At 41.8% G+C, this 72,089-nt stretch overlaps 1 protein-coding gene across 1 annotated transcript; it reads right to left on the reverse strand.

The window, feature by feature from the left end:
* Window positions 1–17,250: 17,250 nt before the first annotated feature.
* SLCO4C1 (solute carrier organic anion transporter family member 4C1) lies at window positions 17,251–58,529 on the reverse strand. Its single transcript, XM_077347697.1, has 13 exons — window positions 57,650–58,529; window positions 52,177–52,440; window positions 38,143–38,337; window positions 37,580–37,676; window positions 36,819–36,940; window positions 35,850–35,953; window positions 31,741–31,885; window positions 29,885–30,080; window positions 27,142–27,295; window positions 25,026–25,207; window positions 24,222–24,286; window positions 21,743–21,880; window positions 17,251–20,208 (listed from the first exon to the last, which is right to left on the reverse strand). Exons 1-13 carry the CDS (start codon window positions 57,885–57,887, stop codon window positions 20,078–20,080), a joined length of 2,031 nt encoding a protein of 676 aa, XP_077203812.1. The 5' UTR covers window positions 57,888–58,529; the 3' UTR covers window positions 17,251–20,077.
* Window positions 58,530–72,089: the final 13,560 nt, after the last annotated feature.

A 72,089-nucleotide genomic window follows, 5' to 3' on the forward strand; every position in this document is an offset into this window, starting at 1 on the left:
TCTTAGGGGTTACAGTACTTCAGCTTCAAAATTTAAAAGGCAAGGAGTTGGAATTCATATACAAATTTGTTACCATCCGGCTTACTCAGTAGCAAGTTGTGATGGTTAAAGGTAAAGATATCCCCTGTGCAAGCACCATGTCTGACCCTTGGGGTGATGCCCTCTAGCGTTTTCTTGGCAGACTCAATACAGGGTGGTTTTGCCATTCCCTTCACCAGTCATTACCGTTTTACTGTTTTAGCCCCCAGCAAGCTGGGTACTTATTTTACTGACCTTGGAAGGATGGAAGGTTGAGTCAACCTTGAGCTCCCAGCCTCATGGTCAGAGCTTCAGATACCATGTCGGCTGCCTTACCACCCTGCGCCACGAGAGGCTGGTCCTGTGATGGTTAGCTCACTGCAAAAAAAAATGAATTCTTCATTCTCATAAGTTTAGGTATGCTCTTTCATACATCTGATGAGGTAGGATCTGGCTCACAAAAGTTTACCCTATTAGTCTTTTAAGGTATTATGAAACTCTCTGCTATTTTGGTTGCATCAGACTAACATGCCTATTCCCCCTGGGTAGTCATGAAAAAGCCAACAGATCAAAGACCTGACCATTATGTGTACAGTAGGCCTGACCTCAATGATCTATTGTGGCAGTGAGTTCCGTGGTATTTCCTTATTAATGCTAGATGTCTTGCTTTTCAGTTTCATGGAATGTCACCTTGCTCTTTATTAAAAAGAGGTGAAGTGCTGGAATGACCTTCTCAATATTATTCATGGTTTTATATATCTATTTAATGGCCTGCCTTATTAATCTCTATCCAGAGGTCTGGCCATTCTTCTCATTTTCTCTGTGCCTCTCTGTATCTCTTCTATTTCAGTCCTGTCTTTTACGAGATAGACTGACTAGAAGTGGAATATTAAGTACCCTATTGATCAGTTTTTGCAGTAAGTTCTGCATGATGCCAGTTCTCATGCCAAAATGGAACTTCCTTGATTCATTGTCCATCGTTGTCCCTTGATCAGTTGTGTTAATTTTTAAAGTACAGTAGATTGCTCATAGATTCTCTGTGCAAAATTAAAAGTTGGGAGATATATACTGCTGCTGTTGATATATTGTCCTTTATAAAGCAGTTATATTTTCATTTCATATATTTGCACCAATGCACTTTATCCACATATTTTATTTCTAATTATTTTGCATGGGATCGTCAAGCCACTTATTTGCACATTTATTTCAATGAAATACAATTAATTTGTGCATATTTTGTAACCTTTATGCTTAAGAGTTCACTTGTTTGGCTATGGCTGTTTTTAGTAGGTAAAAATATGAAGAAAACATAAATGATGACTTGAAATATATCCTCAGTTTTTCATGGGAAGCCTTCTCTCACGCCTCAAGGTTAACAGCAGTCTAAAGTGTATAGCAAATTTTGTATGGCATTTAATCATCCTGGATCATACTGCATACTGGTTTGCATTAACAGGAGGATACTGGCAAAAAATACACCCCCCCAAAAAAGAGCTCTGCTCATTGTTCAAGTAATTATATGTTGCTAAAAACATCAGTGGTAACTCGTAGCTTTAGTTTTCTGCAGTTTAAAATGTATTCTCTCTCTGTAAAAAATGTATGTCATTGCTACAGCAGAGTTAAATATTAGCAACATGTGAGCTGTTGAAATTACATGCTGGCTACAGAAACATAGTAGATAAACCAAGCAATTCTTAATCTGGTTCACAATTTCTGTGCTACTTGGCAATCAAGTCCAACAAAAAAGGAAAACTTAGGGCAAAAGGCAGGCAGACTGAAAGTCAATGGTCTATTGGCCCAAAGGGCTAGCCTAGTGGCCTCCCTTAGCAGTAATTTGTCCTGACTGACGGAGGCAGCAAATGTTGCTATGTTAGATTAGCCAGGAGCACCTGATGCATCTGCTCGGTCAGTGTTGCTCGACTTCCAAGGGCAGAAGGATAGATTGTAGTGTGAACATCCCAACTGGAAATGTATATATTTTCTCTTTTCAGTGTCAGGTTGCCAGGTGCCTTCAGGCAACTGAGGGGGGGGACTTCCCAGGAGTGGGAGGGAAGCCCAGGTGACATCATCGATGATGTGATGACATTACTGCAGTTAGGTAACAAAGTGACACCATCACATTGTGCTATTGCAGTGATACTTCAGCATTTGAAAGTTTGTGCAATATATATTTTTTGCACACCTGAGTGTGAAATTGGAGTTCACTGTAGGTGGGCAGGTGCGCGGGCGCGGCCCAATGCGCGAGCATGGTCCGCGTGGGCGCGGCCCGATGCCCTGCCGGTCCCCAGCCTCAGAAAGGTTGGGGACCACTGTACTAGATGACCAACTCTACGATTCTATGAAATACTAGAGAGTCTCTGTGACATTGACTATGTGATGATGTCACTTATGGTACATGGTAGAAGTGATGTTACCACATTGTCAGTGATGTAGCCTGGACCTCCTTCCTGCTCTGGTAAGTGCCCCCACTAGTCAGCTGATTGGAGGTGGGGAGAGCAAAGCCTCATGGAGAAAATCCCCTGACCCTGGGGGTTTCCTGGCAACCCTATTTCAGTGTCATAGTGGACCATGATCTGGTTTGCAGGGCCCCTACCAGTATCTGGCAAACTTAAATCAAGGCCTCAGGCATACTAAACCTTTTAAAACTGAAGTTTCTGTTTTCTGAACTTTCCCCGTATAGGGGACATTTTATCATTGCAATGTCCCAGCTAAACTGTGATAGCTACATATAATTTATTATATTTTATTATGTTTTTATAGTTTTAAACCATATACACCTGGTATAAGCCACTCTGAGCCTGTCATTTGGGGAGGAGCAGTCTATAAATTGAAACATAGAGTCATGCTAGAAGAAAGCAACTTCTCTGCTTCCCCTTCCTTCATTGCAGACCTACATGAACAACATAAAGAGCAAACTGGGTCCATTTCCACATTAGGAGACATAACTTGTTTTAGCCTCAGTTTGGATTTTCTTTGGATACTGTGAGTTGACTGTAGCCTTTCCACAATTGGGCTTTTCTCCCCTTATTTCCCAGGCTGAAATTCACAACATGCTTTCCACACTGAGGCCGATGGAGGCAGCCTCCCATCATGCTTTCTTCCCTTCCTTTTCAAAAATGTCTTTTTTTGCAAAATGGGGCCTGCTTGCACCCTTGTTTTAGGTGCACCCTTTAAACCCACCATTCTGTGCCCTTGATTGCCTGTGCCCCTTCCCCCAAAGTGTCCCAAATGTATTTTTTTTAAAACTGGGTTATAACATTATATAACTGCTGTATAAGACTGAAATTTGGCTTTTTAAAAAAACTTAGAAGCAGTGTTCTAACACGATCTCCCCTTTAAAAAAAAAAGGTGGATTTTTCAGAATGGGGAGGGAGGAAGGTGACAAGGAAAGGGGCATTCCCAAACAATTCAAAATGGCAGATGCAGGGAGGAAAACCCAACTGCAAGCATTTCCACATTGGACAGCCATGAATTAGACCCCACTTTAAAAAATGAAAACTGGTTTTCTGGAGATCCCTTTGCTGTGGGGCAAGTGAGGGGGCAATAGAGGTCTGCACCTGAAGAGGCAATTTCAGCGTGAAAATAGATGAATGCAAGGCTGAATGATATCCTTAGTGTGGAAACAGTCTGGGAGTCTGCAGCAGGAGGGCAGACTGGCAAAAATCTCCCATCTCCTCCTGTCCCCATGGAAATGTTGGTCCACTGAAGTGGCTGCTGAATCTCCAGCAGAACAGTCAATTAGGATCCGAGTCCTTGGAGTCACCAAACTGGGAACACTATTTGTGGCATTTCCAACTCTCCCTTGCTGCTACTGTACTGATACCCATATTCCAACTGCTTCTGGAGATTGAGAAGTGGGAATCTGATGTGGAAAGCGTGAACTGGCAGAATGTAGAGAAGCAGAAGTGCTCTTCCACTTGAAGAAAGGCAGTAAGGATCCAAGTCTACATGACTAACATGATGTGTAGGTTGAGTCTGACAAGAGTGCCACAGTGTTGAAGAGTTTTGTGTCATGTTAATGTCATTTTCATTCATCCAAACAAAAGGTATTGCATAACTTTTGTCTTTGAATCTGAAAGATTATGGGCTGTATCCATTTGACTATCAGCTTTTTTTTTGGGGGGGGGGGGAGGTACATCTTAATCATATCTCAAAATATCCCAGAAATTTTCAAAGTAAAAAAGTGCATTCAGCATTAGTTGTGTACTTTAGTAGTCAACACAATGGTATAAAACACATACAATCCAATAAATGCTGTTAGTGTAGCTTTCTGAACTGATTCAAATAATGCAAGCACCTGGTGACTTAGAAAGTCATTGACAGCTGCATAAATACTTCCCTGTACCATCATGTTACTTCCTTTACTATCAAATGCTGATGGCAGAACCAAATCCCTGGAGTCCATATGCACCACTGATGGTTTCAGATGCCTTGGTTTTTTAAATCAGGACTAGTACTCAAAACCAGAGAGTATATAGATCATCAGATGGAAGAAATGTTTCATTAGGTGACTCCTGTTGATATAGTTTTGGGTTATCTAATCTTTTCAATGAAAAGAATCTCACCTACCCAAGGTATAATGTTATAATATTCATATAAAAGAAATTGTGCAGTGACTAGTAACAATTTCATTACTGAGTGCAATCATGCCATAAAGGAATAAAATTCAACATTCTCTTAAACATTGCAGGGAAAAAATGCAGTATAATTTTCATAATTTCAGTTCTGCACATAACTAGCAAGCATGTAATCTGTCAGCAGCCCTGACTGTATAGGCCAGGTACACCCAATTTCATCAGATTTTGGAAACTAAGCAGGGTCAGCCATGGTTTGTGTTTGGACAGAAGACTTCCAAGAAAAACTAGGATCATGACATGGAGGAAGACAATAGCAAACCACCTCTGAATGTCTGCTGTCTGGATGCCAAACAACCCTACAGTTGCAGGATCCACTGGCTCCCCTACACATACTCCATATGATAAATAAATAAATGTCAGTTTAGCAGGCTGTTATACAGTGAATCAACAGACACCACTATACGCTATGTTCTCACAAATCAGTTCCTAAAACCTTTGCGTCTGATCCTTACAACATACGACACTATAATAATGTGATTGAAACCTAGACCTTTCATTTGGCTCTAAAAACTAGCTGGAGATTGACAATCTGGATCAGGGTGACAGCACCTGGAAAGGTAGTACCAATTGTGGATGTAGGACCTTGGAGGGTAGGAAGTCCAAGTTCAGTCAGCTTGACTATTCTCATAGCCTGTTTTGTTATTTAGCCTGCAGGAAATTCAGGAAACGAGCTCAGCTGGGAAGAAATGTATTTGGGGGCAGCCTTTTTAGGAGAAATCAGTAGACATTGGAAGAAGTGAACACCCTCTCCTCTCACCTGCTGATTTGTCCCCACAAATTCTGCCCATTCTGTTTAGCAAATGAGAGTCTGGAACAACTACTCTCCAAGGTAATGAGTAGTTCCATCCTCAGGACAAAATGAATTCACACTGATTTGTCTGGTGTAATAGGAAACAACTACATGGGGCGGGAAACACTTTGGCTTTATGTCTTTAATCATAATGTATCAGGCAATAGGAAAACTTCCTTTTACATCTCAGAAGACACGATAAGCAGCTGCTGTGATCACAGTTTGAAACATTAATGGCAATGCAACTGCTGGGCTGCAAATGGCGCATCAGATACACAGATGATTTGATGTGCATGCCAAAGCCCTTAGCGTTACAATGCAATGCTTTTTTGATGGGTTGTGGTAGGAATTGCAAATGGATGAGAGAGCAGTCCTGAATTCTAAAGAGTAAATATGTATAAATCAGTAGGGATGTGCACTAACTTCATATTTAGATTTTAGTTGTGCTCATTTTGCCTCTTAAAATTTTTTTTTAATTCTTTAATATGATATTGTCACCTGTTAGGGGTTGCAATTAACTGATTGTTCCATGGATTTCAGGTAGATCCACATTCTTTCTTCAACCCCCTCTCCTGAAATAAGATCAGATTCTCAAGGATTATGCTGTTTATGGAATGGTGCAGTGCCCAAATTTCAACCATATAGGAGAAAAGGTCTGCATTCTGGAAACAATGAATTTCCAGTTCTAACTCAATCTCCCTCCAATTGGGAGTCATCATAGCCCTCGCCCAAAAAACACTGCCAAATTTCAATCACATAGGAGAAAATGTCCCTGTTCTAGAGTAAATGAAAAGCATAATACGGTCCCAGTTCTAAATACCATAGATTTCCAGTTCGAATTCTGGCGTCTTTATCTCTCATAACAAAAATGTATATATATAATCCCACTATTAGTGTGTCTATTCCTACTGTCACAATGAGTTAGTGGGTGATCTATGTAACTAGGAACCTTCATTTTCAGGTTACCAGTTCCATGTGTGCAATTATAGTGTGTCACAATGAATAAATGAATTGGAGATAGACCTTGCTGCTGTAATCCAGTCCTCAAAAAAAATTAATATCCAACACTTAGATCACCTATGAATAGTTCTGTCTACCTATTAGCCACCTGAGCTAAATTTGCTTCCTCCTCTTCTTGACATGAGTCATGCATTCAGATTAAGGAAAGCAGACAGTGAGAAAGACAGCATAGAGAATGAGGAAAACAATGACACAACTTTATTGATTCCAGATTCCTCATATCTTGGTGAGGCATGGATGGAGAACAATGGGTGTCAATAACAGCCCAACTGCTGGCAGTGAACCTCCATGCTGCACCCAGACCTACCTGTTCAGGATAAACATAGAGAGGAAAGGGAAGGGGATTGTAAACCACTTTGGGGATCCTTCTGGAAGAGAAAAATGGCACATAAAAACCAACTCTTCTTCTTCTACGACTTCTTCTTCTTCCGCTTCCACTCCATTTGCTTTAACCATAGCGGCTGCTGCTGCTACAGAAGCAACAGCCACTTATGTGAAATCTTGACTAGAAGGAGTATCCTGCCTATTGGTCTATGAGCCACTTCTTGTACTGGGACTGGGACATAACCGAGCAAGCTACTTGGGAATATTGATTCACAGTCTGTAAGTTAAGGTATAGAAGAGATTAAGGGTGAGTACCATATGCCCTTATAACTATTCAGGAGTTTGATGCTTCTGCTTTGGTCAGGTATGATATAAGAGAATAAGGGCCTCATTCTCTTGTCAACAGGCCAGTACATTCTGTACTTCCAAGTTCAACATTAAGCTCCAGCTCTAATTCCATCTCCAGCAGCTGACCTCAGAGCCCTGTGCTGATGTGCACACACTAGATATGAAGAGAAACCATAACTTTGCAAGCAGAAATACCCCAGGTTCAAATAACTGAAGGTTCTAAAGAAAGATCATTGACTTCCTGAGATCCTAAAAACCACCACCAGTCAGAGTAGACTAGCTTGAGCTATATAGATGAGTCACTATGAGATACCTTTATGTTATCTGGATAGTGGTCTGGTGGCCTGCTTCCGGGCAATAGGGACAGTTTGGTGCGTGTCAGTGGTCTGATATGCTCTCAGAAAAGTTGTTCCTAAATCAAGAACATAGCAATGTGCTACACAGCTTACTCTACTTTGGTTGTGTGTCCTGTAATGTGTTTTGATGTGTGTCCTGACTCTAGTTGTGTGTCCTGTGATGGCAGTCATAGAATCATAGAATCATAGAGTTGGAAGGGGCCATACAGGCCATCTAGTCCAACCCCCTGCTCAATGCAGGATCAGCCCAAAGCATCCTAAAGCATCCAAGAAAAGTGTGTATCCAACCTTTGCTTGAAGACTGCCAGTGAGGGGGAGCTCACAACCTCCTTAGGCAGCCTATTCCACTGCTGAACTACTCTGTGAAATTTTTTTCCTGATATCTAGCCTATATCGTTGTACTTGTAGTTTAAACCCATTACTGTGTGTCCTTTCCTCTGCAGCCAATGGGAACAGCATCCTGCCCTCCTCCAAGTGACAACCTTTCAAATACTTAAAGAGGGCTATCATGTCCCCTATCAACCTCCTTTTCTCCAGGCTGAACATTCCCAAGTCCCTCAACCTATCTTCATAGGGCTTGGTCCCTTAGCCCCAGATCATCCTCATCACTCTCCTCTGTACCCTTTCAATTTTATCTACGTCCTTCTTGAAGTGAGGCCTCCAGAACTGCACACAGTACTCCAGGTGTGGTCTGACCAGTGCCATATACAATGGGACTATGACATCTTGTGATTTTGATGTGATGCCCCTGTTGATACAGCCCAAAATCCCATTTGCATTTTTTCCCGCTGCATCACACTGCCTGCTCATGTTTAGTTTACAATCCACAAGTACCCCAAGGTCTCGTTCACACACAGTGTTACCTAGAAGCGTATCCCCCATCCAGTAGGCATGCTTTTCATTTTTCTGACCCAGATGAAGAACTTATCTTTATTAAATTGCATCTTGTTCTCATTTGCCCATTTTCCCACTGTGTTCAGATCTCGTTGAACTCTGTCTCTATCTTCTGGAGTATTTGCCAGTCCTCCCAATTTGGTGTCATCTGCAAACTTAATGAGTAGTCCTTCCACCCCCTCATCTAGATCATTAATAAATATGTTAAAAAGTACCGGGCCGAGCACCGAGGCCTGAGGTACCCCGCTACTCACCTCCCTCCAGTCTGATGAAACACCATTGACAACAACTCTTTGAGTGCGGTTCTCTAACCAATTTCCTATCCACCTAACTATCTGAAAATCCAGATTGCAGTCCTTCAATTTATCCATCAGAACATCATGGTGAACCTTATCAAAAGCTTTACTAAAATCCAAGTAAACAACATCAACCGAATTTCCACGATCCAGCAAACCTGTCACTTGGTCAAAAAAGGAAACCAGGTTGGTCTGACAGGACCTGTTGGAGACAAATCCATGCTGACTTACTTGGATCACCAAATTGTCTTCCAGATGTTTGCCGATCACTCCCTTTAATATCTTCTCCATTATCTTCCCCACAACAGAGGTTAGACTCACTGGTCTATAGTTTCCCGGGTTTCTTCCTCCTTTTCTTGAAGATCAGAATAACATTTGCTCTCTTCCAGTCCTCCGGGACATCTCCAGTCCTTAAAGAGGTCCCGAAGATGATGGACAAGTTCTCCAGAATGTTCTTTGAGCACTCTCGGGTGCATTTCATCTGGCCCATGGGATTTGAACTCATTCAGTGCAGCTAAGTGCCTCTCAACAACCTCTCTGTCCATGTCAACCTGCCACCCAGACACTATCTCTTGGCTACTGCCATCTCTAGATGTGCCTAAACCCTTTGACCTGTGGGAAAACAGATGTAAAATAGGCGCTGAGCTTTTCTGCTTTCTCTGCATCCTCCATTAGAGTTTGTCCATCCGCACCCAACAGTGGGCCGATTGCCTCCTTTACTTTACGCTTGCTCCTCACATAACTGAAAAATCTTTTCTTGTTACAACGGGCTTCCCTGGCCAATCTTAGCTCACTCTCAGCTTTGGCCTTTCTGATGATTGATCTACAGTGCCTAGTAACCTGCGGATACTCTTCTTTAGAGCTCTGTCCTTCCCTCCATTTCCTGAACATCTCCCTTTTCTTAGTTCCTCTTGAAATTCTCTGTTCATCCAAATAGGCTTCTGCAGTGTTTTCTTCTTTCTGGGATAGTCATTGATTGAGCATGCAATAGCTCTTGTTTGAGTAGCTCCCACCCTTCACATGCTCCCTTCCCTTCCAGCATTCTCGTCCATAGTATGACACGCATCATGTCTGTGAGTTTATTAAAGTTTGCCCTACGAAAATCCAACATCCGCATCTGGCTACAAACTTCCTTGGCTCACCATCTCAAAAGGAATTCTATGAGGACATGGTCACTTCCCCCTAGGGTTCCCACCTCCTTCACCTCATCCACCAACTCTTGCCTGTTGATCAGTATTAAGTCCAGTATGGCTGAACCTCTTGTGTGTTCATCTACCATTTGATAAATGAAATTGTCAGCCAGGCAGGTCAGAAAGTTGCATGACTGAGGACGCTTCGCAGAGTTTGTTTCCCAGCACACACCCTTGATGACAAGGTCCTGCCGCTTGGATATTTTCTCAAGCTGCTCACAAAGTGCAGCATCCACATCCTCTTGTTCGTCAGGCGGTCGGTAGCAGACACCAACCACCACACTGTTTGTTTCCCCCCGCTTATTTTCACCCAGATGCTTTCCACTGTAGATATACTCTCCTTCACTAGAATTTCCTGACAGGTAAGCCCTTTTCCTCACATACAGTGCCACTCCTCCACCTCTTCGATCTATTCTGTTTTTTCTGAACAGTTCATATCCAACTGTTCTAAGCAGGTCTACTTGGAATCTTTCTCAGGTATATTCAATGGGGCTTACTCCCATGAAAGTGTTTTTAGAATGTCGCTAGATTTCTACTGTAGTGACCTTAGTACAATGTGCTTACCTTTCTCAAAAAACATGGACCAACATTACTGTTCTGTCTGCTCAGACCCATCCTGGTGCTTGGTTAGTTTGCATGATAGTAGCAGAATCACTGAGGTTGCGATATTTTTCCATCGTTATGAGGGTGTGAGCCTAGAAATACATTACAGTAAATTCATATCTGGGAGGTAGAATTTGACCTTGATTTATTTATTTCTGATAGGATATTACTGGTTCAGGATTCAAATCTGTATAGCTTTGTTGGTTCCAGAGGGTCAGGATCATTATTTTCAACAGGAAACCTATTACAGGTTCTGGAGCAGCTTTTTAGAAAGATAATTTGCACAGAACAAAGTACACCCTTTAATCTTTGTGTCTTAAATGCTGTCATCACTCTGACTTAAGGTGATCCTATGAATCAATTGCCTCCAAAATATCTTGTTAACAGCCTTGCAAGCTTCCTTTGAAGGGTCGGATCCATCTCTTGTTGGGGCTTCCTCTTTTCCTGCTGCTTTCATCTTTTCGTAGCTTTACTGTGTTTTCCAGTGACTCATATCTTCTCATACTCTCATATACTTCTCATACTGAGTATAATACTCTCAGTTTGGTCACTTTAGCTTCTGGGGAACTTTGAGGCTCAGTTTGATCTGTAACCCCTTTAATCCTCTAATCTTAACCCTCCCTGTAAATTTCAACCAAGCCAAAAGGTTTGATTTCACAGAACCCATCCCACCCCTATCCCCCATAGATGCCTCTCAGCACAGGCATACTGCTCTCTACTGGCTCCTACAGGGGAGTAAGAGGAATGTAGCAGGAACGCACCAACTAGTCACCAGCATTAAAAAAAATACAAAAAACAAACAGTCTGCATCTGTCTTATTTGCCTGCTCCTAAAGTTACCAACATTTAAAAAAAAACTTTCTGCTGCAGACCCTGCTTTTGTTATCCTTCTTAGTCATGATCTGTTTTTGTTATCTTTCACCAAGTTAGAAAGGAGGGAGAGAAAGAGGACCACACTTCTGCCATTATTCCCTGTGGTGAACTTGGGTGTGTGGGTAGAGTGACTGCTTTTCAACCAGATAACAGCAAAATAGCACAGGATTGAGTGATGCCTATCCAGTATCTCTCCAGTCCAGTCCCTCTCATTCACTTCTTTGATCAGAGTCACACATCAGTTCCAAGAACACTGAAAACCATGGAGGCTGGTTCTGTTGACAAGGACTCAGGTACAGGAAGAGCTCTTGCTTCCATCAAACACACACATGCACCTTTTTCCTGATACTAAGGAACTCCCCAGTGGGAAGTTATTTGCATAAATTTGGAGCAGTGCAGGAGTAGGCTGGGAAAGCACTGCTCAGTGACAGAATCCATGTGAGTTTCATAACTGAGGTTGATCTCCAAAGGTGATTGGCTGGGAGCACTCACCTCCTGAGCTCTTACAAGGGCCAGATTGGAGGGGAGCAATGCCACCTGGATGATCAGTAGAATGAGAGGAAAACACAACTGCTGTGTCCATTGCCGTGCTATTGCCACAACACAATTATCTCTTTCTTCTTGCAGATACTTCCCCAAACTTAAACCAGCATTGGTATTTCCTCTGACTCTTTGTGTATAAAGAACTAAATTACATTTCCAAGGAAGGTCACCCACCTTGGCTAAACTGAAACACGGTAGTAATGTCGCCTCCTTAATCTTCTGAAAGCCTTTTGTACCATGCATTATAGTTTCATCCCTCATTTCTTCTATCTCATTTTATGTTTTTTCTTCTTATGGCTGCTTTATTATGCTTATTCACCAATATATCACTCCAGTGGCTCCAATTCACTAGCTGCAGGTAATTAGCCTGATGATCCTGCCCTCTGCAGTGCAGCCTGTTCTGCTTGCAGGCAGCTGTGTGCATTTTTTTAAAAAACCCTTTTCCTCCTCCTTAGTTAGAAATGAAAAGGAACTCATGACACAGTAAGGAGGCTGCTGTGACAGCTTGTCTGCTCCTGCTGAAGCCCAGGAGTCTGCTCCACACAATGCAGGCGAATGAGGTGGCAATGAAGGGGTGGAAGCAGAATGGTTTGCACTGTTCTCACTTTTAGATTCCAGCTCTGAATATGCTTTAACATTTTTAAAAGGTTCTTTTTCACCCTCTCTGCTAGCTGTGCTGGTTTTCTATTTGCAGGCAATTCTTAATAGGAGTATTCCAAACTGCTCCTCCGTGACCTTCCTCCTGCTGTTTGAGGAGGTGCTGTCCATTCTGTCCCCTCAGCCATCTGTCCCCTCATTCTCTTGCATCATGTATAAACCAGGTTTGTAGTCTGTATTTTGCTTTCCTGATTTTGGTGCATCCTTGCTGGTGGATATTTCGGTTATGTGCACTGAAACAAGCAGCACCATCCCCGCAAATTAGTTTTGTTCATGTGAGGCATGACCTCTTCAGTCACGGACCCTTGAACTGTCTTCTTCAAGCTTTGTAGCCCCGGCTTCACAGAACTCAGATGTATGGACTCAAGAAGTTCACATTCTCTTGGAATACAGTAAGCTAGAATCACTATCCTTCACATACAGACGTTGGCATTTGTTGAGTTCATACTTACCCCTTTGAGTGTCTAGTGCAGGGATTCCCAACTGCACACGTTGGATAATGCCCTTTCAATGTGCTTTTGCAGCTGGATCTTCCTGTGCAAAACAGGAAAATCTACTATGTACCCAACGTGTGCAGAACAGCCCTCAGAGCTTTGTGAGAGCTCCCCAGGGGCTCCCTAGCCTTTCCCCCTATATCCTGTCTTAATGGATTTAGCCACACTTCTGGTTCAGTTCCAGGGCTCCATGAAGCATGAAAAATATTTCAGGGGCTCCTCCATAGTCAAAAGCCTGAAAAAAACTGATCTACTGTAATCCTATTGTCTGGCTGACTATTCTTTGTCTACTCATGCAATCAGGCCCTGAGAACTCTGAAAGCAGTGAAAGTCCAGACCCAATCTTCTCTTTTATTTAATACTGGGGTAAAGCCCATTGCACCCAGGAATACAATGTATGATAGCACATAAACCTGCACTGTGTTCTTCCTGAATTCTGGCCTCTTCCCCCTGCTCTATTTTGAGATCCTGTGTGGTAAAGTGGTTAAAGAGTAGCAGATCTCAGGAGCTGGATTGGATTCCTGACTAAACTTCTATATGCAGCCAGCTGGGTTGCCAAATTCCAAGTGAGGGCCTGGAAATCCTCAGGAAAATGAAAGAGAAAGACAGTGTAAAAGAGAAAAAGACAGAAAAAGAGAAAGAAAGTGGAGGAAAAGGAGAAAGGAGGAGAGAAGGAAGGCATCAGTTCTCCTGAAGAAAACTGCTGCTTTAGAGGGGCACTGTCCCTCCTACCCCCATCCCCATACATCTATATAGGTCACTACTGTCCCCACCGCCTCACCCAACCCCACATTTTCCAAAGGCCAGTAGGGCAGGCCATGGAGAGGTGGGCAGCCACCTTCCTACTCCCAACATCTTCCAAAGGATGGGCCAGAAAGGCTGGGGGGGAGCTGCCTTCCTACTCCCCCCACATTTCCCAAAGACTGGGCCAGGCAGGGGGCTACCTTCTCCGTGCCCTTCTGGACCCTTCTTTCACATCTCCCAAAGGCCAGGCTGGGTGGGCAAGGCCGGAGGAGGCTGCCTCTTTTCCATGCTCTCCCACCTCTCCCAAAGGCCAGGCTACTCCAGGAAGACCATAGGGCAGTGGTCCCCAACCTGCGGGCCGCCGGGCCGCAAAGGCCATGGCGCCGGGCCGCGGCTCCCTCTCCCCGCCCCCCCCCCGCAGTAAAAAACTTCCCAGGCCGCAAGCTTGCGGCCCGGGAAGCTACTTACTGCGGGAGGGCGGGGAGAGGGAATCAGGGCCGGGCCGCGCCCGTGCAGGCCGTGCCCGCGCGGCCAGATCCGCGGGCGCGGCTCGTGGGCGCGGCCCAATACGCGGGCGCAGCCCGAAACGTGGGCGTGGCCCGCGTGGGCGCGGACCAATGCCCTGCCGGTCCCCAGCCTAATAAAGGTTGGGGACCACTGCCATAGGGGATGGGCTGCCTTCTTCCCACCCATCCCCATCTCCCAAAGGGCAGGCCAGGCAGAGAAGGCTTTGGGGGGGCTGCCTCCTTCCCACCCACTTGTATCCCAAAGGCTGAGACAGTCTGGGCAGGAAAGTCTTGGGGGGGCTGCCTCCTTCCTGCCCTCCCCCCACATCTCCCAAGGGCCAGGCTGGGTGGGGAAGGCTAATGAAACCCACCAGCCCCACTCAGGAGTCAGGGAGTGGGGGAAAGGAAAGAGCACTCCTATGGCCAGCTGCAGGGCCATGTGTTGTGAGTCCAGGTTCTGTTAGGGAGGACTCCTCGAAGGAAAAATGTTGCCATGAGCTCCCAGCTTCACCTGAGCCTCAGCTGAATGAGAGCTTAGCCCAGCCAGATGTTCAACAGACAGAGAGCTCTGATCAAAAGGAGGGAATGGAGATGCAGACCAACCAGGGCTTAGATTCCAAAGTTGTTGCAGGAGCTCCTCATTCCTCTGTCCATCCTCCAGCTGCAGCTCCCTACCTTGTCAGCCCACCTGGCTCACCTGAGCCAATTAAACAATGCCAGCTATGAGCTGGAAGAGAGCTCCAGTCTAAAAGGCACAACACCATGTTAGCAAGACAGTTGCTGACCACCAGAGACTGGGCATAATCACTGAATGAGGACTGAGAGGCTGCTGACAGCCTATATTATCTTGAGGCTGGGAGGCCTGGGTTGTGGATACAACCTGTGACTTGCTACTTCTGCTGATGCCCTTGGACTGCCTGAAGGAATTCTTGATTCATTGGGCTGAGTTAAGACATTCATTGCATTCTGTATGTCTGGCATTGTTTTTGAAATACTGATTACCTCTGCCTCTCTTGCAGCTTATCTGTGCTTCCTTCCAGTAGAGAGCTGAAACCTGAGACCAACTCAGGAGGCAAAGGAAGCAGCTGGCTTCCCACCCAGAGGCTGAGAATGGAGCAACTTACCAACAGCAGGGCCTTTCAAAGTATTCAACCCCTCTTCTACCCAGCAAGCAGGAAGAAGAGGACAAATAAGCCCCACAATAGGCTCTCATTGGAAGAGTGCTCTTTCCCTATTGGTGGCATGCTCCCAGGAAGAGCTAATCAAATAGGGAGTGCATCGTCTGTGTGCAATTTAAATGAGCTGGCCTCATTGGTAGATTTGAACTGATTGGCCCTCATTGGCAGCTTTCAATTTGCAATTATTGGTCTTAATTGACAGAGTGAATTTGAATTGATTGACCCTCATTGGCAGTGTTCTCTCACTATTGGCTGCACACTCCCAGGAAGGACCAATCAGGTAAGGATTGAATTGTACTGCATGCAATTTGAACTGATTGACCCTCATTGACAGAGTACAATTTGCACTGCTTGGCCCTAATTGGCAGTGTACAATTTAACTGATTGGCCTCACTATTGGTATCTCACTATTGGCACCATACCCCCAGGACCAATCAGGTAGGGAGTGAACTGGCTGCATGCAATTTCAACTTTATAATGTTTAGTGATAATAATGATGTTCAACATTCATACTCACAGTAATTAATCTCCAGACTACTTAGGAAATCATGGTTGTACTTTTTGACATTTGCACTGTCTGTTTTTCAGAACGCTCTATTGTATCGCCTCAGATTAGCATGCCATTGTTTCCACGTGAAAATTCTCCAAAATTTCAAGAGGCAGCCACATTTCTGAGGACAACAAAAAGAGGCAGCCACATTTCTGAGGACAAAGTGATCTGAGTCTGCTTAATATTGTTTGCTCTGATCCGTGAGGATTTGCTTGATGGCTGAATTTCATCCATGAACCAGCTGAGATTGTTTCAAGAAACAACAGCACCATCTGTTGGCCAAGTGAGTAAGTTTGTGTGTAAAGGTAGAATTTAATTTTATCCTACAGCGAACCACTTCATTCAGAATATATATGCAAAATATGTTTGGCTCTTCCCACAAAACTTATGCAGGAGCCATATGTTTCTAGGCACATGAATTAAAAAATAATTCGTTCTAGTAAACTGGCTGTTTACTGTCACGTATATTTGGAATGGCAACCACAAATTTGCCACCATGTCATGTGGGAACCAAAGAGCCTCTTGTGGCGCAGAGTGGTAAGGCAGCGATATGCTGTCTGAAGCTGTCTGCCCATGAGGCTGGGAGTTCAATCCCAGCAGCTGGCTCAAGGTTGACTCGGCCTTCCATCCTTCCGAGGTCGGTAAAATGAGTACCCAGCTTGCTGGGGGGTAAACGGTAATGACTGGGGAAGGCACTGGCAAACCACCCCGTATTGAGTCTGCCATGAAAACGCTAGAGGGCGTCACCCCAAGGGTCAGACATGACTCGGTGCTTGCACAGGGGATACCTTTACCATGTGGGAACCAGCCCTGACACAAAACAACTTAATGGACATCACCTTTCATTTTATGCAAGAAATCTAGTGGATCCTTTGAATTCCAGTGCTGGCCAAAGAAAGTATAATTTTAATCTTTCATAGATTCAGGTAGCCATGATGATCTGAAATACCAAAACAAAGTTTGAATCCAGAACCACCTTTCAGTCCAAAAAAGTTCAGTTCTGCGTATAAGCTTCTGTGTGTATTTTTGAAGGAGTGGGCATGCACATGAAAGTTTATACCCAGAATTAAACTCCATTGGTCTTAAAGGTGCCATTGGACACAAACGTTGTTTCTTTATCTTGTATACTTTGGAATCCAATTGCAAAAACACGGGATGCAAACTTTTAAATCCAACCATTCAGAATTATAACGGACATAAATAAAAATACACTCATGTTTGATTTCTGGGATAAAGGTTTTAATTCAATTCAAGTATTTACATAGACCCTCCCTCAAAAAATATAATTTGTAAGTCATCTATAGATTTTGTTGACTAAAATAAATTGCTTTCATTAAAAAAAGTTGTTCAAAAATGGATGCAGCCAACAAGAACGTAGCTTGTTTGTGATATATATTAGGATTTTTAAAAATACATTCATACATGCAACAAATAGTGCAAAAAACCTGGCATCTCAGCAGCAATTTTACTCATATTAATACTTTCCAAGTGACGAAAGCATAATGGCTACACAGCACCTAGGTATACTTGGTGATAGATTGTATTTTGCCCTGTAATCTCTTGACAGTGTCCTTTAGGATATGATCTGAAGATTATTGCTTGAATATATAAATTCTTATAAATCATTGAGTCCTTTGATTTCTAGGGAAAACTGGGCATAACCAGGCACAGGAGTCCAGTCAGTTAGCTGTTATTTGGATAACTGTGTGTGCTGGATCCACGAAAGGAACTGACACAGCAGAATAAGGCCGTCTTCTCAAAATTGTGGCAGTCAGAGAAAAGAAGAGCTTTGTAAGGGACTTTTCTTCAGAAACAGACATTAAATCCCACGATGTACATGCTCAGTGAACTGGAAACCTGTAAATGGGTTTCTGGATGGTGGTCAAGTAATGTGAGCTTAAGAGTAATAATTTGTTTTAAGAACAACCATAATATAACAAGTTGTTTTAAGAGCTACCCTTAAGATTTCTACTAATCTATAATTTAATTCCTATAATATAACAAAAGAACATACAAGTAAAAATGGAAAGCGTAAAGATCAGTTTTCTTACCCTCTGGATGTCTTTGCATTCTTATAACACATAGCACAATGCTTATTAGTTTTTACTGGATATCACCAGAAAGATGATTTGCTGTTAAGTTATCAGAATGTTGAAGCAAAGCCTCCAAACTGAGAGAATCTACAGAGAAGCAGCAGGAAAACATTGTGCTTATGTGGCAGAATCCTACTGACAAGCTTCCAGAATGCAAAGCTTAAGGGTACCCTCCTCTGTGGATAAATCTGTTGGTAAACAGAGATCCCTTGTGAGAGCAGGCAAGCAGAGTTATGGAACACTGTAGCTGTCACACTGCTCCACAATCTGTAGGCCAAATAGCCATGTTTTTGATGACATCTGAGGCAGAAGTAAATATATCCTTTGGTGGTTTCTTTTCATTTTTAAAGAAATGGTAGCATGTAATAGAGAGGTAGAGAGAACTGCCAATAGGGAAAACTTCCAATTGCAAAAATCGTTATGAGTGCATTAATTTGAATGCTACATGTCTGTTTAGTGGTGCTAACCATGGTCATGCTACGAAGAATACCTGAAATTGTGTGATGGCTGATACCAGTTTAGGTTACATTGTAGATCCTTACTAAGAGAGCACTTATGTGCTTATGTGGTATATTTGTGTGTTCATATACCTATGAACTGGCAATGCTCATAGGTACAAGTGTTCACAGATATATCTATGACACTACAGAAATTCACGATTCTTCTGTTATTCTTATCATTCACATGTGAATGGTGGCATTCACCAAAATTTGGAGACTTGCTGTAAGAAACATAACAATGTGCAGGGATATTGATGTTCCTCCACTTTTCAGTTATAAACAATGAAGAATTTCCTGAGTAATACAAGTCTGTTTTCAACTACTGCATGTGATCACAGCTATGGACGCAATGGATCCCTTCTGCACACTACTAGCAAAAAAGACTCTTATTATAGAGGTTTCCACTGTGAGTTACTGCTCTGGGGACCATATTTTTAGAAGCATACATTTTGTGATCGAGATACTTGCTAAGCAGTTAACCACATGTGAACCAGCCACAAATACAGCATTCAAAAATATCAGTGACTCACTCAAGTGGCTTTTCACATAAAGCCCAAGAGACACAATGCAGCAGCCAAAGTCCTGACATTTTGTAAAGTTGGAAATAGGCAAAGGAGGTCAGCTGGTTCAAAATCAGTAAGAAAAGAGGAGACAACAGTGTGGATAGTCTAAGAAAATGTACATGAAACCTGAAAAGGCATGTAAACATTAATCCACATTCATACCTTAAGAAACAGGTATATGAATATACTTACAGGACTTTAAGCTTGTGCTTAATTTGCCAAAGCTATTGTCGCAAATTTGCATATTTTGTTGGCTTCTAGAAAATATTGTGAGAATATTAAGCAACAAAAATCGAGTCCACTGCATTTTCCCAGTTCAATGCCCAGAGTCCTCCAACCTTCTGTGAGATTATATACAGGCTCTTATGGTTCACTGATGAACTTGAAACCCAGAGGGATTGTAGAGGGCACGTGATCCAGACTGTCCACATGCAGATGCCATGATTTGTACATCTATACTGGTTGTCCAGACAGGTCCATACTGGGCTGTCATTTCCTGGAAGCAGCACCTCCATGGGATCTCAGCAATCACAGGAGTCCACTGGTGGTTCATAGGCTCCTACAGCAAATTCTACAGGAACTGCTCAGTACCTGAACCAGGTGATGGAATGTACTGAGTAGCCAAAGGTGCTAGGGGTTGATCAGAAAGGTTTTAAAAGTGCTGTCTTGTACTATAAAATATTACGTGTTATTTTTTCTGAAAGAATTGCTGTTTCAGATCACTGAAAGAAACCTTACAAGTCATATTTAGAACAACAGGAGAAGATCATTCAAGATCTGGTCCAGTCCAGATAGTGTTCAGGCTCCATGGGTCTAGCTGCTAAGGCATGTTTTTACAAAGCTGTTCTTTCAGTCTTCTTTCTTCTGTGAGTTTCTATGAGAGTTATGGTTATTCATTATGCTACAGTTGTATATTTGTCTCTGTTTCAGTGGACTTCTGTGAAACGGAAACAGAAGTCTGAACTGGCGGAGGTTTATATAAGACAAAAGCTGTAACAGTGAAGATAATGGAAATCACTTTGCAAGTTGCACCTAAAAGGGAAAAATATGTGTTTATTTAATACATACCCCTTCTCTTTCCAGGAAAAAATACATTGCAATTATAATCCATGAACAAGGCACATCCAACCCCTATGTTCTTCATGAGCCATCTCCCAAAAGTGTAAACACTGCACATATACCAGAATAAGCACAGATCGCAAAACAGCCTTATCCCTGATTTCCACCAAAGAAAATTAGCCCACCATTAGTTGCTTAATTTACAATAAGGCCAATTTTAAAAAATTCAAAATAATTAAGGCTAAATCCATCTAGAGACCTTTTTGAAATGCTGGAGAGGAATAACATAAATAAGAAAATAAGAGTTTTCTCATTGGGTACCTCAACCACAGCTTTGCAGAACCATGTTGAGCAGGTCTACTCAGAATCCCATTCAATGGGGCTCACTTCCAAGAAAGTGTTATTGCACTGTTTGTTGCTTAATCCCTTGTGTCCCATTTTAGTCAGAGAGCTGTCATTTTGAACCATAGAACTGAGAGACAAGTCCATATTTCCAGTGCAGTCCTTAAATGAGTTACATCCTAATTATGGTACATGCAGCAATCATTTCCCACATTTTGTCTTTTTTGTTTCCACAAACTCAGCAGTTCCTAACCTTGTGCTTTATCTCAATTTGTCCCTGTATCAATGAGTTTTGTAAAGCAGTCATGGCTGACGTCAATTGGTTGTTGTGGGTTTTCTGAGCTGTGTGGTTGTGGTCTGGAAGCAGTCTGCACTGTCCCTGTATCACTGATTTTATTTATTTAAGCAGTTGATTAGCAGTTTATCTATCTACTGTGAGTGGGATCCTATTACGTAATTTTTGTACTGCTTAATGTGACATACTAATACTTCCATTCTTTCTAGTGGTTCCAGACTTCTACAATTGGTTATAAAATTTCCCATTTCTAGTCTGCCTTGAGTCCCTGTGAGAAAGGTGCATTATAAAAATAAATAAAATGAATAAATATAGTGGGATTGAAGCAATTTACAATATAATTGGTAAGAACAAGAGCACGGAAATGGAACTGATGATTAAAAAGATGGCACATAAAATGAAACAAGCCAACCAATGAAAAGTGAAAATTAATTTGGGAGAGAAACAGAAATATAAAATAGTTCTGTCCTTAAATGTGTTAGCAATGACCACACCTAAAGAAAAAGAGCAGGTGTCAAAAACATCTCTCTAAAGGAAGGCTATTCCGAAAGGCTAGTGCCACCACTGAAAAAGCCTGCCTCTGACTGCCACTTGCCTGACTTCAGAAAGTGGAGGCATGAAGAGCAGGACTTGGATTAGTTGGTGGCCAAGTTGATCTAGGTTAGCCACTTGTTGAATACATCAGGTATTCAAACCAAAGAACAGAAAAAGGGTGTCTTCAAATCTGACTTTCTTTTTTAATTAGGCAAACAAGAGCCAATGTTGTTTAACATTACTTTTCCATTTTTCCACTGTATTTTTTTATAAAATTAGTCAGACCACACGTGTTCAGAACATTTCCACTACACAAGATAAATGAGAGCCACTTACTTATACCCATTAACGTATATGCCATTAGATGGTTGTTGTAAACCCAACAGGCTCCTGTTTTTCCACATTTATCTATAGCCCACAAAGTACAACTATTGTCTATCGCAACACCAAACAGGATTGGTCCAGGTATAGTGCCTGCAACAGAAGGAAGGCACATTGAGTTAGTCATGCAAGCTCGGAAAGCTGCCATGATGTTGTCAAATGGAATAAGAGACATTGGCAAGGTATCATACAAATGCATAATGTGCTTGGCAGACAAATAAGATAGGATTCCATGAAGGAATCTTTAGACAAGTCACTAAGCAATGACATGACCACAGACTTCATCATAATCTTATATGTATTAACTAGTCCAGTGGTCCTCAACCTTTTTATCACTGGGGACCGGTCAACGCTTGACAATTTTACTGAGGCCTGGGAGGGTCTTTTGCCAAGGGACGTCACCGCAGCTCTCTGAGCCCCTGCTCCACTTCTTTTCCCACCAGCGCCCCCTGACTTACTGCCACTTGCTGGGGGGCACTGCCAGCAGCAGCTGCACAGTGCCATGCGGAGGGGGAGCCCCAGCCATGGTGGCCACTGGAGAGCACCAAAGGGTGAGCCAGCGGCAGAGTGGCAGGGCAACCCCCGAGGCAGCAGCCAGGGAGGAGAACAAGGAAGAGCCGCGGCCCGGTACCAACTGATTTACGGACCAGCAAAAACAAAAAAAAGTTATAATTTCCTTTTTGATGAATAGGACTGTAGATTGCCTGCCAAACTGAAAGGGAGATAGCTCTAAAGAGTGGAGAAATCCCTAGTGTGCTCACAGAAGGAATTTGGATGCTTGGCAGTGTATTCCTGCCTTCTGAAACCTGAAGAGTTATTTTAAAAAGTTGTTTAAAAAGTATACTGGAATGTTTAGGAAACACTCATCTCAAATATTCTAAGACTGTGAAAATTTTTAAACTCTCAATTGCTAGAAATATCTGAACTGCAGATTGGGAAAATATTGTTACTTCAGAGTTACTATTGATTTACTTCAGACATTATACCCTTGATTTCACCTGACCTTTCCCCCTCTATGTTGAATAAAATATTTTGTTTATTTCTGAATGTTGTAAAGCCTCTTGGGTGCCATTACAGAAGTTTAAGTTAAGAAGGTGACCTTGTCGTTTTCCTGAAGTTCCTGGGCTAAGCCAGCATTAAAATACAATAGTGTGAGAGGGTGGGACAGCCATGAATCTTCAGTAAAGAAGAAAATGGATAAAGGGGCTGCTCAGGCAGAAAGGAAGAAAAAACAAAAGGAAAATCCTGCATCTGAGGGAGAGAAGAGGGCAAGGTTGTCATATCAGCTGTTCCTTCCTCACACAAACAGCACAGAGCAGTTTCAAGTGGGTAGCTGTGTAGTTCTTAGTCTGAGGAAGAGGGCTTGCACTTGAAAGCTCACACTTTGAATAAATCTTTGTTGGTCTTAAAGGTGCCACTGGACTCTGATTTTGTTTTGTCTCTACTACAGTGTCTCTCAACTTTTTTAGCATTGAGAAACCCCTGAAACATACTTCAGTCTTTGAGAATTGTGCAATTCTGCAGAATATAGTCATTTGGGGAGGGGTGGGTGGGTTGACATGACTATATATGGTCATATCACCCAATAAATATTTAACAAGCATATATGTGTGTGTGTGTGTGTGTGTGTGTGTGTGTGTGTGTGTGTGTATGGTTATAGGTACGGGTATAGGTATAGATATAGGTATAGGTATCCCCTGTGCAAGCACTGGGCCATGTCTGACCCTTGGGGTAACACCCTCTAGTGTTTTCATGGCAGACTCAATACGGGGTGGTTTGCCAGTGCCTTCTCCAGTCATTACCGTTTACCCCCCAGCAAACTGGGTACTCATTTTACTGACCTCGAAAGGATGGAAAACTGAGTCAACCTTGAGCTGGCTGCTGGGATCGAACTCCCAGCCACATGGGTAGAACTTGTCTGCTGCCCTACCACTCTGCATGTCTGCTGCCCTACCACTCTGCGCCACAAGAGGCCCTATATATACACTGTACCTATACCAAATGCATTAACGCCAAGCCAGAGTCCACTCACAGCAGGAGAAGGAATTGTGAATGGGCCTGTAGAATAAACTGAAGGATAGCTGTATGTGAGAGTGCATCCAATGTAGTAGTTAACCTGAAAGTGATCAGCTCTCATGCATGCTTCACATCTTCCTATTTGTGGGCCAAGGGCATATTGGGATGTGCATGCGGCATGTTCATTTCTTTAAGCCACTTACTTACTCCACCCAGTATGGCATTTTGTAGTTCTGATTGCAATGCCTGCTCTGGTCTAATCCTTTATTTGGAAAAATTCTTCAGTTTCCAGTAAAAAATAATAACAACAAACACTAATCAAGTTCCAAAGGATTCCCATGTAGAATTCTACCTATGTAAGGGAAAGAGCTGTTTGCTCAGGGCATGCATTTATCCTTCACAAAAGAAAGAGACATACCTACAATTCGTAGAAACAACATGTGAACACCCATAGCAAATGATCGATGCATTTCTGGCACACATCTGTAAACCAAAATTGAGCTTTAAGAAAATGTGCAAAGGAACTTTCCAGTCTAGTATTTCCACATCCACAATATACATAATTTTGAACCCATGTCCCTAACCTTTTTAGAAATATGAATCCTTATTTTTTCCTAAAATTCTGCAAATTCAATACTTAGTTCATTAACGCAAGAAGCTGCCTTATAATGAGTTAAAAGTTAGTATTGTCTACTCAGTATTGTCTACTCAGACAGGCATTGGCTCGCCAGAGACACAGACAAAGTTTTTTCACATTACCTGGTCCTTTCAAATGGATATGCTGAGGACTGTAGCTGCAAACTTCTACACACAAAGCAGATGTTCTACCAGTTTCTTCAGAAAGACTTGAGATGCTAACAGAGCATTCCTAAACAGAGTTATACCCTTCTAAGTCCACTGACTTCAGTGATTTAGAAGAATGTAACTGAGTTCAGGACTGCACTGTAAATTGGTTTTAAAAAAAACTATTCAAAATATCCTATTATAGTGATGTTTTCAACCAATTACAATTTAAAGTAGTGTAAAATATTAATCAGTCCAAACTACCTCCCCCAGCTCACAAAAATCTGCTTCTCCCTAAAATGCCTTCAGAAAAATGTAAATGTCAAAGAAAAATAACTACCAAGTCATGGTTAATAATAATACAAACATTAAAAGTTGTAAAGGAAATTTAATTCATTTTATAGGGCTCAAAGGGTAGGACAGAAGAAAAATACATTACCTGAGAATGGCCACAGTTGTTGGTGTAACTGCCATAAAAGTAAAAACAACAGTAAGGAAGAAGAAGAAAAGAAATGCAGGCAGGACTGTACACTTAGATGCACACTTCCCAGTAACGGCCCCATTGGTAATATTGTTAAATGTGGTTTTAGGATTCACAATGCAGGAACAATTGCTGTATACCTAGAAAGACAGAAACAGGCTTATACAAGTAACTACCAATAATGAAACTAAAATATTTATGTTTTGTTACATGACAATCAAAAAGTATTTATAGGACTACATTCTTTAACCATTTTATAGGTCTCTTTGGGTGGATAGGTTCTCTCACAGTTTTAAATGTAAGTACCAGTATATTCAACTAAACCAGGAAACATGTCAGCAGCCAATGCAATAAGAGGGAGGAAATATGAACTCCTCGAGCTATGGACATCAGTATAACATCTGCAGCAAGTTCTACTGACTACCATTTGTGAATCGTCTTCAAGGACAATTCCGTGTAGTATTACAGTAGCTGAACATCAAAGACTACTGTAACATCTATAAGCAAGGGTAGATCATCTAAACCCAAGATGGGAGCTTATTGATGAGACAGAAAGATATATGATTTGGCTACTGTGAAAACTTGCTTCTCTTAAAAAAAAAATGCAGGATCCAATAATGCTTCCAAACACATACCTGAATATGCCAAAGAAATCCCTCCAGAATATTAGCTTTACTGACCAATATTTGTCTTGTCAGGATTAGTTTTCAGCTTGTTTTCCCTCAACCCCACCTACCAGATGTTGGCCAAGGACAAAGACAGCAGAAACTAGAACAGCCTTTCTCAACCAGGGTTTCGTAAAACCCTGGGACTTGAAAGCCCTGGAAGGGTTTCCCAAATAGTTGGGAGTTATTTAATTTTTAATATATTTTTAAAATTTGCTAAACATTTATCAGGTGATATGATTAAAATGGCCAGTGATGGGCCTGGAGGGGGTGGGAAGGTGAATGGCCCCAGGTGGGCATGTATATAGCTATGCTTCCTAACCATATTCTGCACAATTGCACCACTTCTGGGGTTTTTTGACACCTGAAGAATGTTTCATGGATTTCTTGATGGTAAAACAGATGAGAAATGCTGATCTAGAAGCTTATTCAATTAAATATATAGCTGGTTGATGTCAATACAATAGCCAACCCCAAAGATATCCTTATCCGTGGTTCCTCTTAATATTTGTGAAAACAGTTGCGGGGTGGAGTGAGTCCAGGGTGTGAGTTGGAATAGTGCAAGTCAGGATGCAGCCTGCTCCTACACCTCCTGCCCTCCCTCGCCACCTGCTCACCCCTCGACTCACACATTGCGCACATAGAACAACAAACTCCAGCACCGATGACAAGCAGACTGCCCAGTGCTCCACACCACTCTAAAAGGTTATGAGGTGGGATGGGGGGGGCTTTGGGAGACTGCCCACACTCTGCCTGTGCAATGTCCCTGAGCGGCTGTGAGTGGGCTTGCATGTGCCTTTGGATGCTGCCAGGACCGTGGCTGCCTGCCCGGCCCAACCATCACTCTCCTGGCCTTGACCTGCCCACAGAGTGCCCTGGCGCAGCCCGTGGGGACTGCCCACTTCCTTCCCCCCACCCCCAACTTCCCATGGCTGGTGCAGCTGCCGATGCTCAGGGAGCCTGCTACTAGAGCCCATTGTATTTTGTTTACAACGGGCTTATTGGCTGGTAATTTAATATTTTTTTTAAAAAGAGTCAGCCTTAAACCCCGTGCAACTCTTCACACTAGATTCCAAACTAATGGAACTGTGTTAACTGCAAGCTGAATAACAACTATCAGCACACAACATCTCTTTCTCAGGGTCAAAATCAAACCATAATTGGAAAATCCATGAACATATCATGTGACATTTTGTAGACTAAGTGTCATCAGGACCAGAAGAGGATGGAAGTGGTCAGGATAGTCACAACAGTGAAGGAAGCGGGTTTAACCTTCACACCACCCCTTTGATGGGAATCAGATTCAATCTATAGTTCTAGTTAATGGCCGAACAGAACAGAATCTTCATCAATAGTTTTAAACCCCAGAGGCACATGGGAAATTTTGAATTCTTAGTAAATAAAACTACCTTTTCACCCTTCTGATTAGAAACAGAGTTACATCCTGCATAACATGGAGAAAAATACTGGATTTCATCTGTGCCACAAACTGGTAAATAAACTGAACGTAGGCAATGACAATTCTCATTGCATGGTGCAGTTAAGTTGAATAAGATGCCTGTCCTGAAACAGGGAAAGAAGAATTAAATGACATTAAAAATATATTCTATTAGAATATAGAATTAGAACCGATTCCAAATCATTATTGACTGTAAATTATAGGTTCAATATTCATATATGCCACAGAATATAGATAAATTACACAATTGGAGAAGAGAAACACAGTTTTTTTTAATGTTACTTTCAGCATCGAATAGAAGTGGTTAGTTATAGAATGTGAGAGAATTTTTTTTATTAGTCTTGTTCTGAGGTCTATAAAATTTAAACCAGGTATTAAAGAAATTAAGAGCATATTTAAAGATCAACAGTTCAGCACCCTCAAGATTTAACTGCACAATGCTGATATCAGCAAAAAAGCCATTCAATTTCCATGTATGCTACCCATCTTCCATTAAACAGAGCCTCGGAAGACTCATGTCCAATTGCTACAAAAATCCATTGCAGTCAATATATTGTTCATTATTATTCTATATTTCCTTTTTTGATAAAATCTTCTCAAAGCAGGGCAAGTAGCTAAAAGAGAAGTCCTGGCCACTGGACAACAATGGATCCAAGTATGGCAGGCAGCAAGAGACAGTTCAGCCTACTTCAAGTAACAAATTTAGATATCAACAATAAGGAGCAAACTGTAGTCATATAATGTATCATGCCATGTATCTATATGATAGCATGTACCACATGGATCGGACTCTCTTAGGCCATCTCTAAAATATATGAATGTGAAGATTATTAGCAAAATCCTGACATGGATGGCCAAGGCTAGTTCAGGCTCATCAGATCTCAAAAGCTAAGCAACATCCGTTCTGATTAGTACCTTGATGGGAGACCAACCGGGAAGTAGAGGGTTGCTACACAAAGGCAGCCAATTGTAAACCACATCTGTTCATCTCCTTTCCTGAAAACCTATGAGATCACCATATATCACTGCAACTTGACAGCACTTTTAAACATCACTTTAGTGGAGGGTTCTAACAAGAACAAAGACATCTTTATAGTGTGGAAGACACCTTTGTTGAAACTGAGCAGGCATGAGATTAGTCACTGCCTGTAAATTGCTGTGATCTCCATGATGGAAGAAAGTTGGAATATACATGTAATAATAAAAGAAAAAAATTATCCTGTGCATAATTGCAGGATGCATGTAGAAGGCAGCAGGGACAGTCACAGTCATGCCAAGGACAACACTTTCTCTTCTACAATCACTGCTATATTTCTTCCCAACAAAAGAGGACAACTAAAGGTGGATTGTTCTGCTGACCCAGTGCTTTCTATAGTAACAAATGGAAGCCATCATTTGAGTCCCACAGACCTCTATCAGGTCAAAGTTTTGTGTGAATGGATGGGTGGATCACGGTTAGTTACAAAATCACTTCTGATAGGATCATTGGGATTGTATTGTGAAAGGCTTGGTCTAGGCCCATTATGCACGGGGGGAATAGCGCACATTTGGGGTGGAATGGCAGCAACTAAAATCACTGATAACGCACGGTGCCGGCTGCAACCGGCCGCAGATTCGGTGCATGCCACCGAAAAAGCCGCATTAGCGAAACGCGGAAGAAAGCGCAGCTTCCGGGTGACTGGGGCGCAACCAGAAGCGGTGCGAGGGTCACCATGTGCATAATCGGTTACTCTGGGTTTTGTCGCCGTTGAGTCCCGTCCCGTGCATAAGCGGTTTGCTTCGCTTCTTCCCCCTCCGCATTTTCCATGTGACCCGAAATCGCCATTTTGGCAGCCGTGCATAATGGGCCCTAGAGACGCAAAACATAGGCATCTCTTCTAAAAAGAACGGAGATAGAGGTATTTTAAAGTAACTACTATCAAAGTAGCAAAGTTCTTATAGTGCTTTATAGGCAATGCAAGGGGGGGGGACTTTGTACATCTTTTGTCCCAATAAGAGTAATTTAAAATAATTAATGATAATTTTAGCCAGGCTTTATATGAGTTTCTATATGTTTTAGGAGTGACAAGCCATCATCCAGGAAAATTCAGATTTAATTTACAGAATATTCCAGACTCAATTTACAGAACTTCTCATTATTCTGTAATTCATCTACCTGGAGCTGTTCTTTCAACAAATGAAACCATGATCATGTTATGCCTATTAAAAATAATTTCACTGGCATCTAGCTTGTTCTCAGGCCCAACTCAAAGTGTTATTTTTGACTTTTAAAGCTCTAGAAGTTTCAAATCCTGGATATCTCAAGGGGCACCTTATGATCCTCCCCCTCTGACATTTAAGATTAGTCTGTGAAATATTCTCCAGGTACTATCATTTTGGATGCTACAGTGTAATAGACCAGATTCAAATCCTTGCTTCTGAAACTATGCTTCAAACAGTGCCATCCTAAGCAAGGTTATATCCTTCTAAATCCATTTACTTCAATGAATTGAGAAGGGATTGATTTCACTTAGGATTTCACTGTATATCTCATTCCAGAAACATGATTTGGCTTAATTGTTCTTTATGTTTTTTGTTTCATGTTTTTAGTATTTATGATATATTTGTTGTTTTAGTATTTTTTACACTTTCATAATAATACGATTATTATTTGGGGCATTTCTTAACAAAGTAGTTTACACTTGCCTGCTTACCCATTATACGTTTCAGATACACCTGCAAAAGGTTCGTTTCCACATTTGGCAAACAAAAAAACTGAATTTAATGCCAGTGCTATTGAACATGTAATGGCAATGAATTTGATTATATTTTTGCAAGTCAATTCCAGCCTGGAAACCAATGTACCACTGATGATTTGGCCGAGAGCCGCTCCTGGGATGAGCACAACTCCTGAAGGAAAACAAGGCACAAATTGGTTTAAAAAATAGTTAAAAGAAAATCTGAACAGTGATTAATTTAAAATGTACATTTCAAAAATTGTTTCTTACTTTATAGGCCTTGCCCAAAGCATGCTGCTGCTGCCAATTAAACCACAACTATATAACAAATAATAACCAAATAGTAATCACAGTTTGCAACAACATAAGCTTTTATGAGCCAGATTTCTGGAACAAAGCCTGGTGCCAACCGTGTACCCAAAGAGAGTGAAATGACACTGTCACAAACCTAGCAATAACAAACATACAATCAAGAGCTCTTTTCCCTGCTTATATTCTAATTTAGCGTATGTCATTTGTGCAAGCAATCCTCTTCTGCCATTTAGTGTATGCAAACAAGTTAGTGAACACAAGTCAGACCTTAAAAAAGAAAATCCCAATAAGCCAGTGAGGAAGTTATCTAAATTTTCAGGACTTTCAAGCAACATAAATGGTCATAGTGTTTATTCCCGCCCCCCCTCCAAATGGATGTCACAGCTCTCTAGGACTCACTGGAAACCCTATGGTAAATCCATTGAGTTCCTGGCAATTCCTAGAGCGGTATGATATCACTTATAGGTTTTCCCTGGAATTGGTGTAATGCCATCCCCTAACAGTGAGTTGTTGTTTTTATCCTCTTGCTGTCTGTCAGAGTGCCAGTGGGCAATGGGAGATGAGAGCAAGAGAGATCTCCTACCCACAGTAGACAAATGGCAAGCCTAACCAAAGCTCAGTTTACTGGCTGCATACTTGTTTTCAGGTCCAATTTACATTAATAGCCCTCATGGCCTGGGATTTGCACACATGAAGGATTGTGACTCTTCCAATATAACCCTGTGAGACAACTCCATTCTTTGGCCCACTTCCTTCTCACCATTCCCTCATGCAATTAATGAAGTCTACCACTACATGTGTTTCTGTATTTTTCAGTGATAGCATCCTAACTGTGGTCTTAATGAATTGGTCAGGAAGGTCTTTGCTCTGTTATAGTTCAAGAAAATATGTGACAGAACAATTTAGAAGGGCTTATTGGATAGTAATCTATTTTCTGAATATGCTCTATTAGTTTTAAATTAATACTGTTGGTTGATGTTTTTAGAGTATGTTTTATGATATGTTTTCAGATATTATTAGCTGCCTTTCGTTGGATAAAAGCAGTCTAAAAAAAAAGAAGCAGGCAGTCTATCCCAAATGGGATATACTAAAACCAATTTCTAGCCAAGGAATTAAGTACAATGAGAATGGTGGCCAATAAGGTGCTACTTTAAAGTGAAGTAGCATTCACTGGGGCAGCAGCCCACTGGAACATTTTCACAGCATAATTGGTCAGTTTGGCCTTCATTTAACTCTTACACAGGCTTTACCAGGATGTATTTAAAATCACACCAGGACATGGTGAGCCCCATATTTCCCACACTGTGCTGCTTTTAGTGGCTCATCTTGGGCCACAAACATGCTGATGAGGAGCCCAGGCTCAATCATCAACTTATCCTTATGAATCCTCCATGAACCTAAGCATGTTTATTCAGGAGTAAATGCCGCTAAATTCAATTAGATTTATTCCCTAGGATTGCAGCTTTAGCATTCTCGATCCATTCAACTTTCAGTTACAAATAAATACATACATATATTACCTCCTAAAGTAGCTGAATAACTGGATGAAAAACCAAACTGATTTTCGATAAATTTGGGTAAGAATGTTGCAAAGCCAGTGGCAACTAAAGCTTCTAGCGCAGCAGCTATTACAAGACACATCAGCACAGGGTTCTTCAGCAAGTTCTGGGGGAGGGAACAAATGTAGAGAGTTCTCCATTCAGTTTTTCACTGGGAATTTCCAGATGCTGCATAAATGACATGCCCCCTGTGGGGTGATTTCATTAGATCAATATGAACCTGGTTTTCTGAATTTTTCACCATAGGTTTGTTTAGTTTTTTCCTACTTGATTCTGTTATTCTGCAAAAAAAATTCCCTAAACCTGAGTTGCTCAAGATTAAATCAAAGGGACATGAGGTAGCACAATACAACCTCATCAGATATTATCAAATCTCACATAGGCAAAGATATGTTTGATTCTTATTAAATTCCGCAAAAATATATCTTTACATTTAAACTCCTTGAGCACAGTACAAAGGCTGCATTCACAGATGAAAATTAATACATTTGTTCAAGCTATATTTTGTGCCCAAAGCTCTGTTTAGTCTACCAGACATCTGTTTAAAAAAAAAAAATCCTGGTTTGTGTGTAAACCTTGGTTAGTCTTTTTTTCTTTCTCACTCATCACTTGACAAAAAGGATACTGCCTGGTCAAGTGGGTAGAAGCAGCGGTGTACTCAACATACTGCGATTTGCAAATTCAGGTAAAACAACAAAACACAGCACAAAACAGCTACACCTCTAATTTGAATTCCTGATTTGGTGCCAATCCATACTGCAGAATTATCTGTAGTCAGATAATGCAGCTAGCCAGGGTTTGATGAAATGACAGGTCATACATTGTAGTTTGTAATGCTGCCCAGATGTAGACAAGATCAAGAATGCTTGGTCATGTTGCCACAACGGAAAAATAAAAATCCCTTGCAGATTAGGGAATCATTGCTTTGTGTACTACTCCAGAGTAATTTAGACTCTTTGCAGAACTCAAATCAGTGCAGCTGTCCCAGAATCATTTCATCCAAATCCATAAATTTATCCACAACAAGACAGCAAACAGCAGGAATCAGGCACTAGCCATCGAATAAACAATCTGCCCAGAGAGCAACAATACATTAATAATTTGAAGATTTAAACCGAGAGCCAATACATAAGTTATCTTTTGTCAAAGTTGCAGCAACTTTCTGCTTGGACGCAACCATGCTTTACAAATTTCCCTGTTCATATATTCCATTGTCCATAATGGTGGGGTAGAAGAAACCATGCAAATTGGGCCAGATTGTAACTCATTCCAGGGACCATCCTACCAATCCTATTCAATATATCCAGGAAGAAGCACCTACCAGTAGCACTGCAGTGATCTTTCTAGAACACAGCCACAGCGCCCTCCATTGTTCAATGCCCCATACTGCTTACAGTAGCAAATGCTCTTTCTAAGGCCTTATTTAGTCTTCTGTCACATCCCAGCAACAGTGTTTGCACATCCCCCTCTTCCTGCTCTAATGTAGCAAGCAGGCTGAAAAAGAAGTCTAAGATAGCAATTGCTGAAACACCAAGATGATGTGGTTTGGGGCTAAACTAGTGATAATGTTTAGCACAAGCCAAATCTTGTGAGATAGTGTCTATTTTAACTCTAGCTTGATACAGCAGCAGCTCAGCTTCCTTTTGGAGAAGATCACTGGCAATAAATAGTGCTTTTTGTAATGGGGCTAGTCTTAACAACAGGCCTGGAGAGAGATGTCCTGTCCCTTTAACCAATGCTTCATGTGTGGAAATGGGTATGAAGATTTTCATAGTGTGAATGTAAATAACTTCATCTGGTAAATAGCATATTGTTAAGCCTCTGTTAAAGGGACAGGATTCCCCCACCCCCCCTAGGCAGTTGACATGTCTAAATAAAACTGGTTAGAGACTAATCAGGTAAGCCAGGGGTACATTTTATTTACTTGCAATTCTTTGCTCTTGCATCTCCAATGGCCAGGATTTATAACATTCTCCCATCTCATTCCTAACTCAGGGCCATTCCGCACATCAAAAAATTAGTGTTATGCCAGCGAAATGGTATAACACTATAAAAAATCACGCCTCTGGGCATTCCTGACCTCCTGGCTCTCTCGCTCTCCTCTGCCACCTTCTCATGCCTCTTGGCACTCTGCACGCCTGCTTGAAATGGCAGAGGAGAGGAACGCGCTATACTCAGGACTCTCTTCTGCCTGTCAGTCAAGCCAGGCAGCCAATCACTTTCTCCCTGTTTTAAAGGGACCACAATGCAAGCTAATTTTTTAAAGTAAAGCTTCTCTGTTGCTATGCCTATGCATTTTATCATAGATACATAGTGCTTACTTTACTGCCACCCCTTTTAGAATTATGAGCTTTAAAATGGAGGATATAGCTGCCAGTTTGCCACTGGGATGCTGGATGCTGTTGATATCATGTAAAATGCCAAAAAAAAAAATGCATCACAAAAAGGTAAGCTTTTGACTATATTTTCCAGGTGTGGAATGGTTCAGAAAACACAGCCTAACCATGGCTGGTTTCTTGGAAAATTCTGCAGCCTTCTTTAGTCCCTCCTCTTCTCATATGCCCCAATACACTTCCCTTCCTGGTCTGCAGGAAAGCCTCAATTTGGAGGAGCTATGACTGCCACTAATCACATTTCGTCTCCAAAACTGTATTTGGACTAATTAGTTGGTAGCAAACACCTTAATTACCAGCAGTTTTTAAGCTTAAGTTTTTCAGTTTAATTTAGAAAACGATTTCATAAAAAGGAGTAACACTATATAGAGTTACATTGAGTATTTCTAACAAATGAATTTCTCATTTTAGCCTGTGATTTTAACTCTTAATTATTTTGACCAGGCACCCAAATTTATCAGTGTAGCCAGTCTTGTCAGAACCAAATTACATATGAAGAGGAGCAGCATTAGGCCTTGGACTGAGAAAGTTCCTTCTAGGGAAAGAAGGTTTTCATCAAGTTTTGATAGCAGGGACTAACTTTTCTGTTCTTATCTCCACCACATGGAGGCACCCTTCACCAGTCAGAGCATAGCTGTCTGCTTCGTCAATGTCATCCTAAGGAAAGTGACATCCTTTTAAAGCCATGGAAGTCAACAGGCTTAGAAAGGAATTATTCTGTTTGGGATGGGATGGGATGGGATGGGACGGCACTATGTAACTAATAATGCAGCAAGTAATTTAAAATGTCCAAAAACAGAACATGGGGGGGGGGGGAACGGTCATCAAAGAAGAAAGAACAGTGCAGAATAAGTGAAATGATTGTCCTTACTTGGTGGGCAGTTAAAGATAAGAAGATGTCACCACCACCCCACCACCCCTTAGACAGGATGTGGCAAAGACAGCCACCAGTCCAACAACTAATAGGATTTGGATCACATCAAGAGCACTGCAAGGGAAAGAATACACTTTTAGCATGTGAAACTTATGAGCAGGGGTGAAGACAATTTCTCTTTAACTTCTTCTTCAAAGAATTCTGGTAAGAAAAAATATATATGTTCAGACCTTTTGGGTCTAAGGCCCAACTGCAGTTCCTTCTTCAGGAACCTCTTTTAGGTTATTTCATGGTTGTTATAGCTCTCAAGTCCCAGTTAACTTATGGCAATGCCATAGGATTTTCAAGACAAGAGACATTTATAGTTGGTTTGCCACTGCCTGCCTCTGTGTCACTACCCTGGTACTCCTTGATAGCCTCCTGTTCAAATACTATTTGGGGCTGACCTTGCTTAGCTTACAAGGTCTGATAATTACAGATTAGAGAGTTCCTAGAGAGGCTGATAAGATCTGATGAGATCGGACTAGAGAGGTCCTCTCCTCTCTGTCTGGCAGATATTCAGAATTATCTGATTCAAATGACACATCATCCATCCTTGAATCTGGGCACTACTGTACAGAGTGAAAATGACCTAGTCGACCAGGAAGTCTTTACCCAACCATTTCCCTTTGAATGAGAAGGTTGAATATACATAGGTACTACTTACACATTTCAGTCACAAATTTGTCAAGGTATGAAATCCAAGAAACCATAAATTGCTCAAAATTATTATAAATACTGATTTGGAATAATTATTATATTACCCAGAGAGTCTTAAGAAAGTTACGCTTATGCTTCCCATCGCCTCTGACTTCCTTCCCATTATGATGTGCTTCTGAAATTTTTTCAGCTTGTATTCTTTGTGTACCTAGCAAAAATGTACAATCAGGAATGCAACAATATTTTGATTGTAACAAAAGACACATTCAGCAACTCAAATTGAACAGGGAAAAGGAAAGAATAACTTCAGAGCACTTACACCTGTGGTTAAGGTACCTGGTATAGAAGCCTGAGAGAACGTGTGATTCACTGCTGCCACTTAGAAAAATGTAGCATTTGATTTCTTCTGCTTGCTCGTCTTCTTACTTCCAAATTTATTTGCTAAGTATGTTTGCTAGCTACACAGGGAATTTTATATATACTATAGCAGGCTTCTTTTAATAGGCCAAGGATCATAAAATAGAGACACTGAAGCCACATGTAGCCCATGGGCTGCAAGTGCTGGATGCCTCTTAAACAAATGCCTTAGAAGTTTCCATTGTACATCTTGGCCCCTTACGAGTCTGGATTTATGGATTGCATTTATATCCTGTCATGAAACCCAAGACATTTGTTTGTTTGTTTGTTTGTTTGTTTGTTTGTTTGATTGCAGAGCATCTCTCCCATGGGAAGCCCAGGAGGTTCTTCATTCAGGTAGTAGTCAGATTCCAACCTGCTAAGTTCCACCAAAACTCCTACATTGATCATTAACCCAACCCTTTGCCTAGATTTTGCTTTTGCCATCAAAGCTGTCTTAACAGTTACCCCATGAAATTTTCAAGGCAAGAGACTTCAGAGGTAGCTTGTCATTGCCTGCCTCTGCATCACATGACCCTGGTAGTCTCCCTTCCAAATTCTAGACCAAGTTGATCCTGCTTAGCTTCTGAGATCTGGTGAGATCTGGCTAGCCAGGAGCTATCCATGTCAGAGCACCAAGAATTGTACCACCCTCTCAATTTCGTCACACTGCTTACCTGGCAAACGCCTTGGGAAATATGAAAATGGTGCTACCAAAAGCCATGTACAGAAACTGCATACAACAAATGCTACCCACCAAGCTCCAACCCAACGTGGATCATCTGGAGTGATGTCTGTTCTAAAAAAAGATATTAATTTAAGAAACATAGAATTAATACACAAATGATTAAAAATTGTTCTCAAATGACACAGTCAACAAAGGTATCTGTGTAATACATTATGGCCATTTATTTTATGTATGATGATATTGTTACCCCCTCCGTACACACACACACACACTTTAACCTTGCAAGATGGAAAAAGAAGTAAAATTTACCATTTTGTAACTGATTTGTTATTGAGCTAGTTATGCTCTGTTTACCTACTTCATTGCCCTGAGCTGGATGGCTCAGGCTAGCTGACCCAGTGTCATGAGCTCTCAGAAGCTAAGTCTCTTGCCTTGAAAACCTGGGTAGGGAGCTGTCATAAGTCAGCCATGACTCGATGGCACTTTCCACCACTACCACCCACCATCAGAAGAAAACAGTCTTGAAGACAGTGATCTGATTCAAAACCAGCCAAGCTGTTCTGAGATCCAGACCTCCCCAATCTGTATAAGAATCAGACCAAACAATTATTATAGGGAACCACAATCATTCCTCACCTCTTCACCTACTCATTAATTGTTCAACATTTCCCCATACTAAGATAAAAGGACTTGACACTTTTTAGAAAAATGGGATTGTTAGCACTGTAAGTATAAAAGAAACTGCCTTGCCTTACGTGATGATTGAAATCAACATAGACCTTAAGTAACTGTCCTCCTAATACGTAGCCAATAGCAGGACCCAGCAAGGACATGGAATAGCCAATTCCTGTGGAAGAGAAAAGGAAATCCTTGCATTTCAAATCTCAAATGCACAAGTTAGTGAGAAGCCAAAATTCACATTAATGTGATTCAGACTCCACCAAGAAAAGCAATGTTAAACAGTTAACACTGAGAGCCAGTTTGGTGTAGTGGTTAGGAGTGCGGACTTCTAATCTGGCATGCCGGGTTCGAGTCTGCACTCCCCCACATGCAGCCAGTTGGGCGACCTTGGGCTCGCCACGGCACGGCATAGCCAGTAATAGCAACTCTATTCAATGCAACACACAACAAATGCTAACATTTTCAAAGAGTCATAATAGTTAATGATCTTTCTTCCAACTTACCCAGGTGTAGACATCTAGTTGTTAGTAAACAAACAGAAACTATATGAAATTTTACTCTCAGACTTTCTCAGACTGATGGATAACCAATAAAGATGGCAATTCCAAGAAATATAACTTGCCTAAACTTACCTATGTACACTGAAGCTTTGTGTTTGGGGACACTGTCATCAATGAATGCTGTTCCCAGAGTGTAAAGAGGAGTTCCACCAGCTCCTAATATCAGCTGCCCCAGTATGAAAACATAGAGGTAATTGGAGAGTGAAGACTTTGAACCAGGAGTACAGCTGGCATTGTAAAATTGACCATTAGTTACTGGGCAGGTGTCTAGAAAAATAAATTGAAAAAAAATGACCATTCAATATGATGCAAAATTCAAAACAAGGCAATGAAGAAATATAGTATAAAATAGTGGTCCCCAACCTTTATCAGGCTGGGGACCGGTGGCACCCGGAAGGTTTATTGCCCAACCGTGCATGCCACGCATGCGCAGCTGAAAACGTGTAATGCGCATGTGCTGCCCTCTTCCCCCCTCCCCTCCCACAGTAAGAAGCTTGCCAGGCCACAAGCTTGGGAGGGGAGAGAGGGAGCCGCAGCCCAGTGCCAGGGCTTTCGCGGCCCGGTCCCAGGCCGCGGCCTGGTGGTTGGAGACCACCGGTATAAAATACAGTATAATCCACACGGAGGCCCCATAGAAGCCACAAGAGTCACAGGATTTGCTTTAGTATTAATAGCAGGGAAATTACAACTTTTTCCCATGAATATCTTCAAAAGGATGTAGGTCTGCAGAAACCACACCTAACTGAGGAACTGTTGGGGGAAGAGGAGAATTCAGGAAAGTTATACAGACAGAGAGGAAACAGGCCAGCTTGCTGCCACCCAATCAAAGCCCTAGATATCACTTTAGTATTGGGGAAATGCTGCCATTAGGCTTTTCTGTAGCCCCATCAAGATCTTCTCAGTCTGGGGGGGGGGGAGGCAGACACAGCCAACAGCCGCTACCTCTGGCTTGCTTGTTAATTGAGTGAAAAGCTCAGAGAGAAACTTCCAATGAGGCTTCTCTAGCCCCAGGCACTACTGCTTCCCTCAGTTCTTTGACCTCAGGCTCAATAACCTCAGGCTCAACCACAGGGTTCTCCTGTGTATCAGATAGTTTGTAGAGGGAGTTCTAGATGTTTTTCCCCAAAGAGCTGTTTTGTGACAGGAGATCTGGAGACTGAAGCACATCAGCTGCTACAGCTATTGTCAATCAGGTCCCATGAAAAAATAGTATTCACAGAGCCTCTGTTTCAATCCTTCCTGCCACCACAAATTATCAAGTGACCCCAGACTCTAATAAAACTCTGGAAGACTAGCTTAAAAGCCCATTCCTAAGAACAGGCCTTGAAAGGGGCCCCTCCCCTGCCCCCTGGCCAGGCAGCTTAGGGTGGCGTTGGGCTGCAGCTCACAGCTGGAGCAATTGGGGCGGGTGGGGGCTGGCCAGCTCATTAGCAGGGCTGGGATAGAGCTCCTTAGCAGGCAGTCAGTGGGCTGGGAGGCCCTGATTAGCAGGCCCTGATTAGCAGGCCAAGAGGCCCTCATTAGCAGGGCCAGCCTAGCAGGCCAAGAGACCCTTGTTAGCAGAACCAGCCTAGCAGGCCAAGAGGCTTTTGTTAGCAGGCCCTCCACCATGACCTGTGCCCAAGGCCCTCTCCCCTTACCTGCTGCTGGATCCAGGCACTGAGATGCATCTGAGAGCAAAGTGGCTAGAGTCCAGGGACAGAAGGTGGAAGCTGCAGGGGCAGGGGCAATCAGGGCGCAGCCAGCTTTGCTGGTTGCACCCTGATTAGCCCTATTCCAACTTGGACAGCCGGACACATCCCCCCCCAGGCTGTTTCACAAATATATAGAGGAACCATGGATAAGGATGTTACTAAGCAGCTTCTAAGCTGAGGCTCTTAAGATGTATTCTCCTAAGGAGGATGCTCCTTAGCATGGATCATGTTTTCACATTTGAATACATCTCAAGAGTTGTATAAACATTCTGTCCTTAGAGAATGGGAACTGAAAATGAATGAGAATCAATTAAAACAATGGGAGGTTCAAAAGAAAGGTGATGCCACCTTGCAAATTTCCATGTCCCCATTCCCATCAGCAGTATGGAGATAATGCTGACCTACATTGCAGAGTTTTAGAATGCATTACAGAGCTCAGGTATATGAAGTTAGACTATTCAAAACGTACTATAAAACTTCTGTGCAGTATCACTGTTAATGCTATGAGATGTAACAATTTAAGATTGTTTTAAAACATCATTATTATCAGCAATTAATTGTTATAAGTTCAAAATTAGTTGCCAAAGTATTACACTTGTATAACATCATTGCACACAGAACATTTTGTTTTCATATTGGAATATTTTAACTTTCCTCAGATTCTGAATTAATTTCAAGCAGACAAGTTAGGCAAGGATTAAAGGTTATATATGTATCATGTAAATATTTTAAATAAATATATGAAGCACACAAACCAATATTGCTATTGGCACAACTGATGTTTAAAAGTTTGAAGGTAAGTTTTGAAGTAATACACAGTCCCCTATTTTCCTAGCCTGTAGTCCTATGCACATTTATGCAGGAGAAAGCCCGATGGAGCCCATTCTTTTCAGTCATCATAGATATATGAATAAGATCATCATTATAATGACCAGTAGAGGGAGTGCTTATTAAATCAATCTGACAACAGACTTCTTTAGTCAAACACTAGTAGATAAGACTTTTTATCAACCATAGTCACAAACTCTTGATATATTTCATTATAGTGTTTCCAATTGTATAAGAAAGTAATAAGAATTAGCCTAATGAAAAGCTAAACTTGATACGCTTCTTATAATGCTGGGCAAAAGACAGAAGGAAGTAACCTGTATTGCCAGATTTGTTGAGTGGGATGCAAAGATTACAAGTGATTTACTATATCTCAAAGAACAATGAGAATTGAAACCATTCCTACATACATCTGTATAGCCCCACTATTGATTCTGCGTCCTGGTGATATTAATAATATACTTTGTGTTCAAACTAGATGCATAACTGTCTGTTTCTCTTGTTTTATATTATGAGCTGCGGGGGGGGGGGGGAGTGCTGCTGCTGCCATTGTTGAGATAGAATCATAGAATCATAGAATCATAGAGTTGGAAGGGGCCATACAGGCCATCTAGTCCAACCCCCTGCTAACGCAGGATTAGCCCTAAGCATCCTAAAGCATCCAAGAAAAGTGTGTATCCAACCTTTGCTTGAAGACTTCCAGTGAGGGGGAGCTCACCACCTCCTTAGGCAGCCTATTCCACTGCTGAACTACTCTGACTGTGAAAAACTTTTTCCTGATATCTAGCCTATATCGTTGTACTTGAAGTTTAAACCCATTACTGCGTGTCCTCTCCTCTGCAGCCAGCAGAAACAGCATCCTGCCCTCCTCCAAGTGACAACCTTTCAAATACTTAAAGAGGGCTATCATGTCCCCTCTCAACCTCCTTTTCTCCAGGCTGAACATTCCCAAGTCCCTCAACCTATCTTCATAGGGCTTGGTCCCTTGGCCCCAGATCATCTTCGTCGCTCTCCTCTGTACCCTTTCAATTTTATCTACGTCCTTCTTGAAGTGAGGCCTCCAGAACTGCACACAGTACTCCAGGTGTGGTCTGACCAGTGCCGTATACAATGGGACTATGACATCTTGTGATTTTGATGTGATGCCTCTGTTGATACAGCCCCAAATGGCATTTGCCTTTTTTACCGCTGCATCACACTGCCTGCTCATGTTTAGTTTACAATCCACAAGTACCCCAAGGTCTCGTTCACACACAATGCTACCTAGAAGCGTATCCCCCATCCAGTAGGCATGCTTTTCATTTTTCTGACCCAGATGCAGAACTTTACACTTATCTTTATTAAATTGCATCTTGTTCTCATTTGCCCATTTTTCTATTGTGTTCAGATCTCGTTGAACTCTGTCTCTATCTTCCGGAGTATTTGCCAGTCCTCCCAATTTGGTGTCATCTGCAAACTTGATGAGTAGTCCCTCCACCCCCTCATCTAGATAATTAATAAATATGTTAAAAAGTACCGGGCCGAGCACCGAGCCCTGAGGTACCCCGCTACTCACCTCTCTCCAGTCTGATGAAGCACCATTGACAACAACTCTTTGAGTATGGTTCTCTAACCAATTCCCTATCCACCTAACTATCTGAAAATCCATATTGCAGTCCTTCAGCTTATCCATCAGAACATCATGGGGAACCTTGTCAAAAGCTTTACTAAAATCCAAGTAAATGACATCAACCGAATTTCCCTGATCCAGCAAACCTGTTACTTGGTCAAAAAAAGAAACTAGGTTGGTCTGGCAGGACCTGTTGGAGACAAATCCATGCTGACTTCCTTGGGTCACCAAATTGTCCTCCAGATGTTTGCAGATCGCACCCTTTAATATCTGCTCCATTATCTTCCCCACAACAGAGGTCAGACTCACTGGTCTGTAGTTTCCTGGGTCACCCTTCCTCCCTTTTTTGAAGATCGGAATAACGTTTGCTCTTTTCCAGTCCTCTGGGACATCTCCAGTCCTTAAAGAGGTTCCGAAGATGATGGACAAGGGCTGTGCAAGTTCTCTGGAAAGTTCTTTGAGTACTCTCGGGTGCATTTCATCTGGACCAGGGGATTTGAACTCATCCAGTGCAGCTAAATGCCTCTCGACAACCTCTCTATCCATGTTAACCTGCCACCCAGACACTATCCTTTGGCTACAGCCATCTCTAGATGTGCCTAAACACTTCGACCTGTGGGAAAAAACTGATGTAAAATAGGCACTAAGCCTTTCTGCTTTCTCTGCATCTTTCGTTAGAGTTTGTCCACCTGCACCCAACAGTGGGCCTATTGCCTCCTTGTCTTTATTTGCTCCTCACATAACTGAAAAATCTTTTCTTGTTACAATGGGCTTCCCTGGCCAATCTTAGCTCACTCTCAGCTTTGGCCTTTCTGATGATTGATCTATAGTGCCTAGTAACCTGTAGGTACTCTTCTTTAGAGCTCTGTCCTTCCTTCCATTTCCTGAACATTTTACTTTTCTTTCTTAGTTCCTCTTGAAGTTCTCTGTTCATCCAAATAGGCTTCTTAGAGCTCCTGCAGTGTTTTCGTATTTCTGGAATAGTCATTGATTGAGCATGCAATAGCTCTTGTTTGAGTAGCGCCCACCCTTCACATGCTCCCTTCCCTTCCAGCATTCTCATCCATGGTATGACACTCATCATGTCTCTGAGTTTATTAAAGTTTGCCCTACGAAAATCCAACATCCGCATCTGGCTACAAGCTTCCTTGGCTCCCCATCTCAAAAGGAATTCTATGAGGACATGGTCACTTCCCCCTAGGGAATTGTCAGCCAGGCAGGTCAGAAAGTTGCATGACTGAGGACGCTTTGCAGAGTTTGTTTCCCAGCACACATCTGGGAAATTGAAGTCACCCATGATGACAAGGTCCTGCCGTTTGGATATTTTCTCAAGCTGCTCACAAAATGCAGCATCCACATCCTCTTGTTGGTCAGGCGGTCGGTAGCAGACACCAACCACCACACTGTTTGTTTTCCCCTCGCTTATTTTCACCCAGATGCTTTCCATTGCAGATATGCTCTCCTTCACTAGCATTTCCTGACAGGTAAGCCCTTTCCTCACATACAGTGCCACTCCTCCACCTCTTCGATCTATTCTGTTTTTTCTGAACAGTTCATATCCATCCACCATTACATTCCAGTCATGAGAATCATTCCACCAAGTTTCTGTGATGCCTACTAGATGCCTATTAATAGAAAAGTGGCTGGACATCAGGGGGAATTTCCACTGGGAACTGTGTCATTGCCATTGTTCAGGCAGCAAAGCAGCCAGGCAGTTGGAAAGATGGATGAAGGAAGGGAGTAAGTAGAGTGGCGGTAAGCCTCTCCTCCTCAGCACCATTCCACTCACCCCATTCCTTTATCCAGAGCAGGCAAAGAAGATGAGGGGGTCGGACCAGTGCTGGGGATAAGGGGGGAGGCGTACAGTGTGAATGGGAGTGGGTGGTAATGAGAAGAAAAAGTAGAAAAAGGTGGTCAGGGGATGCAGAAGCTGGAATACAAAGCAGGGACTAATGACAGAATTTTCATGAGAGTTTCCCATGGGTCCCCACTTGTTAGTATACCTAATTCTCAACTTGATCAAATCAGTAAACACTTAAAATCTGGAGACTGGAGCTATGAAGAGACAAGACAGATCTTTCTGCAATAATGGACAGTGCCCTAGATTTGTCGAAAATCTGAAATTAAAAAAAAATGGACTGAGGGATTAAAAAACCCAAATGATAAAAGGCATACCTGCTGTTTTATATGTCACTTTTCCCAGCTGAAAAAGGTCTCTTAAGTCTCATTCCACCACTTAACATTTGCTTTGCTTAGAATATTGAGTAGCAGATGTTCCTCAGCTACTGAAATGTAACTACCAGATGCCTACTTCACCATCTGCCTAAACTGGCTGAGGAGTCAGACTATCCATTCAGGATTGTGCACACAGAACTGAGCAGAATTCTGGGTTTGCATTTTAAACATCTGATAGAGCCATCTTTTATTAAAAAATAAAATGGAAGTTTTCCATATTGCAGTTCAATGGAAGAGCTATTCAGAAATGCTGTCAGAAAGGTACCTATTCAAACAATTTGGAGACTTCTCCACTAAGTAAGCGTTCCCAGGACTCATTAACACCACTTGCAGTAAAAGATTAAAGTTGCTTTTGCCAGAATCACAGAGAGTAAGAGGTTTACACAATTTCTTGACAATCCACTTGTAATAAGAACCGACAATAAAGGCGGGGAGGGGGGTGGGGGAGGTAAAACCTTATACAGACCTCCTCCTTTACAAACAATATTCTATTGTGATTGAAACTAGATTATGTTTCATTTACACAGGCAGCTGGTAGTCATCCAGAATACATTTTAAGGCTCTCCATTGCTGTAATTCTGCCACATTTATTAGGGAGCAAGTTCCACTGAACTCAAAGGGACTTGCTTCTTAGTAAACATGCTTAGGATTCCATGATATGCTGTGGGCACCTAGATAACCTCACTACAATGAAGTGCTCTAATTATTTACTGACTCTTTTCTCTAGCATTGGGGAACTTGTAGGTTTCGTTTAAGTAATTAAGTAGAGCACCATAGTGCAGTCCTGAGAACACCCTGTAAGCCCCAATGAGTAGAAATGAGTAGGATTCTGAGTAGAACAGCTTACATTGGCTGTCTTATAGCCCAGCCATAACACAATTATATCTTTCTAAGTGTACTAATTTTAATGAATTTAGAAGAGTCTCTGTGCCTAGGATTACACTGCAAATGTGTATATTCCATGACATTAGGACAATCTTTAACATACAGGATTAAAATTAAGATGGTCTAAGCATAAATTATACAAGCATGAAATATTTTAGGATCCCAAACATTAAAAAATATTAAACACACAAACCCATTTAAAATCTTACCATCCAATACATACAACATGCCTACTCGCTTTGGTGTGCTCACACCTGGTGCCCATTTAGGAGTGTCAACATCTGCTTGGGAAATAACTGAAGATTTGGGGAAGAACCTGTGGAGGGTAGAGTTTGGGAAGGGGAGGGTCCTCAGTGAGGTATAATGTCATAAAGTCCACCCTCCAGGGCAACTATTTTCTCCATGGGAAACTGACCTCTTGTGATTCTAGAAGATCTTCAGCCCACACCTGGAGGTTGACAACCCTGTACCCATTCTACCTGTCTCTTCTTCAACAACTCCTTCAGATGAATTATGCTAACCAAGCAAGCATTGGACAACTCCCTCCCCTTCCCCTCCCCCAATCTTTATTCATAAGGAATCATGCAGGCACACACTTGGAACAATGCTCATTAATCATGCACAAGATCAAAATACCCCCAATGTCCAGAATCTAGTACACTTTTGCTTATACTTTAATCGCTACATACAAGGGACTAAATTCACACAAAGAAGAAACTCAAGTGAAACCAACCACAAAAACTGGTTTTTGTGGTTTTTCCAGGCTGTGGGGCAGTGATCTTGTAGTTTTAATAGTTTATTAAATTTCTCATTCAAGGTCTTACTTCTTCCAAGTCCTTCCATTTTGATGAAGACTGCGCACAATGTCATTGTTAATCTTCCCTTCCCCAAAGAAAAGCAACCTATATGCTATTTATAAAGCAGATCAACATGAGGTTTTAATAGTAGTTCCTCATGAGGCAGAGGAGGTGTGAAATCCATTGTTGACTTTGTTGGTTCAGTAACTTCCAAGGAACTAGCAGAAACACAAAGTTGTCCTGCAATGACTAATCAAACTGCCTTTACAAGGTCTTGATATTTTTCAAATAATCTCCTCCAGCATCCTGATTAGCTCATTTAGAGACTTCCTGTTACTTTGAGCATATTTCCTCACTGCTGTCTATCACAACAGACAGAATAAAGGCAATTGAACACAGGACTATCTTTTTCCTCTCTTATTCACAAAGTTGTTTCTCTTCTAAATAAAACTATTTTATTCAGTAGCCTGGTGCTGTGACCTCTTTGCATATTTAAACTCTGCCAACAAAATGTAGCCCAGCATCCCTTTCCACTCCGTAGTGCTCAACCAGATAACACAAAAGCCATAACATCATTGGTGTTGGCCAGCATCAGTAATCAGTGGGATATTGCCTCTGAACATGAAGCTTCTGTGGAGCTTTCATGAGGGTATTCATGGTGACTAATTATCTTTTAAGAGTTTTTCTAGTTCCTTTTTAAAAGCCACCTCTAAGCCTGTCACCAAAGGTTTTCCAGCTTGGTGTAGTGGTTAGGAGTGGACTTCTAATCTGACGAACCAGGTTTTATTTCCTGCTCCCCCACATGCAGCCAGCTGGATGACCTTGGGCTCGTCATGGCACTGATAAAGCTGTTCTGACCGAGCAGTAGTATCAGGGCTCTCTCAGCCTCACTCACCTCACAGGGTGTCTGTAGTGGGCAGAGGAAAGGGGAGGTGAATGTAAGCCACTTTGAGACTTCCCTGGTAGAGAAAAGCGGCATGTAAGAATCAACTTCTCTTCTTCATTAGCACATTTTGTTGCAGTAAATTCTACAAATTAATTCTGCATGATGAAAAAACGTATTTTTCAACTGAAAACAGACAACTATATTACGGATTTTGTAGATTTTAAATCAGCATTCGATTCAGTGTCAAGAACAAAATTGTGGGAGAAAGCCAACATGGACAAGCGACTTATCTTTTTGATTTGGGCCTTGCACAAACAAACATCAATAAGGGTTATATGTAACCCTCAGGGACATTTAACAGATCCCATAAGAATGGTGAACGGAGTCAATAGTGCTGTGTATTAGCTCCACAACTATTTAGCATTTATATTAATGACATTGTTACCCATTTACGGAGTTTGGACTTCCATCCGCCAAAATTGGCTAATAGACACTTTTCTTTATTATTGTACGCAGATGATGTTGTCCTTTTATCAAGAACCCCTATTGGACTAAAGCAGGCACTGAGAGCCCTTATGGATTACTGTAATGAAAACTGCCTTGAAGTAAATAATTCCAAAGCAAAAATAGTTGTCTTCTCAAAGAAATTTAAGAAACACTTGTGGCGCCTAAATGCTACTTGTATTCAACAAGTTAAGTTATATAAATATCTAGGTGTCATATTTCAAGCTTCAGGATCTATGAACTCTCATGTAGCCCATATTGCTCTGAATGCACAAAACGTGCAGGTGCTATACTAAAATTCTATTGGAACAAAGGTGGTAGGAATGTCCCAGCAGCTCTTAGAATATTCAAAACTAGCGATCCCCAACCTGTGGGCCACGGACCACATGTGGTCCTTCGACTAATTGGAGGTGGGCCCCGAAGGATGCCTTCCCCCCCCAGTCCTTTACTTCACCCCCCCCGGCCCTTTACAACACACTTTGGGTGTCATTGTCTCCCATCACTCCCAGATGGGACTATTTCGTTGCAGAGAAACAAGCTCAGGGTTCCCATTGATTTGTCATTGTCATGAGTTAAAATTTCCATGAAAATAAAATGTTCCTTATGTTCATTGTTGTGGTGTGTCTGTATCTTATTTTAAAGGGATATTTAAACATTACCATAGCGATCAGAGAGCATTAGGGCAGTGGTTGAGAGTAGAGGAGTAAACTACACCCCCCGGGCCTCAGTAAAAGGCGTTGAGTGGTCCCCGGTGAGTGGTCCCCGGCGTTGAGTGGTCCCCGGTGATAAAAAGGTTGGGGACCACTATTCAAAACTAAGACCCTGGTGCAAATGTTATATGGGGCCCCACTGACAATCACTGCCAGTACAATTCGCCTAGAGAGACTGCAAACCAAATTTTTGAGAAATCTTCTGCAGCTCCCCACAATTGTCTCTAATGCTGCACTGTGTGTGGAGTCAGGTTTGACCCTGGTTGAGGCAAGCTTGTTGTCAGCTGCAGTATTGTATTGGCTAAGGCTGATCTTCTTTCCCAGGGGTCTAGCCTACCTAATATTATTTGACACATTTACTGCTCCATGGGTACAGGCCATTAACAGGAAGTTAGGATTTTATCATCTATCCCAACAATTTATGTTCTCTTTGGGTTTTGACTGTGCCAAAGAATTGGTAAAGCAAAGAATACAGGATGTGGAAAGACAGCATTATTTGAATAGAATCAATCATCCACTGTATGACACCTCTCTTCTAAATAGATTATCTCTTATGCCCTATCTTTCTAATATTGATAATTCTGAATTTAGAAGGGCATTTACATTATTGCGCTATAATGCTCTCCCCTCAGCATGGGTAGAGGGAAAATATAATAAGTTTCCACACCAGAAACGAACTTGCTTATGCCAGGACGGTAACACTGAGAACACCGAGCATGTGATTTTTTATTGCTGTATTTATAATCAATAGTGTCAGGAATTACTGTTTTCCATCTTTACTGACTTAAGGGCTACTTCAAGACAAGGCAAATTAAAGGAACTCCTTTTGGATAAAAATAAGAATTTATCCCATATTATTGCCAAATATGCAAGACTAGCAATTAAATGTAGAAGTGCCTGGCTAAACATGTATAATGGTTAGGATGGATTTATTGAATACATTAAGTATTTTGGACCTTTTAATCTATCTTATATAGTGTTTTACTGTTCTGTATTTTGTACTGGTCATTGACCGAAATAAATAGATGTATGTATGTACAGATTAATAAATATTTTAAAATCCACTATACACACAGACACTTGTTGGCCAGAGCATAACAAGAGGCAATGAGTTTATAGTGTAGAAAGGCTGCTAAGCAAACTCTTAAACCACTAATCCAGCCCTCTCAGTTTACATTGTCTTGCTCTTAAGACTCATTTCTTAACTCATGCTTGCAAAGAAAAAGTATGGGCACTTGTAGCCAGCATTTAACCATTGGGCAATGTATGTATGATGCTTTTAAAAAATGCAATGTAATCATTACTAAATTCTTCTTTTTGTAAAAGGGTCTATTGAATAATGGTTAAACATTGCAAACAAGCATCTCTAGCGCACATAATGAAGGCAACAGCCGATTGCTTCTGAATCCCGGAAAGGCCACCTGACACATGAACCAGGAGCTTAACAAAACAGCAACTTTACTGAAAGAACTAGTCCAATCAGATTCTTGGCACAGAACTGGCTTCTGGAGAAGAGACTAGTAGCTGCCTCAGGACATCCCGATAAAACTGCCCTGAAGCTGTTAGAATATAGGTGACAGGCCAAAGGGACCCAATGTAATTTTATGCATTCTTGATCCCACTGACCAACAAAGTCAAAAGTGTGGCTAGTGCAGTGTACACCAGTCCCCCCCAAAAAAGTGACCACATTTGGTGCACCTTAAGTTCAGAGGGGCCTGTAGTGATCTACTCCATGCTGTGTGAGCTATATGGACCAATCTCTGATCTATCTCTGTTTTTACAATATACATCTAAAGGCAGCCCTTTGATACTTCATTCAGCCTCCCATTGGCCAGTTTGGCAGCTCTTAAAATGTTTCTAATGCTTATAACTTGTATAGGACACCCTATGGTCCTGGACCGAGGGCAATGGGGCAGGGAGGGAACTCTGTTTCCAGCCAGACAGTATATTTGGGATAAAAAATGTCTCATTTGGAAGTAAAAAATGGCCTCTAGGTCCTGAAGCAACCATCAGGTGGGTAAACTGTCTCCAACAAGTGACTTAAGGAGGGCTTAAGTGTCCTCAGACACCCCTCCTCTGACACGGTATGACTAATTGTCATATGTCTCTCCCAAGGGCCCTGGCAAACTCCTGCTCCAAAAGAAGATGAGGAAGGAAAGTTTCAACAATCTGTGGTGGTTTGAATTATTAGCAGTTGAAAAAACTATAAATTTTGAATAATTCTGGATGAGAGATGATCTAAGAAATGTCCTGCTGATATGACAATAATGCACAACTCTCTTGAATTATTTGATGGTTGACAAAATCATGGAAAGTGTGCTTCATTAAATTCCATAGCCAGCCCCAAACACTATTATTTCTAAGCAGCTACACTCACTAAAAGCAGAAGTTCTACTTCTTCTTTCGTACAAACCACACTTACAACAAACTTTTAGGGGAATGTTGCCAAAGTCCTCATAAATTACCTAACATATATCTTTAGAATAGTTAGCCCACCACTATGGTTAGATCTTCCAGAGAACTAGTGAGTGCGTGCACATACATACAGGGAGAACTGGTGTGCGCTTGCACACACATACACTGCCACATATAATTTATGAACTATACACTGCACTGTTGATGGGGCCAAGCAAACTGGTGACAGAGATCATGGGGAAAGCTTTGCTCCACCATAATACTGGTATCTTAGGCAGCGCTATCCTCAGTGCCTTAGGAGTTTATGGCAGCCATTCACTAATAAATAAGGTGATGTGTTAGAGACATCATTGAGAAGTGTGCCAAATTGTGTCTTTGAGACACCACCACCACCACTATGTCCCAGTTCACAGTGCTTTTACGTTGTAACAAAGAGTTCAATGAATATGACTACCAAGTAAGACATATATTACATATAGCTATAGCTTCAGAGAAGAGCCAGATTTGAGTCCAGTATTATCTGATTCATTGTATCTGGTAAAGGGAGTTTTTATTCTCAAAAGTCTATATCCCAAAAATCTTGTTGGTATCCAAGGTGCTACTGGAGTCAAATCTAGCTCTTCTACTTAAGACCAACATAACTACCTCTGAAGCTATCTACACTGAAGGCACCACATTCAGCTACTTGGAGTATAAATCCATCAGTCACAAAAAATCATGGCTCAGGTAGAAATTGACACTAGCCATGGACATTACCTCTTCTTCTGCATAGCCCTGCCCTAAGATCAATTTCTTCTTCATGCCAGATTGTGATGCTAGCATGTAATGAAAGCCTCCAAGGGGTTTATGTGTTCCAGGAAAGTAACTCTTGCCTTGTGTTGCCATATAAACCTGGCTATGAATGAGGGCTTTCTTCTCTATCTCTACAGTCAATAAGAATTTTAACTCATTGTTCAAACCCAGATATCCTTTGCCAAAAGTTGATTTGCTCTTTTCCACCCAAAGGACACTATGTACTTAAAACAAACCATTGTCATAATGCTTCAGTTACTCTTATGGCTAACGTTAATCAATTTGCTTTTTCCAAGAGAGGATCAGACATATAAAGAGAACTAAACTACTGTTGCATTTGAATAAACATTTAAAAGAGGGAACTAATTGAATGGAGGATTTGACGCCCCAAAAAAAAGTAGAGGTCAGTCTCAGTTTTAGGGACTGATGATTCCATGAATCAAATACTATCTCCATTCTGTGCTGATTACCTGGTTCTATTAAAGGCCCATTATGCATGGGGCAAAAAGGCCAAGCAGGCGGCAACACAGCTATGCTTCCCAACTATACCCTGCACAATCGTTCCTGAAGACTGTTTTAGGGGTTTCTCAAAAAAGTTGGGATATAGCAATGCTAACATCACTAGTACATTCATATTTGTTATATAATTTTAAGAAAACAACCCAATGAAAACTGCTGACTGTTATAAATCTTTTAACACAGACATTAATTACGCAATTAATATATATATATATATATAAGGTGAGCTTACCATCCAGTTTTTCTCCGTATTTATACACACCACTAGTAAAATGCGGCAGGGAGAATACAAGTGATCCTAGCCCTATCAGGAATGAGGCAAAGGCCAACCATCTAGGCTTGTGTCCTCTTTCACCATAGAAGGATATAAAAAGGCACAACACACAAAAAGCGATGTCATAGCTGGCAGAGATTAAACCAGTGAGAGAACTGTTCAGTTCATAACGCTTTTCAATAGTGGAGATGCTTACATTGATTAATCCATTTACTATAATGCCTGAAAGAAAAAGAGACATACAATTAGAAAATCAAATGAGATATCACTGTTTCTTTCTCTATATGGAAGGGCATTTTTCATTGTTTACATTTTAATTTTTTTCCCCTCAGTCACCAATTATTGTGAAATGAAACATTAACCAGACACAAAAAGATGCATACTGAAAGAAGTGAGGTAAAATAAAGATGTTACTTTATACATGCATTTTGTATAATGCTTGAAATTTCACTACTTTGCTTTAAAAGAATCCACTAACAAACAGCTGGTAAAGTCACAAATGCTCAGCCATCATTAGCACAGCTTTAGCTCATTTCTCAGATCACTTTTTGGCTTGTTCAAAATCGAGGTGATTTTGTCCAACTGAGTTCATGCGATCATTTTATCTGAATACAGCATCATTTAGAAACAGCAAGGAAACAGTTCCACAGGAAATACTAGCTCTCACCACAGAAGAGCACATTCAAACATATTAGACGCCACCATAATTTGCCATTACTTTATGGTTATAAAGTTGCCCAAAATATTGCAAAGCCAGCCTCACCATGCAACAAAATGAAAACAGGTGTGCTTCAGATGGCAGGCACCATTATGTGAGATTTAATTAAATATGTTTACTTCAGGGAGGGAGAGCGCTATTTTGATTTTCTGTCTCTGGCATCTCATTGAATTGTGAAAGAGCTAAATATGTCTCATTTACTCTTAAGGAGGGTGCATGTGTCTTCAAGCATCACCATCATATCTGTATTACCCCCCAAAAAGAAAGGAATAAACAGTTTACTAATCAGTGAAAACCAAAAGTAAGAACAAAGCTTCGCAGTTGCTGTCATCATGGGGCATTCATTCTCCCTTAACATTTGACTTCCTGGCAGCTGTTTTGTCCTGGATATATGGGTGGACATGCTCACACTTCATACCTTCTTGCAAGCAAATGACACTAGTCTTTCAAATACTATAGGGTTGCTAGTTGGGGCCAGGGGGTCCCCCAGTATGCCACTTTTCACCCTACTTCAGGGGTCTAAGAAACCGTGGGAAATCCCACCCCCCCCCCCAAAAAAAAAACATTTCTATGCTACCTGGAAGTTATGTAGAGATGTTGGGGTGATGCTCTGGTTTTGGGGCAAAATTCTATGGTAAGAAATTGATTCTACCATAGAGTATTGCCCCAAATCACAGCATCACCCACAATGTCACCAACATCCCTACATCATTTCCAGGTGATATAAAAACATCAGTTTTTTTTTTTTAGGTTCTTCCCTCCCCTCATCCTCTGCCAGCTGGTCTGATAGATTTGGCAATCCTGAAATATTACCATCTACTATGTTGTAATACTAACATCTATGCCTTTACATATATGCATAACTTTTTAAAATAAGGGCTTAGAAAGCATCCAATTGAGATGGCTGTGAACTATGTACATTCAAATATTAACTAATCAAAACCAAAAATAACTGTATCACTTGTAATATTGTTATTATAACTTATTTGAATTGAAAAGTTAATAATAGCCACTAATACTAGGAAGCAATAGATCTTTCTGTGATTCTGGTGCTTTGCTGTCTGGCTTAGAATTCAAGATCAGAGGTCAGAATGCAATCAGTAAAGCTAGATTCACACAGATAGCTGTGCTGGTCTGAAGCAACAGGACAATGTTTGAGTCCAGTGGCACTATATTGGGCATAAAGATGCCACTAGACTCAAACTTTGTTCCATGAGTAAAGCTGTAAACAGATCTTATCACTAAAGAGGATTTCATTACTATATCTCTCCAAAGTGTAACAAGCTAAGGCATGGGAAGCAACAAGATGATCTTCCTTCACCCTGATACTCTCTTTAACAGTCCCCTATGCCCCCTCACTTTACATGGGAACAGACAGACTTATGTATAATTTACATGATTACATACTATTTGTACCTTCTTGGATTGCCAAAGATCTGCTGCTGTTCATCTCAAAAGTCATAGATTCAACTTAAAACAGAGGAACTTTCTCCTACATGCCTGCAATGTGGCAAGGATCAGGTTGGCAACCTCCAGGTGGTGGCTGGAGCTCTCCCAGAATTACAACTGATTTCCAGATGACAAGAGATCAGTTCTCCCGGATAAAATGGTTGCACTTGAGGGTGGAGTCTATGGCATTATGCCCCTCCCTTCCTCAGGTTCCCCCAAATATCTAGCCAGGAGTTGGCAACCCTAGACAATAAAGATCCCTGAGATCAGGGCTACAAATTTACTTTTATCATAATTGGATCACTGTTTTCCAGTGATACCAATGGGAGTGGGGGTGGAATAAGCAATATAAATAAAAACTAACATGTAAAAATGCTTTAGTATGAATAAGTAAAACTGCTTTATTCAGAGACCCGGAGAGTGGTTGCTAGTTAGCAGGTCTTTCACCTGGGATACAAAGATTCAACCTGGGTTTTTCACCTGCCAAAAATGTGTTCTGCAGTTGAGTCACACACCCTCCCAACTCAGCTATGCTGATGCAACCAGTTGTAGTGTTATTATTTGGGTTAATCAGTATCATTCCAACAATAATCATTAAGCAACAAACAGGATTGCATGCAAAACAGTAGGAGTTGGCAGTTTCAAAAGTTCAGATATTATATAAGTGACTATCATCAAGGTGTCAGTTTTACAGATGTGGACAAGTTAGAATTGCAGTTGCCTACGCATGGCCAGATGCCAACTATGAAAGTCACAAGCTAACTGCTAGAGCTTGTCTTTCAGGCCCTCCACCCACAGATACCACACAACACATGCTGTGTGGTAGAAATGTTGGTCATCATTCCCACGTTATCAACAAAGATCACTTAAGTGTGGAGAAAGAATCAGTTTCAGTAAAAGTGCTTTTACATTATACATATTGGTAAACACATGTCACTTCTCCTGTAGTGCTGGGTCAGTGGGGCCATGCAAAAGCACAGTCATGTTTTGAGGCTCCATTTTATATGCATGGTGAGAGGATCACAATTTACCATAGCAAGGCCCACTACCTCATGTATCTGACATGTATTCATTGGACATGCACAGGAAGGACCATGAGTGGAACTCTGTGAACATAGCTTCTGTACCAGAGATATATACATTGGGCATGACTGGAGCTCATATGCATAGGAATCTAGGAATCTACACTCATGCAGCCAACATGTACCTGGAGGTCAAACATGTGACTGTAAATGTAGCTTCTCCCCCACCACCAACATCCCTCACCCTCACATAGGTTCTCTCAGGAAAATGAAGGGCTAAACACAACTGTCAGCTAACAGCTACTTCCCTCATCCTATGCAGAAACATGCAGGAAAAATATCCCCTGACATGAGGATCAGAAAAAGAAGGATGTCGCTTAAAGATTAGGGAAGGCATTTCAGTCAGCAGACATCTAAATGGGAAGGTGGTGACAAAATTTGCTTTCAAGGTTTCACTAGTCGAGCCATGTTATAGCTGGATGGGAAGGGACATCCCATCCAGAAGAGAAATTAAGTCCACCATCTTTGAGCGAGACCAGGGACCAGCAACTCAAGAGAAGCATGAAAGATGAAAAGAAAATGGGAAGATCCTCCTCCAAGAATATAATTCTATGGCTGTGCTAGGGAAGAATAAGAGATCATGCTTCCATCCTTACATTGACCAGAGTGTCAAAGTTATTGCTTCTCAATGGGCTCAGTCTCACAGCACCTCTGTAACATCTGCTGGTTACAGATCACTTCAGAACACTTAATTACATGGGGGTGGGGGGGGCACAAGTTACCATATAATCAGCCCATCTCTCTCATATGCATGCCTGCACATAGAATCACCACCATGGCATGGAACAGAGTCATGGAGAAGAGCATAACTGCTGCTTAGCTGGGTACATAAATTCACAATACTTTCACCACCATCATCCATGAAGTGCCTAAACAGATGGTTGGATTTTGGTTTTGTCACTTCACCCTTCTATCCATCACAGCAGAGCACAGATGATGCAGGAATTCTGCTCTTGTGGTTCTGAGGACAAGTCTGTTGAAGTAGTTCTGATGTGATTAACTTAGAGCAACCAAGTGTAACATTTTGTACTTTGAACTTTGAGGAGAAATGGTTTATGTTGACAGTTGCAGCAAGTCATGCTGGGGCTGGAACAAAAGTTGTGCCTTCCAGAACTTCATTCTCTACACATTTAATAGAAGAACCCATTGACTATCACATATAGTTATCCTGAATCGTAAAAGGTACAGTGACACTTGAAGGACAGTGATGATGTAGAAAATGTATGTTAAATCTACCCCCTCCCTAATTGGATGGAGTCCTGTCTCATTAATAACCCTTCTCCAGTTTGGTTGCAATTTGAACAGACTAGGGTCATTAGAAAAGACAATAAGCTAGGAGAAGAAGGCAGCAGGAAAAGAGGAAGACCCACACATGAAATATACGGACTCCATCAAGGAAGCTGTGGCCTTCAGTCTGAAAGACCTGAGAATGGCTGTAAACAGGCAGGACCTTTTGGAGGACATTCATTCTCAGGGTTGCCAGAAGTCAGAAGCAACTTGACATCATTTAACCAGTGTACTGGGATGAGAAATGGTCTGGTGTAGTCTAGTCCTGTCAGTTCTCATAAGCTAAGCAGAGCTGGTACTTGGATGAGAAACCACCAAGGAAGACTTGGAAATCTGCCATGCAATGGCAAGCCACCACTGGTCTTGGAAACCTCCTGCTTGCAACAGCTTCACACATCCATTACAAACCCATTGCCCACCTTTCCCCCATTCTGTCCTAAAATGCACCTTGCCTACCCACAGACCTAGAGGGGGCAAATTATACTCCACTTTCTACAGCAAGCTATCTGACACTTGGGGCACCCTGCTGCTCCTGCTGTTTGCCTGCCCCATCCCCTCACAGGGCACCTGTCATCATGGCACAGCCCTTGCTTGAGCCCAAGAGCAAGTCAGAGATGATGAGAGGTCCAAACAAACCGAGTCCCGAGATTGCTATCCTTCTTGTGAGACCTGAACCCGAGGTCACAGGGTGGCCTGTCCCCCTTGCCCAGGAGGGGAGATGGGATCAGAGGTGGGGACGGAGCCTGGGGAGGACAGGGACCTCCTCAGTGGGGCACTCTGCCTGAGCGCATCCCCTTTTCTCCCAGGGAAGTGAGCTGTGCAGCCTGGAGAGGAGCTTTAATTCCGGGGGCTCCCCAGGTCCCCCCTGGAGGCTGGCACCCGTCCTCCGCCTTACCTTGGAAGACGGAGAGGAGGCTGTAGAAGACCAGGTAGCCCTTGGCGTTGTTGCAGAGCTGGAGGGTGGGGGGCGCGCAGCCGCCCCAGCCGCACAGCTCCTCCTGCTCCAGCAGCTCACTCGGGGAGAGGACGGCCGAGTCCGGGAAGACCCGCGGGCCGCTGTGGCTGGGGACTGCTCGCCGCTCCCCGGGGCTGGGCGGCTCGAAAGCCGGGTTGTCGACGCCATTTTTCTTCATGCCACAGCCCGGGGTCCGCCGCCGCACCTGCCGCACCTGCCGGGGCTAGAAGGCCGCCGCCGCCCCGCGGCCGTTGTGCGAGGGAGCGCGCCGCACCTGCTTCGAGCCAGCGAGATTCCGCGGCGGCCGTTTGGACGCGTCGAGGCACGCCGCGGAGCGCCAAGTCAAGCAATGAGGCGGGGACCTGCGGGTGGATGCCGAGCGCGGCCGCTTATGAGCGCGCCAACCGGAATGACCGGTCTGCTGGCGGGGCGCAGCGCGGACGGAGCTCGCCCGGCTCACCCACGCCTGGGCCACACGCGCGCGCGGCAGCCGGGCGAGGAGCGCCGCTAAGCTGCTGGTTCTCGGAAGGCGACCAGTTTCGCTCTCAGGTGGCTCTCCCCGTCCCCGCCCGACCCGGAGCACCGAGACCAAAGGCAAGGGACGGCAGAACCAGCAGAGGTCGCCAGTGTCCGTGCGAAATGTCCTCGTCGGTCTTCTTCAGCGCCGCCTAGCTTGGCCTCTGCCTGACCCCATTAACCTGCTTTCCTGGCAAACTCAATAATGGACAGTGGTGGTGGCAGAGCTGCCCCCCACCCCTCCCCTCCCTCCTAAGTCTATATTTAAGCGGATGGAACATGTCTGTTCCCAAAACAGAAGGTTTGTGACCATGCCACACTAAAATTGACTGCTACACATTATGGGAAACCACCTGAGTAAGGTACATATGATTCTGAGCCTTCTAACATGGAATGTGGCAGACAAACTCTTCCACGGCAGTTAAGAATGACAGTTGGCCCACGTATCCAGGTTTACCAAGGACAAAATCAAGTCCTGAATCACCTTACAAAAGTACTTCCTGTTGGCAAACTCATTAACACAGCAATGGTGCACAACCTGATCAAAGAACAGATAAAGAGTTATTTAAAAATCCACATACTTGGCAGGAAACTCCTAACTACATCTGGAACAGAGAGGGGGTAACACTGAGTGGCACTTCCAAGAGGAAGGGGGGGGACTGCCCTCAGAGTAGCAATCTGGAGACAGGCAAGGAATGACACTTAGCAGGAGAGAGGGTGCTGACATCACTAGCCTGTCTCATTGTCATCTTGCTGCCCCTTCCAGGGTCTTTTCCTCCTCTTCATACACCGGACTTTGCCTTTTCCAACACCTTCCTTCCAACCTGATCCCAACACTATTAATACAACAGCACCAATGTTTTCAGATGATCAAACAACTGATCTTGAATATGGTTCCTTAGCCCCCTCAGTCACCTTGCTGAATATCCAGTGCAGTCTGTTGGCACAGCTGCCACAGACACATATATGCATTAGGAGCTGTGGAGAGAAGACCAGACGGGTATCTTCTCTTTCCCTGACTTCCCCTCCCCCCCCCCTTTAGGGCTGATGCCAGCATGCAGGAAGGAAAGGAGGTTTCAATAGGTGAAACCATTCAGGCATGAAACCTTACCAACAGTCTCAATATAATTTGGGTTCCCATGAAGCAATGATTAGCTTCAAGAGAACAAACTGAGGACATCTGGGCGAAATAGCCATATCAGTCCTTTGCAGCAGAAATTAACAAGGGTGTTGTGGCTCCTGGTAGAAAGTTAATGTACTGCTTTATCAGAGAGTATATAAAGTCAGCTTTATCAGACAGTTTAGACAGGTTTAGAAGGATGTCATTTTTGTCAAAAGTCTAAGCAGTTGGTCTGTGTTGGGAACAGAAACTCATGCCCCTCTGCCATCGGACATGAAACAGCAGAGGAGAAACTGCTCTGAACAGCAGAGGAGGAATGGCCTCAGAGTCTGCCTCTTCTCTGGGGCAGCTGAGGTTTTGAAGGATCATTGGGAAATGGTCTAAGCCAGCATTGGGTTTGGAGAGTAGCTGAAAACTTCTAGGGTTCTTACAGACTGCTCATATAAATGTTTCTTTGCAGGATTCAAGGGAAATAGACCCTCCCCAGCATATCCTTTCAGGCATTCCAGTTAGATATCATGATTAATACTTGATGATAGACTCATCTTCTGTGAATGTATCTAATTCTTTTTTTTTAAAGCATTTCAGGAAAAAGTACACAATGAGCACAATTGTAATGATAGATACTTTAATCAGGGGACAGCCTCTCTGGGAGGGGGGGGTTAATGTGCTTTTCACCACTTTCCCACTGTAATAACCAGTGGAACTGCAGCTCAGCTCCTTGTCCAAACTGCTGTAAACCCCAAAGTGGCAGCCCTTTAAATATGTGCAAGTGACAAAGTCTTCCCCCTGCACTTCTGCAGATGTTCCAGCAGCTTTAGAATCAAAATGAGGTAAAATTAGCAAAACATTAATCCATTTCAACTCACTGTCGCAGGGATCTAGTTTAAGGCCTAACTAGGGCAGATCATGGGAGTTCCATCAAAGTTCCCAAGCATTCTTCCTTTTTAAGTAGCAGCCATCTGGATCTACAGTTTGGATCAGGACCACAGCATGGTGGAAGCAAGTTCAGCTCTTTCATTATGTTCCACCTGAAACAGGACTATTTTCCTTATACATTGCCCATATGTTTCTCTACTGCGGCAACAGTGCCAGGTAGTTGTTCCTCCTGACACTCCTTTATGCAGGACAAAATTAGAGATTTTTTATCTTCTTCACCACTGGCCGGAACTAAAGGCTACAAAGTCAGAAAAAAGTTCAGCTGAGCCATTCTTGTATTATGTGCCGGATTTTCCTATAGGCTAACTAGGCCTAGGGTCTCAAGATCAAGAGGGGCCTATATTCCACATTTTTTATAAAGGTTAGTACCAATCACAACATGTTTTATTTAACATATTGATATATATCACAGTAATGAGGTATTTTATTATCTCTCATGCAATTTAAAAACTTAAAAATGGGAGGTGAAAGGGCTACATGTGGAATAGCCTAAGGCCTCTTTTCATGTAAATCTGGCCCTGATTATGTGGTATGTAAATAACTCATTTCTTGGCACTAAGGTAGCCATTTTTAATGAACTACCCAAGTATAGCCACTTCCTGCCCGAAATTATGTCTTTGGCTGGTATGACATACTTTTAAAAGCCTTTTTTTTAAATTCATTTGTCATATTTTGTTTTCTAATTCAATCAATATTCATTTCCTTTATCATTACTTTCTGACCAAGAACTAATTAAGTCTGACTCTGCTTAGTTTCCTAGATCAGACAAGACTGAGTGTATTCAGGGTGGTATGGCCATAGGCCTATAACATTACCTTGTTATTTCCTCCTTATGCTCCTGCATGACACATTTTAGTTATGGTGTCTTGGCAGACAGGGTGAAATACAGGGCACCAGATGACAAAGTGCAACCTGACAGCTGACAGCTAAGCAATGAGCTGGCCATAGTCCCTTTTTGAAAGAAAGGAACACTACATGCTCCAGACCTCAGGAACTCTGACATTTTTTAACTTGGGTGCCAGAATTTTTGTAAGCAATTGTTACAACCTGCAGCAAAAAATATCTGCCATTGTGTGCCTGTCATTATTACTTCTAATAGCAAACTTGGACCATTTCCACATGTGGAATTTGCCCCTGCCCAGCTTCTCATTGTTTGCAAGTTTTAATGTTGCTTCCTCATGACATCAGCAACAACCTGTGGCTCTCCAGGGGTTGGACAAGTTTATGTCCCCGTTGCCCCGCAATAACATAAAGTGGAAGGATCCGCTTTCCATTTCTCATCACAGTGTACAACGAGACAAAAAACAGGGCAAACCTGTCTGAAAGAAGAAATATGTGACAGTCTCAGTCGCATTTTGCCCAACCTTGCACCTGCCCTCCCCTCTCCATTTCTATATCACAATATTTTTTTAAATTGCGCGGTCCACATTGCAACAGGAATGCAAACCAACATGCTCATGTATCAGTGGAAATAAAATGTACTGTCATGTTTTCTTCAAAGTGCAGAGTAATATATTGGCAGCGGCTAGCAACCCTATCTAAAACACATTAATGTTTATGTTTTCTGGTGGTAGGGCATGAATGGGGAAGAATGGGAGGGCTGTTTTATGAAGCAGATCTCTACTTATTAGCATTGCATCTGTGTTCTGTATTTTTATTCTGCATTGTGAACGCACAATACTTGGGGTCCAATCACCATGGCCAGCATGGTGATTGGACTCAAGCCCATCAGAAATCTACCCAAACATAAATCGAGACCGTTAGAAAAAGAATCCCCAAAAGAAATCAAGGAAAATGTTTTATTATTGTGGCAGGTCCCTGTAGCAATGCTACAGAAGTTTCCTGTTTTGTTTTTTTAAATTGGGACTCAAGGGGGATGTTTGAGTCCCCAAAACCACAGCTGAGAGAGGATTGGTGGCTTATGTTGATTGACAACCCGAGAAGGTAGAATATTAGGAAGGTATATACCTCACTAATCTCAGTTAATTTAATTCCATTTAATTCTAATTTATATTTTAGCAGACTCATAGTCTAAGTGTTTAACATAATGCTATTTTATGAGTAAAACTGTGTTTTAACCATATTATTTATGTAACTAGGAAATTGTTTTGATTTTGCTGGTCTATGACCGTAATAAAGAATACTACTACTACTACTACTACAGTGCAGTGAAGCCTGTCCTCAACTTCAAAGAGAAGAAGAAATGTAATTGAGAAGTTGCTTGTGAGCCTGGAATTTGATCTATTGAAATGGTGACCATACAACAGAGTTATTCTATTTGGGGTATAGACTTCATCAAAAAATACATCAACATCCCCAATTACCCCCTATCCCTTAGCAAGTATTTTCCAGCTCAACTGTTATCTCCCCAATCCACCAATAAAGTTTTGGCTCCAATCCAATGTGTTTTGAGAAACATCTTTTTTCTGCTGCTACCTTCACATTTGGGAATATAAAGACACTCCCAAGAGCCCCAGCACTTTATTCTGGCTATTGGGTCCCATCTCGATGCTGGGCTCCAGCAAATGGCTCCAAAACCCCATGTAGGAATATGTAGTGGGACTTGGCATTGGCCCTGCCATTCATCAAGGCACCCTTGATGATTATGCTCCACATTTCCACCCCACTCTCACCAGTGCTGCTTTTTCCTTTTCTCCAGTTAACCTTCCTGTATTTCATTTGCTGGATGTATGTTCTTCCTTCTCCTTTTCCCCCACCCTCATCTCTCCTTATTCTAGTAACATTGCTTGAAACTTAGTAAAGGTTAGGATGTATAGAACATCTATTCAGCATGTGTGTCTGTTTCTACCTCTGTTCTCAATTTACAAATTCCATTTGTTCCATTAATAAATTCTTCACTTTGAACCCATGGCTGTTAGATCATATCTTGGACCTGGGTACACACTAAGACTACATCCCACTATTAATTGCCGTGTGCACATGCTTGTACAGGCTCCTGATGTGTCATAGGAGACGTTCCTGTGGCTGGGGTACAGGGTTACAGCTCCATGGGGCCCTTTAATGTCAGGATGGGAGAGAAACAAAATCCCATTCTCCATGCATGCCACACTTCTAATCATAATTGGATCCCATCTCCATGAACCAAGGTAGCATGGAATTGCCAGGGCTTTATATCATGCGAACAGGTCTTGAAAAGGGGAGGAAAGAAAAAGAGAGTAAGGAAGGAGAAATAGACCTGCTTGAACCTTATGCCTTAACACATCCTGGAGGATTTTGCTAAGACTTCAGAACTGAGGTTGGAGTGTACTGATACGGAAATTTCCTGCTTACCCCCCCCCCCCCAAGTGTTTTTACATGAGCCTTGCCTACTAGAAGGAGGTGACTTAAATAGTCAGTCAGTGGAAAGAATCATGTTGCCCTTTCCTGTTATCGAAGAAACTATAGCAGTGCATGTCCCAGGGGAGCCAGTATTTGATGCTACCTACTCTGTCAGTTGAAGCAAGGTACAAGAGAACAGGGTTAGTTCTTCAGATAAAGAGCTGTAATTCAGAATGTCAACTCTCTCTGGCTCCTGTCTTACAACAGCACAAAGCTCTAAAAATTCAGCTGAATTTAAAGATTGCATTCATCACTAAACCCTTTCTTATTGATCAGATAGGGAGTGGGAACAATTTCTGACAAGCAAGGCTTTGTGAATCCTGCACTAAGAAAATTCAAAATCTGCAACAACAGGAAAAATATTTACTTTATTGGTTTTGAAACTGTTCTGACTATTCTTGGTATGGAAATTTGCCCTAAGTCACTGTGAAATTTTGGGTGGATGGCTAGTCTATGAGAGAAGCAGTGGGGCTTATAGAGAGTAGTCTTGAGATATAACAGGGGATACTGAGAAAAGGATTGTAGCCATCCAGACTTGTCTGATGTTCAGCTTTATTCCATCACTAGAAATTAAGTCTGCTGTACTTTAAATACAGGCGGCGCTAGTGGCCCTCATATCCTTCCCAAGGCGCCTCTCAGACTTCCCTGCTCTCCCCCCCCCCCCCGCACCCGAGGCCGGCCGTGTGCCGGGCTGGGAGACTTTCCCGCCGCCGCCTCCTGTTCCCTGGCTGCCCCGCCGCCTACCTGTCTTCTTGCCATCAAGGCAGCAAATGGTGGTGGTTGGCTTGCGGCAGGGCCGAAGCATCTATGGCAGCCTCTCCCCGCAGCGGAGGCGGGCTCGGGGTCGGGACAGAGTCAGGGCCAGCGGTTCCCCCCCGCCGCCGCCGGCTCCTCTTGGCCCCGCGGCCCGCCGCCATCCTCTCTTCTCAGTGGTGAGGCAGCAAATGGCAGCGGCCAGGCAAATGCAGCCAACATTGGAGGGGGGCGGATCGGGAGGTGCTTTGTGCCTCCCGATTTGTCAGTCTGGGGGAAGAGGCCAATTGACACTCTTCCTCATCCCGGACAGGGCCCGCCCTTGGGGCCCTTACTGTTTTATTTTATCCGCTCTGCAGGAGCGGTTAAAGATAGAAAATGAAGCTATGGATGCTAGAGGGTTGTTGTGAAAGGCTAGTGTGTGTGTATGTAGTGGGGCAGAATTCTCTCCGGCAACTGTCCCATCCACAGCAACAAAAGATATAGGTTCTCAAACATTTTTGTCAGGGAAAAGCAGCCTGTGCAATTAGTCCTTAGTGGAGAAACTAAAAGAGGCAGAGAGTTAAGTCTCTTCACTTACTATTCATCTGATTTAGATTGCAGTCCCCATGTATTTTGAAGAAAAAAACATAACTGAATATATAATGGAATTTGGTTTTAAGTCTACAGAAAGCCACTGCATTTTATCACTGTTTGACTCCTTCAGTGGGTGAGAACAATTTTTTGTCCCTGGTGTTTCACTTTTTCTCCCTGCAGACAAGATCTGCTGGAATGACATTAAAACAGCTTCATTTTTAAGGTTACCCAAACTTTTGTGACTCAGAAATGCAGTCTTCATATTTTGGTATCCTGATTACCTAGTTTGCTCAGGGAGGGGCCCAGATCTTAATTGCCCGAGCCTCAACATCTTCCCTAAACATTTGTATCTAGTAAAATCAATGTAAGAATATTGTGTCAGATTCTTGAAATATAATTGTTTATCCCCTAAATTTGTTTGCCAACTTGCATATATGTGATAATAACTACTGGCATATCACGATGTTAATATGTGTTGTCTTTGAAAATGTAGGTTTGTGGTCGCGCTGCAACATGGACTGTGCCATTTTTTTAAAAAAATTACTTGGAGCAGGAAATGCAGAGGAGAGGGTGGGTATGAGGGCAGGCCAAAGCTATCATGTATTTCCCCCTCCATCCGGTCTTATCCCTGGTTGCTCACCGGTGGTTTGCGCAATGTAGGGTGGTAAATCCAGTTTTCTGGGTTCCCGAAATATCGAGTTAAAAATGGCCAAATCGCAACCCAGTTACTGGGACGGCCTTGGGATGTTGGTGATGTCATGTGGAGGGGGCTCAATATGCCACCAATATGTGAAGGCTGTCCAGGAACATTTTCCTCATGTAGAAATGGCCTTTATATTTCCACCTATATAAGATCTGCATACAAAATATCACTGAGCCTTTGCAGGAAGGGCTGGTTTGGGAGCCAGAGGTTCAAGTGGTGCTGTAGTCCAACCATTGCCTTCTTAAGATATGAGTGAGTATGGTACTCACACTCTGTAGAGGAGGGGGAGGATTATTTGAATTCTAGAATGCCTGGGAGGGGGGATTTTTAGTTCACAGGCAACAGTTCTGTGGAAGCCATGGGGGGGTGGCATGAGAAAATCCTGGAAATTACTGGCATACTTATTTCCAATCCACTCTTCTACATTGAAGGCAGAATATGGCACCTTTGTTTATTATGGAAGATGTCTAGAATGGCTTGGAGGGAGAACTCAAAATGAATCTTGGGGAGCAAGCTATATATCATCTTTTACTGCATTATCTTTTAAATCCAGTTTCTGCATTATAATATGTCATGCCTTCATCATGTTTATTCTTGTAATATTGTTTATTGAAAGTTTTATGCTGTCTGATCTGATTTCCCCCATATTTTGTATTAAACTGTAAGTGAAATTAAATAAATAAATGAATAATTGTTTCCAAAGAAAGAAGACCTTTAATAACAAGGGGGGGAATAGGGTCAGTATAGATGGTATCATTTGTTCTGACAGGACAGTTTATAGACACAACTATCATATACAGTTTTTAAATGTCAATTATGTTGAATGTTATGTATATTTCTGCTTCTTTCATTTCTCTCCTATCATTGAACAGGAAAATCTGTTTGATAAATTAACCACTACATCTCACTGACTGTCATCATAGAGTTTTCAGTGAAAATAAATGCACATAAAACTGATTCAATTAAAATGTAATATTAGATTTCTTTCTTCTCCAGGACCTGGAAGAACTGTTGATTAATAAGTTATGCATCTTAAATAGTTAAAATACTTTCCACAAACAATTTACATTTGCTGCATAATTACTAACAAAAATAGATTCAGCTAAATGGCCACTGATTAAGCACTGTGGTCCTAGTCTAGAAATAATAGTGACTAAGCACAAGCTGTAAGCATACTTGCCTCTTAGTAACTCCCACTGTATTCAGTTTGACTTGCTTCCAGTTCAATGTGATTTAATTCTAATGTATAGGATTGGGCTATATTCCCACATTAAATCCTGTGCCTCAAGGTAGTTATAACTAATGTGCAATGTAAGTCTAAATATGTTCATTCAGAAGTAAGTTCTACTTATCTCAGTGGTGTAATACATATGCCAAGGATTGCAGTTCTATTTCTCATTGTGCTGAGGTCTTAGTCAATAACAAAATCATTAAATTCAATGAGCACCTGTCAGGAGAGTGTTTTTTAAGTCCCTGAGAAGGTGGGAGGCTGGACTGTTACCGTCATTTGTGGTCTCTTCCAGTTCTACGTGATTCTGATTCTAACTATTCTAAATGCACATCTCCTCTGATGCACCCTACTGCATATTCTTCATACGCTTTTGAATCATGCACACTAAAGATCGTGTTTATTCCAACATATTTAAACCCTAAAGAAAGCAAAGAGACTTAAGCACATTATTTTGTTAATGTCAGATGTTTTTATGTACCTTGTAATTTGACTACTGGTCCAGTACCGTAATAATAAAGACTTGACTTAAGCACAAAAACATTTTGATTGCTATCAAATATAAGATAAGGCAGACAAATGGTACATCCAGATCAGCATCCTGTATTTCCACCGGTGAGACAGATTTCCTGAAACAAGCCAGAGGCCAGAGCTTCCCTCAACTATAATTGTAAGCCCTGAGCTGGAATTTTACACATATACTACCTCTAAACACACAAATTGTTCATAATAAACTTCTGTTGGCAAACATATCTGCCAATAATTTATCTAACCACCTTAACAACAACTAGCTTATTTAAGAAGATCCAGTCTTAGTTGAATTTACCTGGAACCCTATTAAAAATGAGCAGCTTCCTCTCTTAGTGTATGTTCTAGTATTCTTACTTCTAAGAATACTTTTAAAAGTCAAATGGTGCTATTTAAATGCAAATCTGTGCAGGCTGGTGATTTTAGATTTTCCCTTACTGTTAATTTGGATATTTCTGCCACTGCCACTTTTCTGGTCAAAATTATATTTTATACATTTTTCAAATAAATGTTTTTTTGCCATGCTGATTCATATGAACATGAGGAATTGTAGTTTTCCACCATGAAACTGCCTGACCAGGTCCTAGTTGTCAGAATCTCTCATGTATTTCTGCCATGATTATATCTCTGCTGTGATTTAGTGTGTCTATCTAACCTGAACTGTATACCCTGATATAACCCAGATGCTTTTGTCTGACACCCCAAGGTTGATTTCCTGCTGTTGTATTTTATGTATTCCAACCTCCCCAAACATTCCTCACCTCAGCTCCCTTATTATCTCTATTTCTCTCCCCATTTCGTCCCTTTAGTGCCCACATATTCTCATCCCTTGATGCTTGAATTATTATCTCCATATTATGTCTTCTTTTGAACTGTGCCTGGCTTCAGTTCCCAGGGGAGGGGGAGCCTCCTTGAGCCCCTATATCTCCTATTCTATACTTTGTGAGTCAGTTTCTGACTGACTATGCCTACAACATAGATGTTTGCATTTCTAATAAAGTCATTGTTCTTGAAACTTTGAAGACTGGCTGCAGGAAGATGACATTTCTTCTCTGGCTCCTGTCAAGCTGTTTCCAGGGCATTCACAGTGAACAGCTACAAAAGCATCCAGATACCAAGCACAACTATTTACTGGAAGTGACCCTGAATTTTTAAACTAAGCAATCCAGACAAATTATTCTTTGTCTAAACTTGTCTTAGCTGAGAACTTTGGGTTCCCACTCGACTTAGACTCTGAGTTTTGAAAGCTGAAGGGCTCTATCATAGATTAAAATGTGCTGAGATCTAGTACTAATTTCATTTGATGCAGAAGGTGGTGCTGATGAGATTAAGTATCCAGTGAAGCAGAAACTGTTCTGCTAAAGAGAAGAACAGCCAGCAATCAAACATTTACAAAATCAGTTTGCCTTCTGTAGGGGAGACAGATTTTGGGCCTTGTTGGAAACATATTGAAAAGAAGCAAATTAACATTTGAGAATTGAAACTGCCCAAAAACTCTTCAAAAACTAAATTGTATTTTGATTTCATTACAGTTGACAAATTTTGCCAGTAATGTGAAATGACATGTTGTTAAATAGTATCCATTATTGAAGTACTATTGATGTAGAATTTGGGACAGAGATCATGTCCACAATGTGTTTGACTAGCCTGTACCATATAATATATACATTCTGCCAAACATTCAATGCATGAGTATTTAGTAATTTTAATTCATATGAGGTAGAATAATACAAAGGCTAGACAACATCAACAAAGTTTAGATTACATTGCTTTTGCAGCAGTGACAACCCTGCTGCTGCAACAGACTTAGGACTCTTTCACATACACTAAATAATGTTTCAGTCCATGTCAGTGACCCTTTGCATGTGGATTTTGCCAATTCACACAGTAAAATCCAGTTTCAAATTGCATTGATAGTGGGTTGAAACTGTATCATTTTGTATGTGTGAAAGTTCCCTTAATACTGTTGGCTGTCCTTAGATGCTGTTGGATCCTCTTGCATTCCAAGACACTGTGAAATTTTGTGAGTCCTAACCGCTGCTGAAACCTCAGGGGGAGTCTGAAATGCTAGGGTTTGGGATCCTGCAAGCAATAGAAAGCATTGTTTTGTTATACCTGGAAAGGGGGGGGGGGGGCAGAACCTGATTTCCATCGTTCAACATGAGTTGTGTGAATTTAAGAAGATAGGAAGGTAGCTGGAGAGTCATTGATGGGAAATGTGAACTAAATTTACCAGATTTATCACAAACCAGGCATCCAGCCAATTTGAGAGATTTTATCAAAAAAAGAAATGTGCAAAAGTTTGATTTGGGGATTCTGCCCTAGGAGTTATCAACTATCAAAGCAGAAGCAATAACTGAGATTATATTTGGCTGATGCAGTGGGAAAAGATTATTTCTTTGCCGCTATTACAACATACTACCTCACAGGCTTTCTAATGTATTCTGTAATATGCTTTGTTAGATTTGGCCTGAATTTTACGAAAGTGACATTCCTGCTTTGTTTAAGAATTCTACATTGGTTGCTTGTACATTCAAATTTAGTTCCAGTTCCCATTTCTTATCTTTTAAAGCCATTCATGACTTAGGGTTAACATCCTTGCAGGTCTATCTCTTTCAGTATGTGACTGTGTAGCAACCTTACTCTTCAAACCAAGGTATTTTTTTGCTGTTCCCTCTTGTAGGGCTATAAGAAAACTAGTTCTTTTTTCCTAGTCATTCCCTGTGGTAGCCACCATATTGTTAAATCCCCCTCCCCTGCCATGATCATGTCAGGAAGACATTCACTTTGTTAAAAATCCAAAAGATGAGTAAAACAGAATGATTTATGATGGCATAATTTTTTGGGGAGCACTTTTGTCAGCTGATAGCATGATTTGATATTGGCCTGTAGGTATTCTGATATTGCTCTGTATTAAAGATTATTAATATTTTTGTATTTAAATATCACTATAAGATCCTTGGGCTTGTCATTGGAGAATGGAGGGGGGGGGGTTGAATGCCTTAAATCATTAAACTTTTGCCATGAACAATGTTTGCATTGGGAGGGTAGAGAAGTATAGTAGTAATATAGTAGGCGTTGCACAAACAAAAAAATTAGACCAAAAAACACAAGAAAGGAAGGGGGGAAACTTAACTCCAAAAGAAATGAATTAAGAACTGAAATGTTGATGAACTCACACTGTGAGGGCCCAATAAAGGTAAAGATATCCCCTGTGCAAGCACCGGGTCATGTCTGACCCTTGGGGTGACGCCCTCTAGCGTTTTCATGGCAGACTCATTACAGGGTGGTTTGTCAGTACCTTCCCAGGCCCAATAGATCTCTATATAAACTTAAAACATAAGTATTACCAAAGAGGAAAAAATATTAAAAATTAGATAAAAACAAATGTAAGCCAAATTAGAATAAAATCATACAGTTATCACAAAAATAGGCTATTTGTGTCCCTGGCCAAACACATTTCTGCCAATTGGGCTTCTTCATTATTGTTATTATACAACAATGTAACAGTGTTATACAATGGCTCCAACCATCATAACAATTATACTGTTATTTCTTGGACCAAATTGAAATTGTTCTGGAAAAGGGAAAAGGGAAGAAAAAGTATTATTAAAATTCGTGCATTGTTATGAATATGTTTAAAAGATGTGTTCAAAAGATATATTTTGAGCTACTTATTTATCATCAATATCTGTGACTTAAGGGATAGATATAATTCAGAGGCCTCATTTTAAATAACCTGCCCTGGAGCTATTGTGTAGTAACATAGTTTGACTACTGAAGAAGTCCATTTTGGTCCAAAGTAGCACTTTCCTGACCCTGTGGAATGATAAGATTTGTATCCTGTCCAAGACGAAGTGTAGATGCAGGGGAGAGAACAGCCCCTAAAAATAATAGATGAAAATGGACATGACTAATTCTCACAAATGAAGTGTGGCACAATTTGTGTTTTCATTAGAATATTAGCTATTTTTAGAAAGTTTACAAGTTTTGCATATATAGATATTGACAAGCTGTATATAAAAAACTGTACAAGTAGGATTAACTCAAAGGAATTTTTTTAAAGACCAAAAAAACCAATGCAAAAAGTTTCCAGATGTTTCTTAATGAAAAAATCACAATATATGGAAAATGTTCATTTTTAGCTCTGTCTGTCAGAATGCTCAAATTCCCAATAAGGCAAACTTCTGTATAAGAAAGTTTCTTTCTTAAGAATGATGATGAAGACATCAAAATAAAATCATCGTCCAGTAGCACCTTTAAAACCAACAAATATTTATTCAAGGCATGAGCTTTCGAGTGCAAGCACCCTTCGTCAGACTATGATCTTCTTACATGACAGGGAATATGTTACACATGCATAGATAGAACTAAGGTCTTCTGCCCATATAAAACACTGAAGCCCATTCCCCCTCCCACCGCTTGGAATGGGGCAAAATGCATTTCAAAGAAAGTCACAACATTCCAGATAACCTAAACTACAAAGGATGAAACTAGAAGTGCGGGGGGGGGGGAGACAGAAGGGAGAGAGCAGGAGTAGGAAAAGTCTGTGAGAAAGCTAGGAGTCATAAACCAAAACAACAGGACGCAACCTTGAGGTGGCAAAGCAGCCATCTGTGCAGCATAAGATCTCGAGCATCAAAAATCCAACAATCATGGCAGAAGACCTGGGGGGTTC

This window comes from Paroedura picta, chromosome 7 (assembly GCF_049243985.1).
Source record: "Paroedura picta isolate Pp20150507F chromosome 7, Ppicta_v3.0, whole genome shotgun sequence".
NCBI classification, from domain to species: Eukaryota; Metazoa; Chordata; class Lepidosauria; order Squamata; family Gekkonidae; genus Paroedura; species Paroedura picta.

Bases quoted from the DNA above. Each gene is read 5' to 3' on its own strand.
- SLCO4C1 (XM_077347697.1), bottom strand. From the start codon at position 57,887: ATGAAGAAAAATGGCGTCGACAACCCGGCTTTCGAGCCGCCCAGCCCC. The intron at 38,338-52,176 runs GTAAGCTCACCT...TTATTTTTCTAG, and splicing joins ATACGGAGAAAAACTGGATG to ACACCTGCCCAGTAACTAAT. The intron at 36,941-37,579 runs GCAAGGCAGTTT...ATCTTTTTTTAG, and splicing joins GATTTCAATCATCACGTAAG to AACAGACATCACTCCAGATG.